Source organism: Lagopus leucura, unplaced genomic scaffold (genome assembly GCF_019238085.1).
Source record: "Lagopus leucura isolate 7727_CA_CO unplaced genomic scaffold, USGS_WTPT01 Super-Scaffold_100002, whole genome shotgun sequence".
NCBI classification, from domain to species: Eukaryota; Metazoa; Chordata; class Aves; order Galliformes; family Phasianidae; genus Lagopus; species Lagopus leucura.
This window is the reverse complement of record NW_024962263.1, coordinates 59,873,826-59,945,914: the sequence shown is the minus strand read 5'-3', so window position 1 is coordinate 59,945,914 and position 72,089 is coordinate 59,873,826. Positions and strand designations below refer to the sequence as shown.

General features: G+C 37.0%; 1 protein-coding gene across 1 annotated transcript; it reads left to right on the top strand.

Annotated features, from left to right (window-relative positions):
- Positions 1-16,684: 16,684 nt before the first annotated feature.
- TRPA1 (transient receptor potential cation channel subfamily A member 1) lies at positions 16,685-49,197 on the top strand. Its single transcript, XM_042869573.1, has 27 exons — positions 16,685-16,811; positions 19,090-19,252; positions 20,816-20,991; positions 21,700-21,807; positions 22,682-22,790; positions 23,145-23,290; positions 24,704-24,840; positions 26,524-26,572; positions 30,762-30,861; positions 32,010-32,110; positions 33,356-33,525; positions 33,605-33,769; positions 35,758-35,872; positions 36,612-36,778; positions 37,867-37,960; positions 38,643-38,702; positions 40,044-40,142; positions 41,017-41,087; positions 41,534-41,681; positions 43,092-43,181; positions 43,403-43,572; positions 44,807-44,936; positions 45,066-45,248; positions 45,908-45,976; positions 47,081-47,191; positions 47,706-47,803; positions 48,259-49,197. The coding sequence occupies exons 1-27, from the start codon at positions 16,692-16,694 to the stop codon at positions 48,488-48,490; spliced, it is 3,381 nt and encodes a 1,126-aa protein (XP_042725507.1). The 5' UTR covers positions 16,685-16,691; the 3' UTR covers positions 48,491-49,197.
- Positions 49,198-72,089: the final 22,892 nt, after the last annotated feature.

Sequence of the window (72,089 nt, the reverse complement as noted above, 5' to 3'; positions counted from 1 at the left end):
TAAGTTGCATCTAAAACTTGCAAATAATAATATATTTTAAATTGGTATGGAAGTTCCATGTTAACAAAAGCTTTCTACACTTGCACTTCTGTGAACTTAACATAGATACGAATTTTTCTGTGCTAGAATGAATATGTAGATTAGCAAAAAAGGCAAAGAGATCCTTATGCATATATTTAGTTGTACTTTGTATAATACATCTGATCTCGTCTTCCTACAAGGGCAAGTAAACACAAGGCTTTTCATATCATGAAGTTCTTTGGCCTTCATGATCTTTACAATTCACTGCCCTGTCCCCAGGTCTTTTCTGAATTTCATTCCCATTTTACTTCTTTTTTATTCTCTGCTTCTTTCTGAAATAACTGCTGAAGATGATGTCATGTGTTCATCACTAAGTGGACTGAAGTGTTGCTCTGGAAAGTCTATAAATTTCAGCTGGAATGTGTCCATTACATTTACAGTAGTGAAGGAAAGCCTACAGAAATGAAAACAAGGAAAGAGATTTAATAACTAAATAGAAAGACAGACTAAAGTGTGGTATCTTTTCACTATGTTACTACTGCTACTCACGTATTCTCTGCCTCTGTTTCACTGAAATGTGTATGAAATGGTTGGTCTCCTGCAGATGTACTGCGTCAAAACAACTTACAGTAAAAGGAGCACAGGAACATTTAGTGCCTTTCTCCATAACCTATCAGTACATAGCCTTAATCACTAACATGAATATTAGTATTTTGCTGTAAATGAATCAGAATTTTAAAAGTACAAAAAAGGGAAAGAAAATTGGCAAACAAATGTATAGAACAGTGATGCATTTTTCTCTCTTTGAAAGGTGAACTCTCAAACAACAGACGTTTTCTCTTGTTTGTTTTTCACAGTTACGTTAAAGAAAAAGTAAATGAAATCAATAAAAAATAGCTTGGTTGTCTGAGCACTGCACTGAGAGCTGATACTGATGTGAAACAGTTTTCTTCCTTCCATGGCATCATGGAAGTTTCACCTCTGATAAGCAATTTGTAAAGCCTAAAGGTAGAAAAAATAGCACTTTCTACTTCAATACAGTATTACTCCATGTGTGCAGATCACTTTGAATTAGAAATCAGTCAATCGTTAACACAATTTCCCATCAAAACAAGAGATAGCCAACTTCCACTGCCATAATTTCTGAGTTGAGTCTTTGTCCTGCTTTCACTCATGTTTATAATAGAGTAATCATTAACTCTTTTCATCTAGGTGCTCCAAGTCTCTTTGGTTTGGCAACAGAGATTTTTGCCAAATTCTACAACATAAGGATGATTTTAGTCATGTGAGACATGATTGTCCTGTTCAGTAATAAGTATTTAAGTAGGGGGTTTCTTTTTCCAATTTCAGATTGAGAGAAGTGGTAACAACTATTTTTGTGAATAGGTAATTAAAACCCAGTTTTAATTTTATGACAGTTGTTTTGCAAGTTTTTTTTTCAGTTTTTCCCCCTACATTAGTTTTTTTTAATCTCTTTTTTTTTTTTTTTTTTTTTTTTTTAAGAAATTCAGAGAATAGATCTTTTAAGTACAAAATTTCATTTTCTGGAAGATTTTTGAATACACAAATAATTATGACCACAGAAGAAGCATTTGTGCCAGACTGGATCTTATCTTTGGCAGGAAGTTGTTAGAAAGCCAGTAACCGTAAGTTGTATGCAGGTTGCATAAGTACCTGTAACTCCAATAACATAATGCCTCTCCCACTGGAGAGATGTAGGTTGGGGTACAATGGTTTAGAGTTTGTCACACGGAAGTCGCAACGTGTTTGGTTGTCTCCTTGACAAGATTTCTGTGCTACTAATAGTGTTGCAGAGAGCAAATTATAGGGAACTATCTGGCCAGTAGACACAGTAATGAGTATCAAAACCAGGAATCTCATCTGTTAGCCAGGTACATCGTATCTTGAAATGCAAAGGATGGCATGTCAGCATCTCCAGAGGTTCTGGCTAAAGGAATGAACCATACGTACCATAACCAGACCAACTCTCCAAGAAATTCTAAAAGAACTGGCAAGAGCTTGTACCAGTGGCATGCTATTTCATATTCACTGCATTATAAATTTATTTTTATATTGCTGGTACCATACATTGAGCACTGACATATTTTTAGCCCAAGACATATATTTTTTCACTATTTTAGCTCTGTGTTTAGTTTTGTACTTCCTTGGAATTGAGTCTTAATTTTCAACATCAAAGGATTCTTTAATAGATTTATTATTTTTTTGTTTGTTTGTTTGTTTCACATTAGAAAGCCAAAATGAGGGAAGAAGAATGTTTTCAGAACATGAGAGAATATGGAGGAAAAAAGCAGCCCATACAGAATGTATATGATATTTTTCATATGATACTGTGATAAATGCATGCATTTTGTATTCAAATCACAAGACGTTATAGTTGTGTGATGGTGGATGAGTGAATCATTGGAGATAGTGGGGAGTTTCGTGATTTCAAAGTGACTTCAGCTGAACAATATTCAGTAGCGTTAATAGTCAGTTTTTCATGACCATTAACCAAATATTTCAGCAGCGTGTACAAATACATGTTCATCATAATTACAAACAATGCATAGTATTTTTCCTTTCAAAGTCTGCATGAGCTCTGTCTCAATAATGCCAGTATTGATGGTGTTGGAGCAGGACATTTTCTTCTAAATGACAGTGCTTGTATAAATGACGACAATCCATGGTGTCCTATGTTGTAGTCAAATGTTCAATTAAACAGGATTTAATGGACAGAGCTACTTTCAAGTTACTGCAGAAAGTAAAATGTCCAAATACCTCAGAATCAGCATTTTAAATGCTAAAATTGCTCGGAATAACTAGTGGGAAAACATTTTAAAAGAAAACAAAATTATCAGCTACTTGGAAATGTAGAATGGAAAACCTGGAAGCAAAGGCTGTAGGAATATATTTTGAACATACTAATGCTGAATGCTCAAAGACTGGTGTTATTTTTCTTTTTTCCAAAAAATACATTTTTAATGACATAAAAGTCATTAAAAAGTTAATAGCTCAATTTCTGTGGTTTATTCTTTATTATGCTGACTGAATAATATATGAGACAAAAACCCAGCTCTACCATGTATTATGAATTTAAGTCCATTCCTAACTCCAGATAAATCACTATGAAGACAGTGCAGAACTACATGCTAGGTGTCTTCATAGATTTGGGCTTCAGTGATGAAGAAATTTTTGTCCTTTTTGAGTCAGGAGATTGAAACCCTCTGTGCGGGCAAGAAACAAACTATCTGCCACAAACCTGGATGAGGAAAAATCTAGATGTGTAACAGTGAGAGTGCCCTTTAGTTCTTATCTACATCCCTTAACACAGGATAAACTTCATTTACCTATACTGTGAAGGAAACTTTAAGAGGAAATTACTGATTACATTCATTTTGAGTATCGAGTTATAACACCTAAGTAGGAAAAATCGGTCCATTCAGAAAAAGTGTATACATCAAATGAAGGAAAACTTGCATATAGGCTCTACATGGAAGAAAAGAAGAAAACATGTGGAGGAGTATCTGCTGTTCAGAACATCCAAGGCCTTGAGATGCTCAAGCAGCATGCTCATATGTGTAGAGAAGTACAAGGTTTTTTTTCCTTGGTATATCCTTCACATCAGCCACTTAGTCCAGTCTGGCCAAGCACTGCTTATCATGCAATCAGAGAATCAAGGAATGATAGAATCAGTCATAGAATCATAGAATGGTTTGGCTTACAAAGGATCTTAAAGGTCAGCTATTTCCAACTGCCTGCCACAGGCAGGGTTGCCACCCACTAGACCAGGGCCCCATCCAACCTGGTCTTAATGCCTGCAGGGATGAGGCATCCACAACTTCTCTGGGCAGTCTGTGCCAGTGCCTCACCACACCTCTCAGTGAAAAAATTCCATCTAGTATCTAATATAAATCTCAACTCTTTTAGTTAAAAATAATTACCCCCATCACTATCAGATTTCATAAAAAGTCAGTCTCCTTCCTGTTTAGAAGTCTCTTTAAGTACTGGAAGGCTGTAATGATGTCTCCCTGGAGCCTTCTCCAGGCTGAGCAAGCCCAATGCCCTCAGCCTCATTTCATAGGAAAGGTGCTCCAGCCCTCTGATTCATCTTCCTGGCCCTCCTGTGGACCCACTCCAACAGTTTCACATCTTGTGATGTGGGCCCCAGGCCTGGATGCCTTAGGGGGCTCACAAGAGCAGAGTAGAGGTGGACAATCCCCTTCCTCTCCCTACTGGCCCTCCCTCTTTTGATGCAGCCCAGGTTAAAGAATAACAGACAAAAAATTAATTACTTTTGGAAATTTCTTATTTGATCACTTCCTTTCTGTGTATACTCAGAATACATAGTACATCTGTGAAGAAATTGAAGCATGCTGTGTTATTTCTAGAGTTCACCACAAACCCAAACTGTTTATGCTGTTTATATCAGTGCCGGGTGAGATGCTATTACATACTAAGAGAAGAAAGGAAAAGGCTGGAGTTGAAAAATGGACTTGATCTCATGCTTCATCATTTGGTGCATTTAAATCTGTTACAATCTCAATAACGTGACAACTTGGGCAATATTTGAACTGAAGGACAGTGATCTGTGTGTAATTTAAGTATATTGTTATCTTCTCTGTTCCTCCTCTTCTGAGGACTTTCATTTCCACAATTCCAGCCATATGGATGCCACAAGTAGTTCTATTTAGTCCAAATTGCATTTAGATCTGAAACTTTGAAGAAATCCATGAGAAGCAAAATGGCAAAGGGGGATGGGACAGGAGCTCAGTAATGATTCAAGTGGTTCATTGCTTTGTGGCTAAGTATTTCTGGGCCTATCTGGAACAGGGAAGGAACTAACTTCCACTTGAAAGCAGGAAAGAGATAGTGAAAGAAAAATTGATGAGAAGGGACTTCAACAGGGCAAAAAAAAAAAAAAAAAAAAGTCATGCAAAGATGGAGATCCTCTCCACAGTGGTTTCTAAAAAGCTACATTTGCCTTAGAAGTCATTGTGAGAAGTGTGCCTTAACTTTCTGCTTGTTCACTCCCTCCTCAGTTAATATACAGTTACCTGGAAGCAAAACGTTTAATTGTTTTTGTAAAGAATCAATAGGCTTTTTTTTTTTTTTTTTTTTTTTTTTTTGCTGTTCCCATAAGGCCAACTGCTTGTCTCCAGAAATTTTTGGGATCTTTCATTACCAATTCATTTGAATGACTTTAAAGTACCAACATCAAGACAAAAACAACTTTCAATTGTCAGGCAAAACCATTTTCCTGTGCAATTTTTAACACGAACACCCTGATTTTCATTATTATCTTTCTATCTATCTAGTTTAAGCATCTTTCATATTTTGGGTAGGAATCATTTTATTCCTTTGTTAAGGAAAGACTAAGAATATATTTATGTTACGTTTCAACCTGTCATGACTAAATTATTCTTTACATTTGTGATAGAAAAAAATAATTCATATGTAAAAAGGCACAAGGGGTCTCTGGAGAAGGATTAAAAGAGGTAGGTACTTATGACAATACCATATGTAAGCACTATGATACTATTTCAGATAATTGATTCCATCACCTGATTTGCACCTTATCGTATCTGTACTGTACCTTGCTCCTGGGTTTCTGGTAATTCTGTTCTCCACTCTCAAGGGCAGAATGACATTAATGCAGAATGTTACCAGATGGTAACATTCTATTCTTCATGCAGACAAACATGTAATGCCCACAAGTGTCCTTTCTGCCCTCAGACTCAGTTACACCAAGGTTTCCTTACCATTTTGCTGGGCATCACTGCCTGCAGTGGTAGAAGCAGGCATCAGCAATGATGTCAGCAGCCTCAGCAATGGAGTCCATGACAAAGTGTGTGTCGTTTTGGAGTGGCTGAAGTGATGCTACTTCTACACTTAACTATGATTTGTATTGCATTAACTGACAAAAACACAGCTCTGAGGTTATGACCAGCACAGACTGCTATGTTCTTGAGGTGGAAAATGAGAACATTCAGCAACTGAGCAAGTCTCTCAGGAGATGCCACGGATTTTAATGGATCTCAAACAGTTTCTCATGTAGGCAAGAGTAGTTGGGTTTCAGGCTAACATAGCATAGTTAAAAGAGTGGGAAAGGAAGTATTTACAGAACCTTCTGGAAAGAAGAAAGAAACCAAAAAAGAACTTTTTCTAGCAAAACCAGATCTCCATCTATTTGATGGACTTATGTAGATAAGGGAGACAATAGTGCTGATCTTAAGAGCTGCCTACCAAAATCACTGTGGAACTAAGTGTCAACACGTGCACGCCAAAGGCCTACATAGAAATATTAGCATGCTGGGCTTATCATCATGGGTATGGGATGCTTAAAACTCCTGTGGGGTTAAATATTTGTGGTCCAGAATTCTTGGAGATTTTGTGTTATGTCATTGCAATGTCGCTGTCATATTAGCAAGTGAAAACTGACAATTTTAAAAGCCTCTAGAGTCTGGAGGCTCTGAAAGGCTGGTGTTCATGGCCTAGACTATTAAACTCCAATCCCATCAAAAACAGGCATGTGTTCAAACTAGATCAGCTTTGCTCTGCTTAGTCCCTTGCTTAAATCTCTGATATTTAGAAGAGATCAAGTTTTAATGTCATGTGCAGGACAGGCTAGCATTGTGAGCCCATGGAAAAACTGTAAACTTGCACAGGACTTTCAGTTTCATTGATATCATTGTATGAAACTAAGAAAGCCATGGAAATGTAATACACCGTAGAAAAACGTATTACGGTTTCTAGTTTGAAAATAAAAATTGTTGATTAGCTGTTGAGCTCTGAAATCATAGCATGTTTAAGCTACAGTTTTCTGCTTCTTCCCTCTTACAAAACTAAAAATTATTCCATCTGGATTGTACATTTTTTTGTATTGTAACACTTCTCTTTTTGCGATTTTCTTATGTTTTTCCAGAGAAGTTTAAGAATAGCTTTTTCTATTTTATTATCACAGTCACAGAATTGTAGGGACTGACCTCTAGAGATCATGGAGTCTAATACCCCTATCATGATGATGATTATGTGATCATTCTGTTTGTGTCTGAGCTCTGTCTTATATATGCAGTTGTATAAGACACTATACATATTAAGTCCATCTTTTTATAAGCAACAGCATGTACCAATTGCAATTTGCAAATGTTTTAATATAACAACCTTGGTTGAGATGTTAAATCTTAAGCCATTTTAATCTCTGATAAGCACACATTTGCTTTTTTAATTCTGCATTTTGCATTTATTGTTAACTATAGTGAATATAATTCTCAGCATTCTGGAAGAATTCCAGTCACTGATTCTATGAGATCTGTCTTTGTTCTCTTTTGATCAAGTAAAAACCATAAAATACATATATTGTAAAAACTTGTGGGATTTAAACAGATGAAAAGTGGAAAGGCTGAGCTCATTTGATAAAGAGTACTCAGAGTTTAATAAATTCATCTGGAATCCTACAAGGAGACCTTCATGCTCTATTGTGTTTTCAAAGTGATTATTTTACAGCAACCAAGGTTTTACTCTTGAAATTAGGCTGCATTTATTGTTGTTACTTTCTTGTATACTCCTCCTGCTTCTTTCTATTTACCTGTTCTATTTGTTTTTTTCTTCTCAGTTTGTCAAACCCAGAAGCACCATCTACAGCAACTGTGCTGCTTTCACTATTAAAGCATTCCACTGAACTCAGGTTCACCAGCTTTATTACTTCAAAGTTGATAATTGGTTTAGATCAGTTCAGTATAAGTGGCATAAGCAGCCAGACTGATGACTGTGTAGCTGAACAGGATTAAAGAAGTGCAGGAACAAACCGTATCTACGGAATGCTTCATTGGCTGTGTTCTGCTTATTGTGTTGTTTCCAACAATTTATATATATTTTTTAATTTAGACAGATATGGGGAGTAAATAAAAACACTATTTACTATGTTTGCAGGAACGCTATTAATATCCAAGCTAGTATTTACAGTTCTAACTAAATCCACATTATAAAGTTTCTACTACTGTTATAAACACAAAAAAGGGACCCAGTGTAAATATTTAAAATACAGATTTAAATAGGTTATGGCTAGGGTATATGCAGATGGCAGAGGAAGACAGTCTTTTTAGCTGTGTTATGATGAAAGCAAGGCATAGAACATAGCTCTGATTCATAAGTCTTATACCCCATTTTTCTGTGACCTTATGCCTCAGTTTCTATGAGACAATCCTAAGGCCTGCAACATTTTTAGACTTCTAGCTTGTGCATTCAGGACTTTCTTAGACACAAACATCTTACAAATCTTTCTAATGTATTCCTATTTTACAGCAGCTCTGAGTTTTATTTTCATATTTCATGGAAATACAGTTACATTTTTCAAATACACCTAGTGAGTACCTTTGTGTAATTTAACAATGCTTTTAGAAAAAAAATATATTTTTTTAATGGTTTATGACTCTCAATAAACAGAATGAGTCATATTAACAGATGTGGTCTTGGTCACCACCGTAAGTAAGCATGCTGCTATCTTGTGACTTCCTATGCAATGTGATTGATTGGTATATGAGTGTCCATTGTATGCGCTGCTCTACTTAAGCACTGAATCACTATGGCCATTGCAAAATCTAACACAGTGTGTAAACACTTGAACTCAATAGCAGTTGAATCCTTAGAATATATTCTACATGATTTGAGCAATACTATTCTTGCCTTTTTCTTTAAAATATACTGCAGTTACTTCTGTTGCAGAGAACAGAAATTGAGTCATTAGGCACAGAAAACGTTGAAGAACATTGGGTAACTTCAAGTTAATATATTTGGACTTTGTTTTCTTTTTTTTTTTTTTTTTTTTTTTTTTTTTTTTCCCCAATTATTTTCTAATTGTGGACCTGTCAAAATTTTTCACGTTTTACAGCACTGAATACCAGATTTTAACATTTTAACATTACGCATAACTTGTGAGTGCGTTTTATCAAATTCATTTTATAAAGATTTTCATTAAAGTACAACACACTGTCAGGAAAGAAAACACTTTAATAGTATTTTACTTTACTAGCTTCTCAGCTCATGTTCAGCTTTTTGTCCACCAGAATCCCAATTCCTTTTCCTGCTGAGCTGCTTTCAAGTTCTCCCAGTCTGATAGTTGGTTTGTCCACCAATTCCATCACTTCATCACAGAAGGCCCCAGACTGGTCAGGCATGATCGGCCCTTGATGATGCCATACTGGCTGTCCCAGATGACCTCTTTGTTTAGCATGTGCCTCTACATAGCTTCCAGAATGATCTGCTTTTTGATCTTCCCAGGCACATAGGTGAAGCTTGACATCCTATAGTTCACTGGATTTTCCTTTCTACCATTGTTAAAAATGGGAGTGATGTTTACCTTTTTTCAGTTGCTGAGTTCAACAGACATGCATGACTTTATGACGGACAGTGGCTTGGTGACTACATCAGATGGTTCCTTCGGACCCTGGGACAACTCTGGCTAGCACTGTTGCATCCTGGAGATTTTCCTTCATCATATAACAAAGTGTCTGGCTTTTTTTTTTTTTTTTTTTTTTTTTTTTAACAGTGGCTATTTAGGAGATAGAAACTTAAATATCCCTAAACATACAATAGAATTATGTAATGATGACAGGCAGGTCTTTAAAGAGAGATTCTGAGGTTGCTTGGTTGTTGGTATGTTAGAACGTTGTTTTTCATCTGTCTTCTTGAGTCACTAAGCTCTCCTGGGCATGAACAAGGAGTTGGCATGCTGAGTTGCAAGGCTTGGTACATTTCGGCAGGCTGAGGAAGAACGAGATGCTGAATTAGTGGTTCTATCCTTGCCAAGGGGCAATTTAAGAGAATCAATTAAATATAAAATCCTCATTCTAAATATTTTGGTGTTGTCAAGATTCAGGGTGATCAAAATTTTGATGTGATAGAAAAGTTTGAAACTGTGCCTCTCTGAACCACAAATCAAATCCCTTGTTTGAAAATCGGTAAGATTCATAGATTCTGAAGCACAAATAAGAAATTGCACAGGCCTTAAATCTGCTCACCATATATAAACTACTTTTCCAAGAAAGCTAGCACAAATAAACATTGTTCTAAATCAAAACTCTGGCCACAGTGGCATTCAGTGCTCTGTTCTAGCATCAGAGAACTGTATAGCTCTACTTTCAATACGATGTAGATGGGGCCAAGGAGTCACTTGAAAATCAGTACAAACAAATAAAGAAATTTTGGTACTTTCAAAATAAAAGTGCAGGAAGGAAAGCATTACGTATATTTCAAAAATAAAGCACATGTAACTCTTATGTTGCTCCATATTGCATTAGGCATTGATCACAGTCTGCTACTTTTTATGCGACAACTCTGATTTTTGAAACATTTATTAGTAAAGTGAATCTTCATAAGTAGACAGTATTCCTCTTCAGTGATATTTAGATTTTCCATTATAAGCAATTAGTACACTGCAAATAGGTAAACAAGTACCCTCCAGTGACTACCTAACAAAACTGAAACTACTCAAAGATACTGCATTAGAAAAAACTTCTGGTACAGAAGGTACATTTGCAGCCAGGAACAAAAATGGTTGGGCTTTGATCAGAATATTAAAAAAAGAATGCTTCAAGTATCACTTGATGAATACCGATGCTCCTCCCATGCTGAGCAATGCATTCCACATCTTTTAAATAACAGTCTGTCTGCACTGAACAAACCACTGGATGACATACCTGGTGGCTTCACACATCACAAGAATTTACTGATATAAGCATCAGATAAGGAATCAAACAGTCATATCTTTTTTTTCTTTATATATGTGTTGCTTCTGAGAGAAATCACCTGCAAACTTCTTGAATGGTAAGCAGATTATAGTTTTCCTGTAGCTCAAATTCTGTCATTCAGAATTTTGTTGGGCTTATTCTTATTTTGATTAGGGAGATGTGTTAGAAATACAGGATGGAATATTTGGAATTCATATTTAAATGTAAATTTGGCATAAATTCATATAATTGAAGGACTGCATGGTACAAATCTTAGTGAATTTTAATAAAAACTATTTTTTCTCGGCAGGAAAATAATATGCCATCCTTTAATGATCAGGATGACATTTCCTGTTACTGGCATATCTTTTTCACAACCTAGGTGTTCTTTTGGCCACCAAATATGATTTATTTCAATAGATACATTAAAAAAAAAATCTAAATATTGCACATATCTTACTGGTAAATATTTACCATTTGTCAGTAAATGAATTATGTTTTTGGAGAGGCTATTATCACTGAAGGTCTGATCGTCATTTCATGTCTACTAAATATGACTTATTACTACCACCCTATGAAGTCAAGATTTCAGCAAATCGTGAGACTATCTAATGTGTTAAATACTGAATGTAAAGACATTTCATAAGAATCTTCGATCTTTCTCTTCTTTCCTGAGTTCTATTTATTTGAACTAATTTAAAATGAAACTTTATTTTTCTTTATTTTACTAATTCAGATGTGTATCATTTTCGCTTAATTGAACACAGAGCCCCATTTGCAAGAGTTTTATCAATATTTAAAATAATGTAAGTATAGTCATTTTGCATCATATGACATAAAAATTTCAGAATTCTAGTTTTTATCAATTTTTTTTTCTCCTTATTCTGACAAAACCATAGTTTAGTACACCAAAAGATCTCCTTCAGAATTCCAGTGTAATTGCATGGGCATTTCAGCATTTCTTTGAGAAGAAACAAAATTCATGTAGACATTTTGGAAAATAATTTACTCATATTTGAAAGAAGTGAAATCAAAATGTAATCTAACACAGATAATCAGACCTGCATGCTACTTGAAAAAACTGGTCTTATACCAGTCTGTGATATCCATAAAGAGCATATATTGAAAACCTTCAGTGTTGGCCTCTTTGTCAATATAGATTCTATTTTTTATTCATGAATGCTTACACAGAATGTTCAGGTTAACCACTGAAAAGGTAGGAACTATTTCTTTTTGAGCTTAGAAATGCTGGTACAGTAAGGCACAAGCTTTGTTCAGAACCTCTGTACATAAGGAGGTTAGAGAAGTGAATCCTCTTAGTATGAAAAACAAAATATAGTTAGCAGAAACTAGGGGGAAGATAATCTTTAACTACAGAACATACATACAGAAAGAAAATAATGTCAGGTAAAGAAAAGAAGGAAGATTAAGCAAAATATAAATGTATGAAATAAATATAAACAAGAATTTGCAAGAGACATGGGAGTAAGGCTAGAAATACAGTCAAAACAATAACTTTGGAATGTCAACATTCAAGACTGCTGGAAACAACATGTACTGTTATTATACATTCGACACAACAATAAATACAGCATTTAATACAGTTGTAATATGGAATTATTCCTATTTATTTTGCTTTTCTGATACTGAATATGGTAAATTCAACTATTTAATTCCTAAAGCATGTTATGAATTCCTGGGACACATTCTGACAGGTTTTCCTTGAGACAGTCATCTTAGATATATATATATATATATATATATATATATATATATATATATATATATATATAATATATATATATTTATCAATAACATCCCTCCTGCCAATGAGAAAAGGCTATATCTCTGGGATAACTACTCTTATATGAATGTGCTGATCTTTTACAGCCCAGCAACATATAAGCTGTGTAAGACAAATCTTCAGTTAGGATGAGGAACTACTAGGACCGCAATGGCAATGTAAAATACACAGCTGATAAGGAAAGACCAAATAGCACTAACAAATAATTCTTTCTGAATGTACCAACTATCAGAAAGAAAGCTCGTAAGTTAGACTGCAGGTAGAATTTAGGCTTTTTAAATCTAAGTGTGTCTTGCCTGAGACAAATCCTTGCCTAAGCATTTCATGTATGAATATCTTGAGGAACCTGTATTTCATGACTGATTTTATCCCATTATTTAGAGCTCGTACAACTAGAGGCATACCTTTGCAATGTCCAGAATGGGAATCAATTAGTCCAAAAAACCGCACTTCAATCTGACTGGACATTATGGACCAGAAAGTTTCTGAAGGCTGATAGTTTGTCTTTTCCTAAATTTGACTGGTATGGGATGACCAAGATTGAGGTTTCTGCTTCAAAGATGATTGCTGGGTTTAGCCATAGGCAGGTAAATAAGGCAGGTAAGATTGCAAAAACTCCTGGAGGCAGAAAAAGAAGGTAAGTTATCCAGTGGGCTTGGGAGCCAGACATCAGCAGTCTGACAGTCAAAAGCCATCTGGGTCTTTAAGGTTGTTTCCAACCTTGTGGTTCTGTGATAATTTGGATAACACTGTTACCAAATAAAGCACTTCCAAAGTAAAAAGCGAACAGTACATCCTTTTCATTACTGTTATTTGCTTAAATTTGCAGCTCCTATGCCTACAGATTTAACAAAATTGCAGTGCACTATTACTAAAGCTACCGAACTGGAATGGCGGATATTTCCTGTATATACGATTTAATTATCAAACAATCATATTTTTAATGAAATGTTATTCTGTAGTCACCTTCAGTGAATTTTGCAAATGCTAATGGATCTGCTATTCAGCCATTAGCAAGATCATGTTTGAAATAAAATGGTATAAATGCATTTTAATCTACTCTTGGGAAAAAAACAGACTTAAGAAAGGTTACTCTCTGACTACTTAGGTGAATTAGTTCCTTATGTCAAATCATTACGTAGAAATAAAAGCTGTGGTCAGCCTACTTACAATTCCATTTGACTCCTCCTGGGAAAAGTGTTTCTATTAGTTTTCACAGTCTGAATGATCTTCTGAGCATTTACTAGAAGACTGAAAGCTAACAATAATTCTTGAAGAAGAGGACAGCATTCTCAGAAAATAAGTAAAAGATTGGTTGTTTGAGGATCATGACCTCTGTTTTTTCACAGTGTTATTCTGACTGCAGTATAGGAGTTCATTAAGAAAAAATTGATGATAGATAAGAACTTAACAATGCTTACCATATTTTCAGTGATCTCTCCTTTTATTTCCAATGATTCTTGCAGAAAATAGAATTTGTTTTCTTTATATAGTGTTTAGAATCTTACTTGTTGAGTTGAATTTTTCAAGACTTCAAGACGTCTGTGGGCAAGAGAAAACTCAGGTCTAGACAGGGAATTAAAGGGAGCTTCACCATGAAAAGGTGAGCAATCTCTCCAACTGAAGCTGCTGTTAATGGAAGTATCAGGAAAGGGGATAGATGTACAAAGGGCTTCTCTATTGACTTAGTTCCAAGACATATGAAGGCAACAATGGACAGCTTTCTTGAGTTTTGCCTGCTTACTATAGCACACATTATCCTATTTTGATCAGAGTTAATGGTGACAGAAAAATGAAGATGTACGTTAAACATGCTAGTGTTGAATGCATGCAGTACAAAAATGTGGGGTGAATAAATCTTTTTTTTTTTTTTTTTCATTTTTAATGTTGCCTGTTGCCTGAAAATTAATATGATTAAGGCTCTACACCACAAGCTTTTAGAACAGCTGAGTTAGTTTTCGTACTGTATAACCTTATGATCCTAAGGCTATTTAGTTAATGCTGTGTGATTCAAAGCAACTTGCTGCACATTACTCTGGAGTTAGAGGCTGTAGGATCAAAGCAGTGAACTCAGCATTCATAGAGAGAAGCCTGGCATTAAATGCAGCTTTGGAATTATTTGAAGGCACTAGCAAGTGTAAAGGTACATATGACATCAATGGTAGGTGCATTTGAGAAAATTCTTCAGGACACCCCCTTATAATCTCTTAGCAAAGTCAAATTGTCACAGGACAAGTAAGAAGGATCTCCTGAATCCTATTATAAAACATGGAATAGCAATACATGGACAGTGTTTACTAAGTAGCAAGGTTCCTTAGGACCCTATAAAGAGTGTAAAGACACTCTGGTGATCTGGAAGGTATTGTAGAATTTTTCAGAATGACCAAAAGATGAAGATAATTGTTGGGATTCCCACAAGATTTGGTGACACAGTAATGCAATAGCAGATAAAATTTAACACTGATAAATGCTAAGTGGGCACACAGGGGAAACATAACACTAAGTGCCCTTACACTACAATTAATGTTGTTTATACTACCATCACTCAGAAAAGGGTTTGTGGTGGAGTGGCAAAAATTCCCTGGAGACTTAGCTCAGCGGCATTCCAAAAACCAAATATCATTGTGAACATTCAGAAGAATGAAGAAAAAAAAAATGAACAACTAACAAAAAGTATTGTGTGAACCTACTGTGACTTCTGTACCTAGGTCTTGTCATCCTGTTTCAAAAGGAAGTTAGGAATGATGCAGAGCAGCAGAATGAGGGTGTTAGTGATACAAAAAGGAAGGCTTCCCATAGGAATGAGCTGCTCAGGGAGATGGTGGAGTCACTGTCCCTGGAAGTGTTTAAGAAAAGAACAGATGTGGCATGGAGTGACAAGAGTTAGCAGGCATGGTATGGTGGTGATGGGTTGAGTGTTGGTCTTCATGATCTCAGTGTTTTTTTCCAATGTTAATGATTCTCTGATTCCCTAAGATGCCTCATCAGCAAGTAGAGATGGAAAAAAGTTTTGAAATTATGAACACTATCAGGGCTAAAAATGGCAAACAATTCTATTTCTCAAAAAAAGAATGTGAAGAAATACTCAGTGAAATTAGTGATAAAACAAAGCTTCTTTTTTTCACAAATACATAGTGAAATTGTGGCACTTAGTGCCACAGGACATTGTGGAGCAAACAAAATAAAAAGGGCTGCCAAAAGGATTGAGTGAAGTAATGGAGAACTGCAAAGTGACGGCTGAGCTGGATACAACACCTGGTTCAGGAAGCTTGTAAGCTGCTGTATTCTGTAAACACAGAACATTGCCAAAAAGCAATCCCACATGCTTCCTATTGTTTTCCAAGCATCTGCCCAGCCACTGCCTTGAGCTGGGACTGCAGGGCTGACCTTTGGCTTAGCTGTCCTTATCACAGTGAGTAAACCATCAGTTCCTCTGAGCTACAGTGATTCCATTAAATGCTCAGGATGACTCCGTTAACGTTTCTTTAGTAATTAACCCTTTGAAATACTTTGCAATGCTTCTCTTTACTCTTTTCACAAGCTGGCCTAGATTTACTGGTAAAAACAAACGCCTCTCAGGAGGACCAAGCAGAGGTTGAGACGTCAAGGCAGAAAGATGCGGCAGCTCGGGACAGCTCAGCCTGGTGGGACCGAGGGCTGCTGACCGACGGCCACGGCCCTCCTTACCCGGCCCACGGTGAGGAGATTTTCTCCTCGTAAGATCGCACCATGTGCCCAGGAAGGCTCCCACTCGGCTGCTGAACTTTCTGGCGCCCCTTCTTTCTGCACATCGCCGCAGGTTTTGCATCGACAGCCACGCTGACACCCCAAGGCAGATCCCTAGGGCTGCCTCGCCGGCAGAAGTTGAGGCAGATGAAACAAAAAGCCGCGACCCCTCGGCACCATCCCGCACCAGCCCTAGCGGAGGCAGCACCTCCTCGCACAAGTGCCCGCAGCCGCCTTCTCCTCCGCCCCGCCGGCAGCTGCCCGCCCCGCTGTGGGAGCGGCACTCCTCCCGGGGCAGCGGCCGGAGCTCCCGCCTGCTTTCCCCGCCTCCTCTACCGCTGCCTCCGAGCCGTCCCTCAGTCTGTCTCTCGCCTCGCAGGTATCCGGAGCGGGCGGGGCTGGCGCTGCTCGGAGCCATGAAGCGCTCTCTGTGGCGGCTGTGCCAGTCGCGGGAGAAGGCGGCCGCGTCCAGCGCCTACCAGGGCGTCGTCTGCGAGGCCGATGCCGCTTCCGTCGCCTCGCAGGATGTCTTCAAGGTGCGTGGGGACGGCGGTCCCTTGGGGAGGTGTGGAGACCGAGGGAGAAAAGCTGGCACCCAGGGCTGGGCTGTGTGTGCGGGACTCGGGCGAGATGGGCTGGCGGTGCTGGAGGGCTGTGAGGTGGTCAGGTGGGGCTCTGGGGCAGTTGTAGGGGGCTGCTGATGGTTACGTTCCTAACAAACATTCCTCCAAGCGATCCTTTTCGTGGGATCCTGTTGAGGGCTGCGCTCTCCCCTTGCTCATCTGAAGAGCTGTGCTGTGTTGACTGGAGGTTGATGTGGCAATAAGTACACTGTCTGTCTTGTAAAAGTGTCCCAAAAAGAAAGTTGAGATGAACTCGTATAAAGGGAAAGGGAAACATCACAGCCTTCAAGCATGAAATTGCTTCTGGGCAGGATGCAGTCAGTGCCCTCTTCCATAGAGAACAGAACCAGAAGTGATGTACTCCTGTGCTGTGATGGAGAGCTAGGCTGAGCATCTTTTAATAGTAGGAATAATTAAGTCAGTGAAGAGGTTGGTTATGATACAAATGATAACCCATTCATAAAAATCTCCAAAGTTCCCTAAACATGTATGCCAAAGAGCATAGAAGGGTTTCGTGACCTCAAGAGATCGTTTCCAACTGTATTTTGTGTGCTGGCTGTTGTCTGGGGCAGTTGGACCACTGCATGAGGTGGGATGGTGCTGCTCTGAGGGTCGTCTGTCCCTCTGGAACTGGTCACAAGGAGCAGAAAGAGCTGCTGCTGGGTAAAAGCCTCGCTCTGCTTTTTTGTTTGGTTGTTTTTTTTTAACTACATGGCAAATCTAACTTTCTTCTTCCTTTCTTATTTTGTTCACGAAGCTCTGCAGTCTTATTTTTGGTATTAGAAATTCTTGATGTGCAGTATTTCAGCCCTATTTTGTCCTACATGCATAAGAAGTCCCAACTTAAAAAGCCATGAAATGTGATCTAAATTAGGGGAAAGATTTAAAATTCATTACAACTAAAATTGCATTATAAAGGAAGGAGGATTACAAGATTGTTTCCTGGTTGCCTGTATATAAGACTCTATAAAAAAGTTTTCTTAAATAGATTTTTAGAGTGTATAATGTGTAGATATTTGTGTATGCAATTGATCTCTGATTTTTATGGCTGTTGAGTCATTCTAAACAATTCTTTCGTATTGGTATCACCTGCTTTCTATTAGCTTTTTCTAATTGCACTTTTGAAGCAAACGCTACCCCTGCATTTGGCCCCAATCTCCTATATCTTTAAATTAATTTGTAGCATCATTTGCATGACTAACTTTAATGAGGTCAATGCGACTATTAAGTTGAAGGAAGTTAAACATGCGCTAAAGTGTTTGAATGAGCAGTCCTATAAGGTATATTCAATCAAAGGCAGCAAAAAATTATTCAGTTGTTGTGGCTTGAGGGATCCTGTAGAAAAAGTTTTACTTTGTTTCTGTGTTTTTTTGTTTTGTTTTGTTTTGTTTTTTCAGTTCAGGAGGCAACAGTCATTCTTTATTTTCCTGGTTTGCTTGCTCACTCTTTTTGAGGAAGGTTACATTATTTTGGTATACATTTTTTTCTTTATTCTCCCATTTCTTAGAATTCCTTTTTGGTCTTTTTAATATCTTGTAATATTTTACTATCACTTTTCCTTATATACAAGTATAGTTTTTGAAACAATCTTAACTTTCTTGAGTGAGAATCAGTACGTTTTGCATAGCGGGCTTTGGGTGCAAAGTGTAGCACAAGTGTTGGGTAATGCTGCTAGACAGCTGATCTGTCAGAGGGTTTTTGTTGTAATCCAGTGTGAAGACACTGGATTGTTTCAGTCTGAAGAGCATCCCAATGGATGCTTTTAGGGTCGTGCTGTAAACTGAAGATTTTGTTGATTGCTCTGACATACAAAAAAGCATAGAAACCCAAGGGCTAAGCTTGAAAGCCCAGCACATAAAGTCAGTCTTTGCAGAAACGTCCTGAAAAGAAGATTATTATTTTTAACCCTCTCTTAAATTCACTTATTTGGCCACAGCTGCAGAGAGGTGTAGGAGAAAGTGATGACTTTTTTTTTTTGTTGTTAGTTTTCCTGTGGTAAAAGGATCATTTTCACTGCAGAAGATGAAATAAGGTATTCTAAATTACTTACATTTTCGTTTTTTGTTCTGTTTCTCATCTGGGTGTGATTTGCCATCAGTTAAGTCAATCTGAATTTTTCAGATTACTTGATCTAATCAGGATTTGTGTATTTCTTTATGAAAATAACAGAGAAAATTTGTGTCCAAAATAGGTGATTTCAGATGGAAGTGCCTGTAGGCTGCGAAGCTTCATTAAGAAGAACCGTTCCGGACTCACCAAAGTGGATGAATTAAATGCAACCCCACTGCATCATGCTGCTGAAGGAGGCCAAATAGAATTAATGCAGTTGATTATAGAAGATTCTTCCTCTGAAGGTAATGCACATCTTACAAACTATTTTATTCAGCACAATTTAAAAATTCAAAGTGTTTGCTATCCAGCTAAAGCTGACTTGGTATGTGTTATGTTTCTACATTCAGAAAGAGTTCAAGCTATCATATTTCACGGTATATTGGGTATGATTTGGGTCACCCTTATTGTCTTGTTAGTATTTGATCTCTGTTGCGGTGATTTGATGCATCTTACTTTGTTTGGGACTCAGATTTACAGTCTTCAGATATGGAAAAACTGTAATGCACCTACAGTAAGCCTGAGTATCTTCTTTATATGAATTATTTGTCTTTCTTTTTTTATCTAAAACACTGGAAACTTCAAAGTAATTTTGTTTCTCATTCTTGTTGTTGAAGTTGTTAATACTTCCAAGTCAATTTAACACATAGTTGAATATTTTCTGATTGAATGGAAGTCATTTAGACCTGTTTTAGTGGAATTCTTATATCTTTTAATAAAACAGTCATCTTAGATTGCAGTTACATTGGTTAAACTGCAGACACATGGATGTTACTAGCCCTGAGGAAGCGCAGATGCAGAAGTAAGGCTAAGTGCAGAGGTACCCTGAAGGAGGTGCTAGTTTGTTTCGTTGTTATAATTTCATTCTTGTTTACTTAACAGTAGGGAAAGAAAACCATTTAATGAGCTAGGTCATCTGAAGAAATGTGGGGAAGAAGTGAGAAGTGGAAGATCACAGGGCCTTCAACAGTGGAAAAAAACCACTTTCTGTGAAATGAAGTTGTTCAACAGTCATTAGTCAGCATTATGAAACTGCCTAGAACTTCCAGTGCTAGGCTGAGGGCTACTGAGCAAACCAAATGGTACAGAAAAGTTTTTTATTTTTCTCTAAATGATGACCAATATAATTTTAGATTATTTGGTCTGAAAAAATGTTCTTCTTTTCAGTATATAATTTTTTGCCATGGAGTATTTTTTTGTAGTTTGTTTCCAAATGAAATCTATCTGTATATAAAGACCAGTTTTGTAATTGACATGAACTGTTTTACATCTCAGTAGATACTTGAATCATCTCCTAAATTTGCAGGCAGTTTTTTATTATCTCATATTTTAATTATTTGTACTCACTTGTTCTGTGCAGCCTCTGAAGCAGTGGCTGCAACATCAAAGAAAATAGGAAAGAGGCAAGGAAAGAAGTAAACCAAGAACTCTGGGTGTAAAAAAGATGGCATGTAATACTGGGCAAGAAATAGATAGGTGTTTCCTTCTTCCCATCCTTCAGCTATTATGATTACAGAAGGTCTAATAAAAAAAATGCATTGCTGTTTCCTAATGTTATTAAGCTTTCTCTGTGCTATTGGAGTACACTAATATTTTTAATAGACCATTTTCTCTCACCGATACACTATTTTCAGCACAGTGTTTAATTTAACCTATCACAGTATGTGAAATGTTATATTTCTCTTTTCTTTAAAGAAGTCTGCTAGCACTGATCTAAACCTTTGCTGAAAACGCTTTATTTCCACAGCATGATTGTAGCATTTGGTGATTTTGCTATCTTTTGTTTTGTTTGCTCTCCTTTGTTCTAGTATTAAATGTGATGGATGCTTCTGGAAATACCCCACTGCACTGGGCTACAAGGAAAAACCAGGTTGAAAGTGTTAGTTTACTTCTCAGTAGAGGAGCCAACCCAAACATTCTCAACTCCAATATGATGGCACCTTTGCATATGGCTATACAGTCCCTGCATAATGAAATTGTCAAGGTAAGTTTAAAGTCCACATAAATATGCAGACTTGATAAGCAGCTCAGCAGCACCTGTGTGTAGAACACTAAGACCTTGTTTATATATGCTGTATCCTGGACGTAACTCCTCATATGCTTTGTTAGGCAAACATATGTAACATACAGTGCTTGTAAAAAGGTTTGGGTGTTCTCAGGACAGTGAATAAAAAAAAAATTACAGTGAATTAAAAAAAATTAAAAAAAAAATCATAATACTGATATTTGTGTCACTGTAGTAGTTTCACAGAGAAGTCTTAAACTTTTCTGAACACAAGAACTTTTTCGAAAAAGGTTCTTTCAAACTTTTTTTGGTCATTTTACTATCTATAGTGAGAATGGTTTCATTCCATATGTGGTATTTGGATAAGAGCTTAGAATTTGTAAAGTTACTGAATTTACTAGATGAATACAGCTGTAAAACACACATAAAACTTTTAAGGCACTCTGGAGTTATTTGCAACATTTATCTTGGCTAGTCAGCTGTCTACCATAAACAATTTTGTTTTCAACAGCATTTTTCACCTGCATATTTTCACATCCATTCTCACTTTTGATTTCCTCTGCTTTTGCATTTTTAGCTGTTTCCATGCAAAAAGAACAAGTCACAAGTAAACAACTCAAGTAATGGAATAGGCCTTTGTTGTTGGGTTTTGCTAATAGTTGATTTCATGTTTTCTTAAATGTCTAGATTTTGGTCCAGCATAGCAGTACAGATGTTAATTTGGAAGGTGAAGCAGGAAACACACCTATAATGGTAGCATGTCATAAGGATAATCCTGAAGCACTAATACTCCTGGTACGTATAATTATCACAGCTTTAGATGTGATTCAGTTTGTCTTGATACAGCGTCACTCTAATCTGTTGTTCTTTGTATGATGGAGGGAAGGGTGATCATGGACTCAACACTCAGGTTATTTTGCATGCATATGTGTGCTTCTTTAATGGGATAGCCTCATGTCATTCTTATCCATTCAGTAAAGGCACTATCAGCTGGTAAAAAATTGGAATTCAGAATTTAAAAAGAACATTTTTTTCTGAGATGCCAAGTGTTTTATCTATCCCCGTGTCATTATTTTTTACAGTTTTCACTTATGTGCTTTTGGAGCATGAATAAAACTGTTCATGAAATACTTGAGAGCTCTTTGAAAGACGATGGGAGTAATTCCTAAGTATGTTCTGCAATCCCTGAGCTGTATATGCTTTGGAAAATATGAGATGTCATATTTTGCAGTTTAGAAAACTAGAAAAAATGTTAGGCCTGCTTAACTTCCTTTACTTGTTTATATGTGAAACGTATAAACGTGTGGGACATATGTGGAAAAAGTATTACCTGTTTTGTGGCGGGGGAAAAAAAAAAGATGTTTATGATTCAAGTCGTTATTGATAAGGCTACAAATGAACTTTAGTCTTTTTAGTCCATACATAAGCGTATCTGAGTGTAAAACAGGAAAAAGATATCTCAAACATAATAAAAAACTAAACAAAAAGAAGCACATCCGTGCATACATGCATGGAGGTAAGATATAACATATGCCTATATATTAACTTCATAATGTGAATGCGGTGCAAAAAAGGAGACAGCTACTGCAAATGCTGCATCTGCAGCAATGTGTTCGTTATTGAGAATTTTCTTTATGTCATTAAACTGTATGTAGGTATTAATTTTCAGATTGAAAATGGAGGAAAAATATGTAAACCAAACAAAACGGGGTGCATGCCTATCCATGCTGCTGCATTTTCAGGAGCAAAAACATGTATGGAAATCCTTTTAAAAAAAGGTAAATGCTTTTGTTCAAAAGTGGCCAGTATGATTCATTATTTTGACTAATTTTCTGCTTTACATTTCAAAGAACTGTGAACAAGAACTGAAAATGTGATTGAACTTAAAGCAACTTAATGCTGTTATTCCCATGGGCAGTACATGCTAGTAACTTTTGTAGAACTGTGGCTGTGTTCCTAAACGTGTGACCATCTGTTGTTTAATGAAAGGTTTGAAGGGGTACGTGTTCTCAGTGGGAGAATGTCTCACACTTAATTGTTAAGTTGCTTGTCATTAAAAAAAAAAAAAAAAAATCTTTGCTTCTGTTATTCCATCCTTGCTGTGAAAATTGAAATTTATTTTCATCTCTCAGGTGAAGAATTGGGTCACTCTGCTAAAACTCACATTAATTTTACCAATAATGGGAAGTGCAGTCCACTTCATTTGGCAGTTCAAAGTGGAGACTTGGAAATGATAAAAATGTGCATTGAATTTGGAGCCCAAATTGATCTTAAACAGGTAAACTTTGCAATAGAGTGGGATATACTTTTGATAGAAGTTAGATGTCTCTGAAACTCAGAATAGTATGATTTAAAGAATAACATAATCGTAGCCTGTTGTATTTTCCAATATAATGCCTAGGGAGCAGCGAATGAGAAAAGGTCTCTAGTTCAAGGCAGATAAAATGGCTAGTTTCTTTACATAAGTTACATAGGATAATGGGAAAACTTTACGTGAATTCAAAATGCACTTGAACAAGTCTGCAGAAGAAAAGATCTGCTCGTAACTACTGAATGCATTCTCTCATCCTACATTCTGTCTGACTCAGGAAGTCCTTGAGTCATAAATAGATGGAATCTGGGAGAGCACTCTTGAGAACTGTCACAGTGGTACAGCCGTCTTCACAAATTCTGTACCTTCTGTCATCCCTTGCCAGATACTGAGTCTCTGATTTGACCCATTCTCATCATTTTTTGTTTATTCTCTATAGAGGCCCTGGCCTCTATAGTTTTGTACTTGCATACTTAGACAAATCTGTAGTACTGCTGTTGTACTGTGATGCTGTTGGTGTAAAGACCTGCTCCAAGCTTCATGAGAGCAGAGGTACCACAGTATAACCTTTATGTATTTGTTTCTTTGAACACGCAACTTTTGAGTGTTACGGTTCATGCTGACCATTTTGCAATAGGTGAGAACCATTTTAAGAATGTTTATGGAGTTGTGAAAAAGCCCATTCCAATGTAGTGGCTGAAATTTCCAGTTCTCAAAAGAACAAAGACAGGATCTTCAAGCATGTATCAAAGCTAGTTTGTTCTATTTAACTAAAAGAAATCATGTTTTGGCAAATCTCGTTCCAACCATTTACTTAACGTTTAATAATTTTTATGGCTGTTCAGATTATAATAGTTTAATAGCTTACTAGCCCCAGTCATTTTTAATGAACCCTGCAGAAAATTGCATTTATGAAACTCTTCCAAAGAAGATAAGGAAGTCAAGACCATAAAGAACAATGCATTTTCTTTATTACACATTACAGAGTCGGTTTTGTTTGCTTATTCATTTGTACTGGTCTGCCTATTGTTTTTCTGTGGTTTTCCTTTGCTTCATCTCTTCCATTTAAGGATGCTGTGCTTGTTTCTTGATTAATCAGGTACAAAACATTGTTGAGGTTCAGGATCACGTATCCCAGAAGATTGGTGTAGGATAGTAACAAGCTTTGTAGTAATCCTTTAAACAATCTCTTTACTTTTTTTTTTTTTTTTTTCTTTTGGTCTTAAGTATCTTTAGAGTTTTGCTATTTTAGTTAAAGACTGAAGTTTTGTCATGTATCTCCTAAATTCCTATGCATGAATCCTGGGCTAGATTGCTAGCATATTTAGTTGGTTGTAGACTAAGCTGACTTGGGTTGTTGCTTTGTTTTCCTATTTACAGAATGAAAAATGCACTGCACTTCATTTTGCTGCCACTCAAGGAGCAACTGAAATTGTAAAGTTAATGATGTCATCCTATGCTGGTGATGAATCCATTATTGATGCTGTAGATGGGAATAAGGAAACATTGCTTCACAGGTAGGAGGCTGCTCTACTAGACTTCAGAGGCACAGTATTTTTGGTTAGTCTTCTACAGCATCCAATGACAATTTATAAAGTATACTTGGATACACCCTTCCACATGTATTGGAACTTCTCCATGGGATGGGAGATGATTATTGTACACTATGAAACTGTCTGCAATTTGATCAGAATGTTGAAGATTCTGGTTCTGATAGCAAAATTAAAACAAAAAGTCTGGTTACCGTGGAATCATGCCCAAGAATGGCCACTAACAGTTTGTACTGAAAATTAATTCCAGTAAAGAATAAGAAAGTGATAAATATGTGGATTTGTTAACTGCTTCCAAAGTTGTGTAACAAATGTCCTCATTTAGTGAGGCTTGTGTTCTCCAGGAAGTAAGAGAAAAAGAACATAAACTGTTTAAAAAGAAAAAAACAAAAACAAAAACTAAACTTACATTTTTTGGGAGAAAGAAAAAAATATTTTATACCTGTTCAGGTACAAGTAGATAAACTTCTCTATGACTGCAAAGTTGGAGGTGGTGTTCCTGTATAGAATAACCCTCTAGACATCTAGTCTTGCTCAGTTCATTTGAAGTCAGAGCGTGAAATCATGGAGAAATATCCTCAGTTGCCTTCAGCAAGAAACTTCTTTAGATGTGCTGGCTACCAGCTGTATGGAAGATACTATTTTTCTCCATTTACAAATTGATGTAGTTGCACTCTGTTTAAGTAAATCATCATAACTTTACAGTGTTTTTCTACAAGGAGTTTATTGACATTAAGGACGAGACATTTGGAAGCAGTAGAATCATAGAATTACAAAATAGATAATGGAAGCATATCTACTTATTTGGAATATTGAAAAAGCTTTTCAAATATGTCTTTTAATAATCAATTGTAACTGTAGTATGTTCTGTGTTACTACTTCCCTTAATACTAAAGGAACTGTTATCCTTGAGTTATACTACAGCATTGGAACTATCCTCTCTTACTCATTAAGTAGAAATACTTAATAGAGATCTGACTTTAGAATGTGTGAATGAACTGTGCTGCATTTCCTCCTTTAATCTTTCTTTAAAAAAAACGACAACACATAATTCAGTATCTTGTTGAAGACTAAAGCCTGAGATTTTTTTCATGCATACAATTAGCTTGAACTTTTTTTTTTTTTGGTAAATTAATAAATGACACCACCATTTATGTCAGGTGGTATATTACAATTTTTCTTAATTCTCAAGTAGGCTTGTCTGCTACAATCAGAATGGAGTTTTAGCTGAGTCTTTACTACTTTAACTCTTGTTCTCATATTCTTAAACTATCAATGAAATGGATACAATGCTCAAGTTCTGAATGAAATGATTCAAGTCTGAAGTTTATGGAATTCTTTAGTGAATGTGTGTGGTACAGACAAAAATCTGACATACAAAATGTCTGGTTGGATTAAAAATCAGTGTATTGATTGAACTGAACTTAGTTTAAAAATGAAACTGATAAAAATAGAGATAACTTATTAAAATGAATTGTGCAGCACAGGTATTTCTCTGTCTCTTTAATATATATATATATATATATATATATATATATATATATTTATATTTATATATATAAAATGCTACCAAATAGAGAAAAATTCTACCCTTTGGTTTGAAAATTTGTTGTCTAATATTACTGTAACTTTGCATTTTTTTCTTCACAGGACGGCCTTGTTTGATCATTATGAACTGGCAGACTACTTGATTTCAATGGTAAATATTTAATTAAGTGATATGTTTATACGGATTATTGGAATGTATTACTATAGGTCTGCATAGAGAAATTCATAAAGGAGAATGTTTTCTCAGGCATACATTATTTATTTGTATATATATTTCATAATACGTAAGTGACAGCTACAGTACAGCAATGTTAAGGCTCCATAATAGCATCTGAAAGTTACAGAGGATGAAAGGTTGCATTTTTATTTCCATTTTACTCACTCAGAAAATTTTTGTAAACATTTTTTAGCAGATATGACAGACTGGTTCAGGCACCCTCACTTTCATGGTTTTAAATATGAAATAAATCTGAATTTGTAGTGAACTTAATCTGCTTTCTCAAGAAACCCTTTGTCTAATGTACATACATAATTGTTCTGGGATCACAAAAGCATATAATGAAGTTTATGGATGATTCAGAAATATATCTTACTCTGTGTGGTGTGGTTATATTTCTGCACTCAGTAACTATGGGGGAGAAAAAGAAAAGAATTGGGATGCTTCTGGCCATGTTCCAAGTGTCCATTAACACCAATTAAACTAAGGCTCATGTAACCACTATAGGCATTGCTGTGTTTGTTGAGGAAACTTTCAGAAGTCAGCAGACTTTTCCATTTTAAGTCAGCTAATACTTTTTTTTTTTTCTTAATTTCTTGAGAATTGCATTAAAAACAATTCTATGCAGAGTTTTGCACTTTCCAGGATTCTCTTGCAGGGATTTGGCTTAGTCAAAAATAGATGTGGTGCTTATTTTTATTCCAGATGTGAAATGGTGAGATTTGACTGCTTAAGCTTGGCTGACAAAACAACCTGTCTACAGAAGTTATTACTTGACAGCTTGTGCCTGTGTTTCTTGTGTGTGTTGGTTTGTGTGACTAAGTATAAAAAGGGAATGTCTTTCCCATATAAGAACACATATTTTTTTCTTGAGAACAAAGTTAAATGCTTTGAGTGTCACTTTGACTATTTTGGCCTCTTTTCTTATAGTCCGTGATGAGGGCTTTGAGGCTTTAAGGCTCTTTTCATTTGCCCTGTATGGGAATGGATCAAAATATGTCAGTCAGTGTTAATGTGGTGCAGGACATGCAACTTGTGCTTCCTGGGCTCCTGGCAAGATAACTAGGTACCTCTTATGCTGTATATGTATGAGGGGAAAAAATGAAAAGATAGTGATTTTTACTGCTCGGAAGGGATAGCAAAATGCAGTTCAGAATGGCTTTTGGCTTTGGCACAGAACACAGTGTATTGATTGACTTCATGTTATTTCTGGTACTTTTTATATTTTAAAATAAAAATCATTGTAAACATATACAGTGTTACGTGTAGCTCCTCTGGATAAAAAACCTAAGAAGAAGAAAATTGTCCAGGCATGCATTGTATGCTCTTTTCATACATCTTTTCTTTTAAATTACACCAATTCTATTTTGTAAGTTGTAGGTCAGTGTGCTGTACAAAAATCAGAGAATCCAACTGTATTTCTTGTGCAGACTTTCACTATTTTGCATTGGGCTTCAGCAAAGCATGGCAATAAGTGAATAGCTTTGTTTCACTGAGGTAGTTTGAGATAACTGAAGGCTAACTGAAGCCTTAAAGAAAGGAAAAGGCAGAAGCCTATGTTAGTATTCCTAACAGCTGAATATTACAAAACTTTATGGCTTTCAGAAAAAAAAAAAAGTGTATAGATTGATTTGCAGTGTAAGCATTTTAATCATGGTGGCTTCATTAGTACCGTCAAAATGGTCATTTTCACACTTAACAACTAGTGTCTGGTTTGTGCATGCATATGCCATGGTTATAGTAGGAAGCTATTTACACAATTAAAAAAAAAGAACCAAAACATGACAATTGGAAAGTTCTCATCATTTATATCATTGAATGTTTTGCCTGCATCTGGGCTGCTGGGTGCTGGACGACTGAGTGCTGAGGTGCTTCCTGAGATTACTTCCTTTAAGGGGTTTTTCTTTGTAAACTACTGAAAACACCCTTAGTCAAAGTAATTAAGCAAAATAAGCAGTACTGTTAAAAATGTTGTACTTTAAGTTCTTCCTTTTCTTTTGTCTTACTTTACTCCAATAAAACCCCTAAATACTAAATTGATAATAAATGCTGATACTTAGAATTCTTTTGTAATACTTATATGTGCTTTCATTTATGTTTAACTAGTAAGTGTTAATTTATACATGCAAAATTAAAAGGAATTCAGAAACTAAATTTACAAATTGTTGATTCAGCTGTATTGTAAACATTGTAAACGTATGTGTCAACATGGGAGTTACTCCCTACTGTGTTACATAGTATGAATTCTGCTGAGGGAAGGTGTTAGGTGCAGGGACTGTGATAATAAGGTTATGTTATTAGCTGGAATTTGGTGCCACTGTATTCACTGAAATCAATGAGTCACTTGCATAAACAGATCTCTGTTTGTTCCTTTGATAAATAAGAATGTTTTTCAGTTTGTCTGACCTTGTAGTAAGGTGACTTGCAAAAAGGGTTTGAGGGTAACCGTGTGTTACCCTCAAACATTTCATCAGCATACATTGAAAGCTTCCTGTTCACTGTTGGTTGGTTAAGCATTGTGCATTTATTACATGCTTCTTACTACTATATTACAGGTTTTATTATCCTAGAAAGTAAATATTGATCGTGATTATTATTAATTCCCTTTCAAATTAGGAATGGACCCAAAGATTATTTCAGTTAATATTAAAACTCCAATTGATTTTTTCAATGGGTAGCATCTGAAATAGAAATTTTTTTTTGGTGTACTCAGTTCACCTCATTCAATTTGACTTGCAACTCAATATCTAGTATCTACCACATCATAAAATATATATCTCATTATTTCATTTACTTGCATCATCACGCTCCCTTGTTGACAGGATTTTTAAGATAGATTCTTTTATGCTCATAATATTTTATTGATGTGACCATAGTGATACTGTGACCATAGTGACCGCAATTTCCTGCCATTATGAGCTTCATGTAACAGTAGAAGAAAACCACAAAAACTGGGCTTTACTGCATTATCTCATTCCAGTCTTTCCATAGGAAAAAGATCAGATTTTACTGTGTCCAGTTCTGGGCTCCCCAGTTCAAGAAAAACAGGGATCTGCTAGAAGGAGTGCAGCAGAGAGCCACAAAGATGATGAAAGGTCTGAAGCATCTCCCTTATGAGGAAAGGCTGAGTAACTTGGATCTGTTCAGTCTGCGTAAAAGAAGACTGAGAGCAAATCTGATAAATGTTTATAAATATCTGAAGGGAGGTGGAAAGCAAATGGATGAGTCCAGGCTCTTCTCAGTGGTACATAGCAGTAGGACAAGGAGTAATGGCCTAAAAGTTGAACACAGGAAGTTCCACATTAGCGTGCAGAACTTCTTCACAGTAAGGTTGACAGAGCACTGGAACAAATTGTGAGGTTGTGAGAGGTTGTGGAGTCTCATTCTGTGGAAATATTCAAGACTCAGCTGTACACCTATCTGTGAGACCTATTGTAGGGTACCTGCTTTAGCAGGGGGTTGAACTCAAGGATCTCTTGAGATCCTTTCCAACCCCTGCAATTCCGTCTTTCTGTGAAATCAAAAATCTTAATTTCAGGGAACAGAAATGTGTCTGCTGGTGATACAGATGGTTAGAGTTCAAAATTAACTGGGTTTATATAATTTATGGCAAATAATAAAAAAATGAAGATATACCAAGCTATACGGATCAAAGTCTACGTGTCAAGATGCATTGTTTCTTGAAGAGAATTCATGTACAGTGGTTCAGAAGGGTTGTGTTCTGGTAATTGCTCAATACATAGGAATTGTCATTCCAAAAGGCTGTAATTTTTGTATTTTCCCAGAGCTTTAACCCCAGTGTTTTTAAGTTCAAGTCATATGTTTTTGAGTATTCAAGTGCATGAACAAATATTCTTATAAAAGATCATGAGTTGTTAAGTGCAGTATACCTAGAAGCAGGCTGCTCTTATTTTGGCATCTAAATATATATAGGCAGACAGAGTACTAGGCTGTGGCTGTTACTTTGAAAACACTGTTTTCATATAAAGATATAACATGTTTTTTGAATTTACTAATCTGGAGTTACTGGGAATGACTAATACTGTGATGATGTACAGGGCTGCACCATTTTTTAATTGTATTTATTCAATATTCACGATAATCTTGAAATTCTTTATTACAGGGAGCAAATATTGATAGTGTTGACACAGAAGGTCGATCTCCACTTCTGTTGGCCACTTCGTGTGCATCATGGAAAATTGTGAATTTACTGCTCTCAAAAGGTACAAGAGAATGCGCGCTTCTGATACACATCTTTTGAACAGGGTTTGTATGTGTCAAAAATCTACATCCAGAGTTTCTCTCAATTTTAATTCAGTACTTCAGCATACAGTCCAGGAGTAACTGCATTTAACAACTGGCTGGAGATAAAGGAGGAATTAGGGAAGTGATTTCACCCTTTTTCATATAGAGCAAGCAGGTTGTAGAAAAGCATTCAGGCTATTTTTCATGTCTCTCAAGGTAAAAGTAGCACTGGCAGTCCATCATAGAATCATAGAATTGCTCAGGTTGGAAAAGACCTTCAAGATCATGAAGTCCAACCTCAACCTAACCGTATCTTTTCATTACTTAGCAGTTCACAAAGCAGAACTGTGGAACAAGTGCATGACTTACATGGGATCACGTTTCATACCAGAAATCAGTCTTTAAGTGTTAAAGCCCATATTTCAATTATTACTGTAATTTTAAATAATCACAATCAGATTTAAATTTTATCAGTTGCTATGCCTTTTGTGCAGGCTATTTACTGTTAGTGTATTTCCTCTTGTAAACAGTAACATAATTGATTTTGTTAATAAATCTTGTAATAAAGGTTTTAAAGTTATAACAAGGTTAAAGTCTTTAATAAGGTTTTTTTTTTTTGTTTTGTTTTTTTGTTTTCAAAATTGGCAAAAAATCCCTTTTCCTGACACTTGCTTTATATAATGTTTTTGTGGCTTACTCAAATAGTTTTGCCAGATGAAGTTATTGTGACTTTGGAAATAGTAAATCATTGTTGAGACTGTTTAATTACAGTGGGAGTTGACTGTAAGCTGAACGCTAGAAGTAATCATCATTAAAATGCCTCTTGATCTGCAGATTCTCAGTGTATCTGAATTTAAGTGCCCCACATAAATCTTACTGCTGCAATGAAATACAACATGCTTATGTACAATGGCATGTAAACATGAGTAGTTGGGTTGTGCTGAGATTTTTTTTTTATTTTTTTTTTTTTGCAAGTGAAGTGATATTTTAAGATGTTAACTTGAAATAATGTTCGTTATTTTATAGATTTATTTTCAACATTTGTTCCTTTGTCTTAAGCATCATCAGTTAGTGCCAGGAGCCAGCAGTTTTGAAGTTGCTGGTATTTATTTCCATATTTATCTAGGAGCAAATGTATCGTTAAAAGATCATCTTGGTCGGAATTTCTTGCACTTGACGGTATTACAGCCTGGAGGATTACAACATCTGAATGAGAAATTTCTGCAGGTACAGTAAGCATTGATTTATGTCTTTCAGTAACTTCACTAAGAAATGTAAAGAAGCAAATAGCTGCTTTTTTGTTTTCAAATGTTAGCTTCTGGTGTTTGTTAAGTTGCCAAGTGTCACAGAAAATAGTATGAGCAGGTACGTATCTCTCATGGAAAATATTTCAAAGCCAATAATACAGTTTTCTTATTGCCAGGCAGAGGAATAACATAATCCCATAAATTATTTTGCTGTTGGGGGATTGAATAGCTCAAGAGGTAGGCAATGAAATACAGAACTTTTCATTTCTGCTTTCCCAGTTTGCATGCAGTGAAACTAGGGGGCATACTCATATTCAGTCAAGTTCTAGGACTTAAACTGCTTACAGAACATTCTTCAGGAGTTTTCTGTGGACCGCTGGACTGTAGTGAAGTCTTGGATTTAATTCTGAAGAGAATTTCAATTATAAATTTGGCTATGTTGAAGCGAACTTGTATTGCTAGAACCCAAGCTTGCTTGAAAGAGTTACATTTGTTAACCTTCAGAGCTACAATCTTTAGTATGTGAATCATGACCAGCAGATCTTATGACTTCTGCGGGACTTTGTAAACAACTCTGGTAGTGGAAGTAAATACAACTTCCCTTTCCAGCAGATGTAGAGAATCAGCCTTAAAATAGTGATAACTCTGGTTTGTCTACATTGAATTATTGAATTGAATTTTGGATCATAATAATAAATCAAAGAGCGGAGCAGACTGAGAGGAGATTCTTAGTTGCATTAAGAGAGAATATGTACAGGATAGTGTTAGGGTATGGAATAAAACAGGGAGATAAGAGAGAAATCGGAATGAAAAATTATATTGTGGAACAGTGAACTGATGATTCCAGACAGCCAGAAGTTTTGCTGCTGAATACAGACTGTATATAGACTACCTTTGCTTCGGTACAAGCTGCCTGCTGACAGCAATGAGTATTCTGGTCGAATGGCAGCAAATAAAAATCTCCTGTATGATGTTTGTTCTGGGCCCAGTAAGGCACAGGTTGATAAGTTGCTGTGTTCTCTGAAGACTGATTCTGCTTAAAGATGATCGCCCACTAATCAACAGATATTAAATGTTAATTGTTACTACATTTATCTTTTCTGTATTTGTTTTTTGATTTTAGATACTGCTTTAAAAAAATGCTATTGTTAGAAACTGTTAGAAGCTGTGGAACATCAGTGATATGAGTCTGTGCTTTTGTGTTTTTTTTTTCTGGGGGTGACAGATGGAGCATATTAAAAATCTCGTGGTGGATGAAGATAACGAAGGATGCACTCCACTGCATTATGCATGCAGACAAGGTGTGGCCCTCTCTGTAAATAACTTACTCAGCCTCAATGTTTCCATTTATTCGAAGAGCAGAGACAAGAAGTCACCATTACACTTTGCTGCCAGGTTAGTATTAGGCAATGGAATCAGCGCCATTTACCATCAGTATTTCTGTGGCATTAACTTCTATGTTTGTCTTTCAAAGCTATGGCCGCATCAATACATGCCAACGACTTATAAGGGATATGAAAGACACAAGGCTTTTAAATGAAGGTGATAAGAAGGGAATGACTCCCCTTCATTTGGCAGCCCAGAATGGTCATGAGAAGGTCGTTCAGTTTCTTCTAAAAAGAGGGGCCCTTTTTCTCTGGTATGTGTTCAGGCTTCCATTCGTTAAGGTAAAAAAGAACTATTACCTTATATTTTTTTGTCCATTGGCTAGGAAACTAATACAATACAAATGAAAATACATATATAGAAATAAATACTTTATGCATATGATAAATAATATTTACAGATATAAATACGCATATGTAAAAATACACTTAAATACAATAGTTGTAAAACTAAGGTGCTTGTACCTCCCCCTGTCTTACACTTAGAATCACAGCCAGCTGTTAGCCAGAGGTTTGAGTGCTGACAAAACAGGTTTCTCTAAATCCAGCTGAGGGGAGAATGTTGGAATTTTTAATGGAAAAAAAATTGTTTTGGAAATAATTGTGTCAGCTTCACTGCTGTTTCCTTCACGTTCGCTTAAGGGTTTGTGTAAGAATTTTCAGAACTGGTGGTTCACAGGCAATTTACCTTGCACTCGAGGTACTGATTTCAGGTCAGAGATCCTCAGGTCATTGGCAGCTCTCCATCCTGATAGGATTTCCAGTTTCCATGCCCAAATCTGTAAAGCCAGGATCAAAAGATACCAGAAGTTTGAAGTCCTGTTACCAGGATACATTCTAGAGTTGTAACTGTCATGTCCTCTTCTTCCAAATCCATGATAATTTGCACTGCAGCTGCACCTTGAAACTAGGGCTGTATATGTTCTGAAAAGATCCTATGGCAAGCAGGCCTGTCATGCTGTCAGTATTTATGACTGTGGAGATTCCACTAACTGAACTGCTGCATACCTGGAGGCATTCAAGGCCAGGCTGGATGTGGCTCTGGGCAGCCTGTTCCAGTGCTTATTGACCCTGCACATAGCAGGGGGGATTGAAACTAGATGATCATTATGGTCCTTTTCAACCCAAGCCATTCTATGATTATATGACTTTATGATTTCCAGTGTCCTTAGCTGAACTAGTCCACCTAGCTAGAATAGAAAAGCTAGAATAGAGATGATGATTGTGCCTCCAGTACAAGAAAGAGGTGGAGCTGTTGGAGAAGGTCCAGAGGAGAGCCACGAAGATGATCAGGGGACTGGAGCACCTCCCCTATGAAGACAGGCTGAGGGTGCTGGGCTTGTTCAGCCTGGAAAAAAGAAGGCTGCTGGTTGACCTCAGGCAGTCTTCCAGTACATAAAGGGAGCCTACAAACAGGAGGGGAATCAACTCTTTGAAAGGGTTGATAACTGCAGGACAAGGGGAAATGGTTTTAAGTTGAGGGAGGGAAGATTTAGGTTGAATGTCAGGGGGAAGTTCTTTACAGAGAGAAGAGTGGTGTGAGGTGCTGGAACAGGCTGCCCAGAGAGGTTGTGGATGCCCCGTCCCTGTACGTGTGCAAGGCCAGGTTGGATGGGGCCTTGAGCAGCCTGGTCCGGTATTAAATGCGGAGGTTGGTGGCTCTGCCTGTGGCAGGGAGGTTGGAGCTTCATGATCCTTGAGGTCCCTTCCAACCCTGGCCATTCTCTGATTCTGTGATTGCAAGTGTTTGTGTATACAACTTTGTATGTATATATATATATATGCTTAATTTAGAATTAAAACTGACATATTTTGTTGAGATGGGCTGGTAAGTTCTGAGTGGTAAAAGGCTAAATGTATTATTTTATACTAAGCTGAGTTAATACTAATTGGAATAGATTTGTGTGCTTGCAATGTTTTGTATATTCACTGTCTTTAAAAGCAAGGTTGCATAGTATGGCCATGATATATGTCATGTCTGTTGGCTGTGGTTGAATCATTTTCTAAGAAAAATAAAAAATAAAAAAAAGGGCACAATGCATGCATGTATATAAAAAGAGTCAGACCTGCATACTTTTATTGACTTGAACATTTTACAGCATGTTGATGCATTCATAGTCACAGAAGACAGGCAAAAATGAACAGTTGCTGTGAGTCAAAAGACAAGGCAATTAAATTTATTTGAAAAGAATGAAGGACTTTTGCATTTATTATGACTATTTTTATATCTTCTATATGTAAGTGACTATAAAGGCTGGACAGCCCTGCATCATGCTGCCTTTGGAGGATACACTCGCACAATGCAGATAATATTGGATACTAATGTGAAGTGTACTGACAGAGTGGATGAGGAAGGGGTATGTGTTCACATAATTTAATTTGTTTGTCATTTCCTGTTACTTCTCAAGCATGTGTTGGAGGTATACAATTGGTAGATTTTATTACATACACTATTACACATATTCTATTTAAAGTCCGTATATATTTCATCACTGTTTATCATTTAGAGTAGCTTATTATTAATGAAGCTATTATCTAGTTCTTATTTGTGAGAAACAATGAAAAGAAAGGTATAAATAGACTAACAGAATAGATAAAATACCAAATACGTTGGACTTGTCCCTCTTGCTCCCTTTACAGTGCAGCAGTATTTTCATTATATAGTAAAAGCATTGGTAATTCAATTTAAAGAACTTATACAGATTAAAAGAAATCAAACATCAAATCAAACTCATTAACATACTGCTTGAAATTTACCTATACTGCACACTAATACTGAATAGATGCCATCATGTTTATCTGTTCCTCAGTTTGTTAGCTGCAAAAATTAAAGGTATCACTGTATTGGCCTTTCCTACATGCAGCTAGGTTTCCTTTTTTAGTGTACTGCTGTTGTGACTGTAAACCTAGAATAAAGAACTTGTCTGTGTCAGAATCTCTATGACTATGTTCTGTTGTTTAGTTTTGTCATTAAAGGTATTCAGGACTTGTAACAGAGAATATTATGTGGCTTTTCAGCATGGGAAAGGACAGAAATATGTACATTTTTTAAAAATGTGCCTTCCTGTTGCATTGCTGTCCCACTTTTCTTCACAGAACACAGCTTTGCACCTAGCTGCAAAAGAAGGGCATGCAAAAGCAGTAAGGTTACTTCTTGACTATGGTGCAAAAATTCTGTTGAACAAAGCAGTAGCTTCTTTTTTCCACGAAGCAATACACAACAGAAGGAAAGATGTAGTGTCAGCTGTCATTTTGCATAAAAGGTAAGACACAGAGAAAATGCTTTTTGAATTTATTTTTCTTTTTTTATTGTTTTTTGATTTTGTCTTAAGTGAGATTAAGTATTGAAGACCTGCTGTTTAATGAGTTCCTATTTTGAAATTTCAGGTATTGCCTTATACTCTAGTGAGAGTCACAAAATCTTGTTATATTAAGTTACTTGGGGTGTTCTTTACATATTAGATTGAGTATTCAGATTCTGGGGAAGGAAAACAACCAAATAAAAAAGCATACGTAGGCCCCATATGAATTAAGTAATCCTTCCCTTGTTTTCCCTCTTCATACGTGTATAATTTAGCCCTTTCATGTAATGTTCTATACCTGCAGACTTTTTAATCAAAAGCTTAATAAGCTTAATACCATTCAAGAGAATTAGTTCAAAGTTGTTGCTTCAAATGTGTTACAAATATTTAAAAATGTGACAGTTCAACTACAGTTTAGAATATTTTATATTACAATATAATCAAGCTCTATTTCAAGACCAAAACATTTCACTGTTGACTGATGAGGACATCTTTTGGTAAGTGCTGAGGGAACACTGCCAGTATTTTGTAGTACTTACTAGTATTCATCTCATCTTGCAATCCAAGATTCCAGCTTTATTTTGAAGTTCCCTATGGAGTGCAAAGAAGGACACCTATTCTTGAGAAGTTCTTAGCATAGTTGACACATTTGTTTAATTGATAACAGAATTAAATATGAATCATTCTGACACTAGACACTGAAGTATCTATAGTGTTACTCAGTTATAGCTGATTTTCTACTTGGTGGCGTGTAAACTTATTACGTATTGTGATTTGCAAGATAATATCTAAACTTATTTGGGATTATTTGAGTTTTATTTTACTGTTACCCAAGGAGGCTGTGGATGCCCCATCCCTGGAGGCATTCAAGGCCAGGCTGGATGTGGCTCTGGGCAGCCTGGTCTGGTGGTTGGCGGCCCTGCACATAGCAGGGGGGTTGAAACTCGATGATCATTGTGGTCCTTTTCAACCCAGGCCATTCTATGATGATTCTAATTTTAAAAAGAAGCGACTAATCCCTCTTCAAAAATTTCAACTTATTTTTGCAGATGGGAAGAAGCTGTTCTGACATTCTCTCACTATTCTAGTGCCAATAAATGTCCTTTGCTGGAAATGATTGAGTATCTTCCTGATTCATTTAAAGTAAGTTTACTGCTCACTTAAAAGACAGAGCTGCACGAAAAAACTCAAATTTAGTTACATTGTATCAATCATCAATCTAATGCTCTCCTAAACAACATGGATTATTATAACAATTAAAAAAAAATCGTAAGTTAATTTAGCTGTGCTGTAGTGATAGTTTCAGGCCTTTCTGCTCTCTTGAATTTCTTTAGAAATAGATAAAGATCTTGGCTTCCTGAGCAAAATGAAGTGATGAAAGTAGCCTAGCTGTGTATTATGTATAGCATATATATTTAAAAGGATTATAAAAATGATGGAAGTTAGAGGAGAATTGGTTTCAAGGGTATTTGAGGTCATTTCACCTACTGAGTTAATTCTTAAATCAAGCTAGAGAAAAGTTTTGATATATTTTTTTTTTTTAATTAAAATTGCTTGTTATGTATATATTCAAGAATGTTTTTCATTTCATACCTTTAAACTAACATACAGCCTTGTGAACTGAATAATTTCGTTATTTAACTCCTACATGTAAATTCTGGAATTTTTTGTATATGTAATATAAACCATAAAACCTGTCTGAATCATCTCTTCTGTTAAAGTACTGCTGTGTTTGAATGCCTTTTTCTTCATGCACAAACTTTGTGTTCTTATTGATGAATGTTATCTGTATCACTTTTGTTCACATTTCTGTTCATCTTCAAAGCTTGTTTTGGACAACTGCATAATTGAGTCTTCAGAGGAAAAGACAAGTCGAGATTTCTATGTAAGTAGATGAAGAAATGTATAAAGTCAGTAGATTTTATGATCTTGAAGTCAAATATGTCACAATGTCCCTGGCAATGTATTAGCAACAGAACGTTATCTGGATAAGCATTAAGTTAGAGAACCATCAACCTGACTTCTAACTACTAGTACTAGATTTAAATTTAATACCTGTTCAGTATTTTCTGTAGCTGCACAAGCATCCTGGTATAAATTGAAATTGCTTTAACTTAAGTCATGAGGAATTCAATAGTTACTCTCCAGTAACTGAGCATTTAAAATATATTCACAAAAAAAAAAAAAAAAAAAAAAAAAAAAACAACACAACACCAAACATCTCAGTTCTTGGAAGACCTTAAAGTCACTTCATCAGCTTCTAGCAGTCTTCAAACATTTGTCTGTGTTATTCTCTGCGAAGCCAGTAATTTAATTCTCTTTACTATTTGACACTGAAAGAAATACTTGAAAGTGTATACACTTGAAAGCTTGGGAAGAAAGCAGTACGTATATTTTAATGTTTGTAAACATGGTGTGACACGTTACTGACGTGGCATGTCTGTAGATAAATATCAAATGTTACCAGAAAAGACAAGTGACTGATCTTTGGGCTGCAAATGGCTTTGAAGTCTAGTTTCTGTAATCTTCATGCTTACACATTTTAGCAAGTATAACAACAAACCTGAGTAATCTGTCAACTTTAATCTTGTTGTGCTGTTTGTTGCAATCAAACAGAGTGTCGCAGGTGGGCTGTGGTTATGCCAAAGTAACAGTGATAGATAATAGTGCATATAAAATACATGCTTGTCCTAAGAAGTACAATTGTTATAAATAATTCAGAGTTCAGTGTGGGTTTTTTTTGTAAATTCTTCTCCAAAATCATAAATAGAAGATTCTGAGGAAGCATGAATGTGTTACAGTTGCATTATCTTTAAAGCCGTAATGGAAATCACCTAATAAATTCCTACATTGGATTGTGTGTACACCATTAGCAGATAACTTGCAAATTTTCTGTTAGTACACGTTTTATTTATATTGTATTATCAATGCCATATAACTTCTGAGTACAAGCTTTTCTTTGAAGTCAACATTAAAGCAAATTCTAGTTACATTAATGATATTTTTAGTATTTTAAGAAGATAGGTGTATTTTTTTTTATTGCAATATAACATATTTAAACAATTATGTTACAACCACATTCTGTTTCAATGTCATGTTCACAGGCAGACTGACCAACAATTAGTAAACATCAGTTTTACAAACACTATGATATGATACACTGCTTTTTTTTCTCTCGGGATAAGCTTTTTAAAATTCAGCATATTATCTAATCTTTATTGTTCAGATTGAATACAACTTCAGATATCTTCAGTGTCCCCTGACACTTAACAAGAAATTAAAGGAAAGTGAAGACATTTTCTATGAACCGCTTGCCATTTTAAATGTAAGTATTTTATTTTACTCTGATGTAATTCCATGCTGCCTTGTTTGTGATAAAATCAAGGGTTTGTTACATTTTATCATAACATCTCTTCTCCAAAGACTCTAACTCTGTGTGTTTATGAAGCATGGGTTAAAGTTCCTATGGTCCTATGTAATGCATAGCAATTCTTTCAGGACTACTTTATTTCAGTAACTATGAATGTTTCAAGACAACGTGTTGAAGCAGGCAGGTAGTATGTCAAAGAAAACCATGTTCCGGTCCTTGTAATGACCATGAGCTGGAAGAAAAGGCATTGGAAAAGCTGACAGAGTTGACTATTTCCACATGTAGATTGTGAAAATTTTCTGTTCCTAAAACAAACTTTGCTGTTCTAAAACATTGCCAGTTTATTTTCACTTCTTTTTTTTTTCTTTTTTTCTTTCTTTTTTTTTTTTTTTTTCCTTCCCAGCATCAGTACAGAGAGATCTTGCTGATTTGTTTGGTTTTTTGGGCTTACTGTTGGCAATTAGATTTGGTGTACTTTTTAATAGTAAAGAAATTACTTTCTAGTTAAATGTAGCTAGAAAATCATGGTCATTTCACATCTGTAGCTAGCAAAATGTTTACTCCTAAAAACTTAGATAATTAATCAGTCTTCCAGATTTGTCTGCCTCTCTAGCATGAGAGCTGCAGAAGAGAAAGTGGAGGACTCAGTAGGCGGAGAAGACAGAATTATAGCTTTGAATGTACAAAAGACCTTTGCAGTATCTTACACAGACACTGTAGTTTCCATTACACTAGTCACCGAGTTAAGAAGGTTGGCTAGCTTGTTTAGTAAGCATGTTACTCAGCTAGAAGAGACAGATTTGATCCTTGGTACTTTTTTGTTTTGTAGGCCATGGTACGGCACAATCGCATGGAGCTACTTAGTCATCCCGTGTGCAAAGAATATTTGCTAATGAAGTGGTACGTGTATTTTAATGTATACAAAAAGCAATATTACACATCAGGATGAAGATTATTGTATCTTAGAGTTGTTTAGAACATGCATATTACTGTGGCATTAATGACACCAATGTCTTTTGTATACAACACTCATAAATGTACACAGAATATGCTAATGTTTATATAAAATGTAACTTAGAATTTAGTAATGATTCTTTGGTATGTATGGAAGAAGCAGCCACTGTCTTTCCTTCCACATATTTTCTAAAAAAATATTTAATAGTATAAAGCTAAAAAAAAGATGCTTTAGAATGTCTGCTACAGTTCACACAAAGCTTAGTGAACACTGGTCACAAAAAAATGTTTGGAATAATACTTACCATGAAAACATTTTGCCTATTAAATTTAAATGCATGCTCTTCTAAATTTATCAAATGTTGTAACATGGAGTATTTTTTACTTTCAAGGATGGCTTATGGTTTTCGAGCGCATCTAATGAATTTAGGCATTTATTCTCTTGGTTTGATACCATTGACTCTTCTGGTCACCCACATACAGCCAGGAAGATCTTTGAATGGGACAGAAATCTATGAAGCTAGACCATTAGAATATGAGGTACTGAGTTTTCTTATTCTTCACAATACATTTAGAATGGTTGTGGAAGGAAGTTACGATTATTTTGAACTGTTAATTATTTATCAACTCTACATAGAATTGAAGTGTTTATTTTTATCTATTCAGCAGTGACGTCTGATGATAAATTTTAATTATGATTTCTTGTTTTCAGTGTATTTTCTAAAAACTTAGCTGGTAAAAGACTATTTCAGTTTCTTCCATGAATTGAGTGTTCCTTTAACACTGAAGAAAAAGGAATAACATATGTCTAACAATAAAGAGAGAGCTAACAGTGAATTTTTCAACTTTTCATATATTTTTATTTTTCGGACAGAATAAACTGATGTTGCTTTTTTAAAATTTTGGCATAGAAATAGTTGTCAACTGTTAAGTCTTTTTGCCTATTCAAATACAGCTTTATTTGCCTGTATTTTGTATTACACTGGGGGAGGCCTCCTTATGTCCTTCTAGTACTAAAAGGGAGCTTATAAACAGGAGGGAAACTACTTTTTACAAGACAATAATAACAATAGGACAAGGGGAAATTGTTTTAAATGTTAAAAGGGGAGATTTAGATTAGGAATTAGGAGGAAATCTTTACTCAGAGGATGATGAGGCACTGAAACAGTCTGCCCAGAGAAGCTGTGGAAGCCCCATCCTTGGAGGTGTTTAAGGCAAGGTTGGATAGGGCTCTGGACAGCCTGGTCTAGTTTGTGGCAGCTCTGCCTACAGCAAGTCGGGGAAGGTTGGAACTAGATGATCTTTAAGGTGCCTTTCAACCTAGGCCATTCTATGGCTCTTAATTCAGGTTAAAGATAAACGCTGTAATGTGCCAGGTATATATTGCAGAAAACTCGCATGAGGGAGTTGGCTTTACAATTTATTTATTAAAGTCAAAATTCACTGTTGTTTTCTGTGCCAATATAAAGCATCTCGCTATGAAGTTCTTTGCCTATACTGATTGTAAATAAAGGCATCAAAGGGAACAGCCACGTAAGGGTGTCAGGACTCCAATTTGTGCACATTCTAAAGACTTCAGTTGTCATTCCTTATGCTGCAGTGTGATAGTTAAGTTATGGACTGCAGAATTTATGTTCATGTAGAGGCAAAACATACTGAAAATGTTGCCTGCATACGGCAATTCCATTCACAACTGTTTAACTGGTTAACAGCAACTGTTTAGCATGGGAATACTCAAACTTTCATATTTGGTTTGAATTACTTAAGCACAATGTAATTGACGTGAATTTAACAAAAGCATTAGTAAGACAGAATTTTAGTCTGTTAGCTTGCTTCAAATAAACTTAGTGCTATCTTAGCATAATGTGTAATATAAGGTAGGCAGAGCTAAAATAAACATTGTTCATTTAATAGTTTCTGATTTTCCTTGTGCTCTGTTTTACATTTCAGGACTCATACTTCACAAGAGTGTGTATGTGTTTAGTTTTAATTATGAGTTTACTGGGAATTTGCAAAGAAATATTTCAGCTCATTCAGCAGGTAAATATATACAGAAATAAATTCATAAAATTAATTACAGTGTGCATGGCACTTTATATGATATTAAAATACATCTGACTTTTTTCTAATTACAAGGGAAATATGATTTATTCCTGCAAATAAGATTAAAAATGAGAAGAATACTTAAATAGATGTTATTTAATTCAGTCCCTTAATGATGAATGACTTGTAAATATGTGTCTGTCTCTCTTAAATCCTAGAAATTGAAATATTTGTTGGATTACTCCAATCTATTGGACTGGACAATTTATAGTACAAGCATAATTTTCGTGTCTTCTTTATTTATTAACACACCAGCTCATTTGCAGTGGGAATGTGGAGCAATTGCTGTATACTTGTCTTGGATGAACTTCTTGCTTTATCTTCAGCGGTAACAATTATTTAATTGCTTTGTGATAAATAATTTCAATATTTCCAGATAGTTTACATACCCGAGAACATAGTTGATTGTGTTAGTCCTATTATATATTTATTTAAGCTATGCAAGTGTCTAGATTAGGATCTAATGAGGAGTATTTCTTTTTACCTGATAAACTGTAATTTTTGGTGTTTTTTATGTAAAGAATCACAGTGTGTTACGATGAATAGAAAAGAAATAACAAGAAGTATTTTGATGTTAATTAATTGTGTATTTCTTTTAAAGAATGTTTAGAATTTCACTTAAGAAAAAAAAAATCAAACAAAAGGTAATTGACTTCCCCTTCCCCAAATAAATACTGCTAAAAAGAAGGATGTAAATCACAGGTGGCAGAAGGAGAACAGACTATAGTTACATAACTTAAGTGAAGATAATTTCTCTTAGCAGTTGTCTATATCATAATGCTCTATAAAAGTATCACAACAGATGAAATCGTGTTGTAAGTTGACATTGACTCTATTTGTTGATTAATTTCTATAGCATTTCACTGTAGTTGAAACATTTTAAGGATAAGGTTTGTCAGTAAAAGCAGTGTCAAAGATATTACCTCCCTATGACATTGCATTTGTTGACAAACGTTGTACACGTGTCTGAGCTTAGATAACTAATGAATGGGCTTGTCCTCTGTCCTTCGCTGTGTTCTATGCACAAAATGGTATTGAACATAAGCAGTAAAAATCAAATTCCTTGAGTGTTCAGCCTTTTTTCTTATGGTAGATTAAATGTTATCCTTCCCTGTGTATTATTCGTTTGTTTGTAGGCTGTGCAGTTACTGTATGCTTAATTTTTCTGAGTCAGGCCATCTGTTCTCAAAGCACCGTTGGCTATTGATTATTGATTTCAGTAGAACTGTAGCAAATAAAAACAAATTTATTTATATTAAGATTAGGTTTGCTTTACTTTCAGCTTATATTTCAGGGGGGGAAACCTTGTGCTACTGTTTTAGCGTAACACAGTCATCTGGTCCCCGAGTCTGGCACAAAACATAAATTCCTGAGTTCAGGTTTGGGGGAAAAACTAGATTAGTCTGCTTCATGACAACGTGTGTTCTGAGATTTGGATGCTGTTAGGCCTGGAATGGGGTGAGCTTGTCAGAGGACAGGCTGTTGAAAACACAATGACTTTTAATAGTGCTCTAACTTCAGTATTTATTTTTTCTTATATTTTTGGTTCACTTATTGCCTAGATTTGAAAATTATGGCATTTACGTTGTGATGTTCTGGGAAATTCTGAGGACTTTGATTCGGATCGCGGTCGTTTTCTTTTTCCTGATATTGGCCTTTGGACTGAGTTTCTTTGTCCTTTTGGGTTCTCAGGTTAGTTGAGTACCATTGTGATTTCTTTATCATTTTGGATGTTGCCTTTGAATAAAGAATTTCCAAAATTACTTACAAATTTCATAGTTTTGTGGGTTTTTATTAATTTCTCTATTTCTTCTTTTTCAGCAAACATACAGCACGCCACTGCTTTCTGTAATGAAAACATTTGCAATGATGCTGGGAGACATAAATTATCACGATGCATTCCTTGATCCATTACTGAGCAATGAATTGCCATATCCGTTCCTGAGTTACACAGTTTTGATTATATTTACTTTGCTTATTCCAATCCTTCTTATGAACTTGCTAGTAAGTAAACTGCCTCTTGATATACAGAAGTGGTTAAGTGTGTGTGTGTGTGTGTGTGTGTGTGTATACACACTTGTACACAGTTTTGACATATAGAATTACTTTAGTAATCATGTGTAACATGGTGTAACAAATAAATATTTTTAGTGACATCAAGTTGCCTTTCACTTAATTGTTGCAGGGTTATCCTGTATATTTTCAGATATGTACAACTAAGTAACTGATGAAATTTGCTGAGCTGCAAGAAGGTCTTCTCTATTTCTTGTGTTTGGCTCTAGAATAGGCAGGAGCATGGCCTTCTCTCTTTGTAAGGAGTAAAAAAAAAAAAAAAAAAAAAAAAAGCTTCTGCGTATATGAAGAGTGCATAAATATCAGAAGAAACTGTTTTTCTTCTTTGCTGAGGCATAGTCCCTCTGGTCTCTGCTACACTCTGACTTTACACTGACGTTGGAAGAAATGTAAGAGCTAGCGATTAGGGATATAGTATGCACAAAGGAGTTATGTTTCCAGATTCAAGTGCAACAAGTTGAACTTTAAATTGTGTTTAAATGTAACAATTACAATTGAAAGCACAGATCAGATTATTAAAAAAAAAACAAAAAAAAACCACCCACAATAAAAATGTTTCTTGTATCTTTGATCCTGTGCTGTATTTTTAGATTGGTTTGGCTGTTGGGGACATAGCTGAAGTGCAAAAATATGCTGCCCTCAAAAGGATTGCAATGCAGGTAAGTAGAAACACATGGAAACACAACTGTAGGAATTATCACTGCTAGAAAACCATCCAAATAATTAGCTAATTTATCACCCTCATCATTAACTAACAACTTAGCATCTCTGTAAAGCAAAGTTGAATATGGGCGTTCTATCCTAAGCCTTATTTTCAGTTGTCTGCATTTGTGCACTAAGAAGATGCTTTGCAATGCCAGGTATAACTAAGGAACTTAGTAATATTTATAAACGTATTTAGAGACCTTAATATATATAAAGACTTCGCAGAAGTGAAGTATAAGTGCAGTTCTTATGACAATTAATGCTTTCCACTTGTTGAGGTATTTTGTTGCCAAGAGGGAAGAAGAGGGAAAAGTGGTATCTTGCAACTTCAGATCTTTGTTGAGCGTGTAACCTTTTGTGTGTTTTTTTCTGTAACAGTCTGCAGTAGGCTTATACTGGATATCCTTTTTTTTTTTTTTTTTTAATAGATGTCTATGTTCAGTATTTCTGTAGCTTTTTTAATAGACATACATGCTTAGTATTTCTGTAGCAATGTGAGAATAAATGGAAAGTTAGCATCTCCTGAGAAGACACTCATATAACGCACTTGCACTGCTCGCAGGAGTATTTTCCTTACAGTGATTCCTCTGGCTTCTTAATCTGTACTTGCTCTGTCATAACCTAGGAAAAGGGTATAGGACAGTTAAAGGGAAAGATCACCCTCATTATTGTTTAGTCTCAAAATCTTTGGCTATGAAGTATTCAGGCTTTGAACCTTTCTGTAATCTATACTTCAACCCACAGAGTAATGAAATGTTCCAGTCACAGTAAACTCAGTTACACAAGAGTTTACTCAGATCTAAAACTATTTCAGTTTTAAGAGTGCATAGCTGTGTGGAATAATCAACTCTACGAAAAACTATGTACTGCTCTGACTACATGGTATCTAGTGTCTGGACTACGTGGATCAAATATTATACCATAGAGTGCTGTGTACATATCCTCTGAGACGTGATGCTTGGTGATTCGAATATACTAACATAATGGTTATTTTCATGATATAATGTGTCCCTATCTTAAGAGAATATATCTTATTCTAAATGCAAAATAATGTTTAGGTTAATCTTCACACAAACTTAGAGAAGAAGCTGCCATTTTGGTTCCTAAGTCGAGTGGACCAGGAATCAATCACAGTCTATCCTAACAGACCACGATACTGTGGATTTATGGTAAGGTTGTGAATAGTTGACTCTAGATTTTGTGCTAAAATGTGGTATGATTAACTTAGATCATTAATTGGATCGTTAATTGATATCAATGATAGCATGACTATCTTATGTTATCTTATGTTAAAGTGGCAGATCAGTTTGAGTGCAGCCTAATTTATTCAGCTATAATTAGTGCTTTGAATTCTCAGTGATAGGTGATGTTATTGGTCAAGAGAAGTTACAGAAGTTATTCAGACTGAAAATGTAAGTACTCACTTCTGTTTTCTTTATATCTATTTGTCTACTTTTAATTCCATCTGCTGTTGGTAGACTGAATTTTCTGATTAAGCATATTTGGCAATGGGAATGTTTAGTATTCTAAAACTAACTTTATACCTGAAACTACTTTTAGCATTAAGAACGTATTGGGGCTGGTACTGTTTACCCATTTAGGGTTATTTATCTGTTTTCAGATTACAGTACTTTATTTCATTTTGATACCATGTTTTTCATTTTGATACCATGTTTTATTTAGAGTGTATTCCAGTATTGCTTTGGGTGTGAGGACTCTACCACAGATGCACAGAGCACTGATACAACATTAGAATTGGAAGTTCTGAAGCAGAAATACAGGTATACGTTGTCTTATTACTGTAGCAGTCAGTAGAGCCCTGTATCACAAAGGTATTGCCGTTTTAAAATAGCATTCTAAAACTCAGTGCTTAATCCGCAAAGTAAAATTTAATGTATCAGTTGTCCTTAAATAAAGTTCACCGGTATGGTAACTTAATTTGTATTCTGTAATGTATTTAATTTAGTAAATACTTTAGAAAGTGCTGAAGAAATATTCTTCTCCTATGGCAGAAAGAGGATGGGCTTGTTTTCCCGTTGGAGTGAACTATATTAATAAGGAAAAGGCACACTCATTTCCAAATTAGAGGTTTGTGTATGGAAGTTTTCCAGAGTTATTCTAAACTCACAATTACTGTAATTCCAATTGGTTTGCAGATACACACAATCCTTTGAAACCAAATGACGAAGCTTATTCTATTTTCAAATTGTTTCTTTTTCTTTTTTCTTCCTCTTAGGCTCAAAGATATATCGACGCTGTTGGAAAAGCAACACGACCTCATTAAACTGATTATACAAAAAATGGAGATAGTGTCAGAGGCTGAGGATGAAGACAGCAATGATTTATTTCAGCACAAGTTTAGGAAAAGGCAGTTAGAACATAGGAATAGTAAATGGGATACAGTGTTAAAAGCTGTTAAATCAAATGTGCCTAACCCAAGCGCAGAAAAGAACAGCACCTTCTTGTAGACTTCTTGTGATACCGTGTTATATTAACGTTTTGTTTTTCTTTAGGGTCAATTCTCTATGCCTGTGCATAATATCAGTGTGATACAGTATTTATTCAAGTAAGAAAACAAGGCCAGATCCAAAAAAGAATGTAGGTGCTCAAAGCAGTATTTAAGGAGATTTAAGATGCCTACATCTAAAACTGTGATCCTAAAAGAGGCTGACCAATCAGGAAAGTGCCTAACTCACCAGATGCCAACCTTGCTGTCCTTACAGTTCTTGAGGCTTCTATCTAGGTCAGTTCCTGCATTTGGCCCTGATGCTCTTAGTCAATTGTTACAATTATTTTTTAGAACTTTCACAAGTTCAAACTGCAATTCATCAGATGTTTTGAGAGATCCAATGGGCTTTACGTAGGCTACAGCAGGGGTAAAAGACTAACTTGACTGATCCTTCGGAAACTTTGCTGAGTAAGAACTGCAGGATCAGACCTGAAAGATTAAAAAAAAAAATAAGATTACGAAGATGCAGCGTAGGATAAGAATAATTTCCTTTTCTGGATACCTACATGCAATTCTCAGAGGGATCATTTGAACTTGTATGCATATCGCAGTGGTAGAATGACATGCTGTATACTAGTAATTTGCCACTTACTGTCCTTACATCATAAGAACTGACTTTGTTTCTTTAATCTGCACTCTGGTTTTGTTGTTTGTTTGCTGGATGTTCAGTGCATTATGTAATATACAGTAACAGACCAAATGTGGAAATAAACATGAATTAAACTCTGTTCAAGTATCTGAATATATTTGTTTCAAAAACAGTGGTAATAAACTAGTTATGTCTGTATATGGTAACACTGTTCTGTGATTTGCTTTTGAATTCAGACAACTTCTTTAACAGTTTTAATATATATTCTCCATTTAAGGAACAGTTATGATTTTAGTTTATTTTAAAGCAAGGCAGCTACCAGAAATTGGTTCACAGCGTACAAAAGTTCCTTAAGAACGACAGGAAGACGTGCTGCTGATTAGTAAAACTTGAACCTTAAAATTTCTATGGATGATATTCTTTTCAGTACGAAAAATTATTTCTCATCCAACTGCCTTATGCCATCTTTAAGACTTTGTATTCTTACATGGTAAAACATTGATAGAGAGAGATTATGACTGTTTTTGCCTGTTATTCTGCTGTTACTAAGGTGAGCTATAGCGCATCTGCAGCTTCTTCTGACAGTTGCAGAGCTGCTGGAACAAGTCCAGAGGAGGGCCACGAAGATAACTGGAGAGCTGGAGAGCACCTCTCCAATGAAGAAAGGTTGAGGGAACTGGGCTTGTTTAGCTTGGAGAAAAGAAGGCTCCGGGGAGACCTCACTGTGACCTTCCAATACTTGAAGGGAGCATGGAAACAGGAGGGGGAATGGCTGTTTACAAGGGTGGATAGTGATAGGTGAAGGGGGAATGGCTTTAAACTGAAACAGGGGAGGTTTAGATATTAGGATGAAGTTTTTCACACAGGGTGGTGACGCACTGGAACAGGTTGCCCAAGGAGGTTGTGATGCCCCATCCCTGGAGGCATTCAAGGCCAGGCTGGATGTGGCTCTGGGCAGCCTGGTCTGGTGGTTGGCGACCCTGCACATAGCAGGGGGTTGAAACTCAATGATCATTGTGGTCCTCTTCAATCCAGGCCGTTCTAAGATTGTATGAAATGTCCAGGTCCTCAGGATAAAGCTCAACTAGGAAAATATTAAGCTAACACTAGATGGCAGTGAGTGATAAGATTTTTGAATAAGTAAATTGAGCCTAAGTACTTAGTTTTAAGTTAAAAGAGTCAACAGTGTGGTTACAAAAGAAGCAAAATAGTCATCATTCATAGTTTTGAGGTTTGAGCCTTTCAAGCCTCTAAGCAGAACTCTGGTGTGTTTATACACAGCAGACTCTCAGGGCAGGGTTTTAATCTGTTCTATCTTTCAGCTTACAATTTGAGAAATGGTTTTGTTTTTAATTTAACAGGCTTTGCTACTTTCATTCATTTAGCAGCTCTTACAGTGGAAAATATGGATAACCGTATCCATCTTTCCCATGTGCATGTCCAAAGCTGACCCTGAAAATACTGCATAGTTTGTCTGCATAGAGGACAATTTGATGTTGGAAGTTAAGGTTCTGTATCTCTGAGTGATTTTAGTTCATTTACTGTGACTTAGCCATAGCAGGCTTGCCTCCTTTTGAATAGGTATTGGGATCTATTGATGTATTATTTTAGGTGTTTCTCTTGGCTTTAGTATGCACTCTCAGACTGACATGGCCATCAGAATAGTGTGGCAGAGGAATAATCTTTTCCATTGTGGTGATAGAGGACTAAGCAAACCCAGGGCGGTACAAAATCTCACAGTGGTTGGGATCCATACAGCACCTGTTAATTCAGCCATCCTTGGGTTCCTGGAGAGCAGGGCTCTCTTTGTCCTGCAGAGAAACAAAATTAGCTCAAAATTAGCATCAGAATTTAAAAAAGGTATTTGCTAGAGATGCAGATTTATGGCCTGGCTTCATGTTTCATGAAGGAGCAGTTCACAGCAGATACAACAGAGGATAGAAAACAGTTTAATCACCAGTATGTTAACAAATGTGTAAACAATTTTTTTTTTATAAAAAAAAAATAATAAAACAAATACAACAATTTTGGCCAGTAGATTTTGTATGCAGAAGTGAATGTGTCTGAAGACTGTGACTGGTGTTGATGTGTCTCTGATCTTTATCACCCGCTTCCATTTAACGAATATGAATAATGCTTGATGCTAACAGATCTGTGGCATGTACTTGAACGTATGTAACTCATCTTTTACTTCACTGATTTCTTTCAAATTATTTTTCATTTTCACCACTTCAGAATCCTAGCAGTCTTTCTTAAAATATCCAAACACCAGAAGGGTTTCCATGATTGCACTGTGGCTAATTGAAGAGGATGTTAAACCAGGCAATGTGCAATCAGTGTTGGAATTGTTAATCCACACAGAAAAGCTGCCTGCTGTTCATGCCCATTACAGAGAGCTCTGGAGGCATACGTAGGTACCATTTCTCTCTCTCATGGCTGTATATCAAGTGTTTCTGATAGTGAGGGTAAATAGTGCAGTTCATTTCCCACTGCTCAGCAGCACTGGCAGTGTATTCTCCTCAAAGAGAATGACAACACGGGTCAGACAATGGCACCATCTGCTTCCACCAAAACCAGTCTGGGGCATATTTTAAGGAGTTCTTCCTGGGAGGATAGGTTTGTGCCAAAGGTCACCAACTGGGACAAGAAATCCTTGCCATTAATGTATGATTTTGCAGTCTGAAACAAATTGGCAGTCCCATGCAATATCAGTGGCAGAAACCAAAGTCCAGGGCCCTGGTTTTATAATGAAAGCATCAGGCCCACCCGACACCATATGTGAATAAAATCTGTTGGAGCAATGAAATCCCTCCTTACAAGGGAACCTGAGAATTCTCTGACAAGAGGATTTAAAATGGATTAGAGAGAGACTGTTTTAGGACAGGAAAACCCAGTAGGTAGGAAACAACCTCCTTCAAACTGTTCAGAGAGCATACTCATGGCCTTTGTGTGATCTACTGCTACTGGGACAAAGACAGACCACCATCATTTGGGGTTAGTCTGTGCAGGGCCATAAAGATGCTGACATCTTTCTGGTTTAGAAAGGAAAGAGCTTGGAAATGCAGCCAAGGCAAAGCCACGATAATCAAGAGAGAAAATGCTGTGGACACTTAAACAAGTAGCTCAGAAGGGGAGTTATATTGTGATGGTAATGCTTGGTTTAATAATCAAGATGAAAGAGGGAAACAATAGAAGTGAATGAGAAGTAATGCATTTTGTATGAAAACTGAATTCTGCTTTAGAAAGCAGAACAAAACTTAAAGCCATTCATTTCAGAAATTAATAATAATATTGTTAGTATTTATTTACCCGTAAAGGTGACTGCAGTATGAAAAGAAAACTGGGGAACTGACAAGAGGGCCAGAAATAAAGGAGAGAAAGTGGGAGCAGCATGGACCTTGGTAATCTAAGAACTGAGTGCTCCAAGAGGCTGCGTGCCCAGACTGAGCACAATAGCAGTGCTCAAGGAACATCAAAATCAGCTTCACTCCACCGTGTGAGATTGAGGACAGGTAGAGTTAAGATCACTTAAAGTTTTAAACCATGAAGCACGCTTCTCAGTTCAGCCCTAATGACAATGCCAAGAGCTGGCACTGCCTGCTGGTGTGATATAGAAAGGAAGCAAGGAAGCAATGCTGTGATAAATGGGCATCATGGACTGTGGGGTGATTTCTTCTTGCTTGAGCCAACTTACTTCCTGCCAATTCAGATTTTAATGTTTCTTGGCATGTTATCCCCATACCCATGATAGTTACAGTTGTATTAAATGGCTGTAAGTAATCATGGTAAAAATTACCACTGTAGCTGTTGCTGTGTCATGGAGAAAAGAGCCTGTATTATGAAGTGTTTGATCCAGCTCTTTTCAGACAGAAGGCAGCATCCATGCATGTGCATGAAGAACTGGTGGATTCGCCTCAGTGAAGTGAAGGGATTCTCAGTGCGAAGGATAGCTGCTCTCTCCTAGACTGAAACAGTTTGTGAAAAAAAGGTATTGGGCATTTAAGAATGCAAAGAAATTAATTTCCATTAGCACTGATCAGCCTAGTTTTTGACACTAGGGCAGTGCTCCTTCAGAAACATTCCTTGCTCTGACCCCAGTGCCATATATTGAGCCTCTTTCCCCACTGCACTCATGGCTGGAATGCTGCCTCCAACCATCCTCAGTGCCCATCTCAGTGCTAAGCTGTGAGAGCAAAGGTGGTAAACAAGATTGGGTAGGGCTTTTAAGCATCCCCAAGATTCCAAGAAGTCATCAAAACAATCAAATTCCAAAATCAGAAAAAATAGGCAGAGCTAGATTAATGTTTCCATGTTGGATAGAGTTCTCAGTGAAGGCACTGCTAGCCTTACCCTGAAAGCAAGGTATCTGCAGGCAACAGTTTAATATGTATTATATTTTGGGTAAAAGCTGGGAAGCCGAGAGATCTTACCATCCAGAACCTCAGTTTACTCCAATAGGATCTTGCTCTCATGTGCCTGTGGTGATGACAGAAACAGTATTTCAGCTCTTTAGTATGATGACTCCACTGCAGTAACAGGAATGGATGAGAAGCAGCTTTGGTTCTGCAGAATGTCTGAGTTCCCTCTGGTCTATTCCACTACAGAATCACTTCACCAGTGTGTTACACATAGAATCTAAATAGAAGATTCCCTCTGCAAAACAAACAAATAAAAGATAAATTAAGAGTTTGCAGGCTTAAGACAGGTATTGCTGGGAGCATTATGAAGAGGAACAAAGAAGAAATATTTGTTCTAGTCGAACGCATTATTGTTATCCATCAGCACAAGCTCATTTCTCACATTTATTATGACACATATGGGATGGAAACTACTTAGAGAAGAAGATAGATATGTAGATACTGTTCCTTCATCCTAAAAGATAAGAATAAAATCATTGCCTTCTAAATGTTCAATCAGCTCAGAGATGTTTGGTTACCATCGTGATCAGCCTCTACCAAAAGGCAAGTACTAACAAACTGCAGCCATTACTCTCTAGTACATGAACTTGTAAATATCGTTACTAATTGTTGATAGGGAATGTAACTTTTAGTGAGAAATGTACCATGGTTTGAGTGCTCTGACCAGTCTTCAAGGGCTCATTAGGCTCTTTTTTTACAGGTTGGCCTCACTTCACTTTATTTACAGTCAAGTTAAGGACTGGTCTAGTAGTTCTGCCTGTTGTCTGTTCAGAAGTAGTTTTGTCTGTCTTTCAGCACAAGACCTTGGTTTTTCCAAAGCAAGGAAAGGCTAATTACTGACAATCAGACAAAAGTTAAAACAGACAATTGGAGTAAGTATGGAATATGTGAAGTAAGCCCATGACCAACAGTCCATGTCAAATGAAATGCTCTTTAACAAAATGTGTACCTGGAAGAAGATATGTCCTCAGGACAATACTGTTATATTCAGCAGAAGAGACATCTTGGCCTGATAGAGTTGCCTAAGGGTTGGATCCTTGCTCTGGCACTGTGCAAGAATCAAGCTCTCTATGAGATGCCTCTGTTTCATTCAGTCAAAAAGCAAACTAGCTCACTGCTGGAGGAAACAGAGGAGACTTCTTCAAGCTAAGCAAAAGGATTTGTTACTGTAAGCATATCTGAACTTCTGATGGTAGTAACACCTTGCACATATAATAAAATAATGTCAATTTTTTAATTACATGCATTACATATAATATATCCTTAATTTATCTATCATATATGGGTGAGAGTGTGAATGTCAGCCCTTTCCATCAAATGTTCATAGGAAATGCTCTGGGCAGGTGTACCTTGTTTGGTTTTGAGAGGAGTCTGACATTTCAAATCCATATTTCTTGGAAATCTGATCTAAGTTAGGGCATTGACTTTCTCTTCCTTGAGAAAGCCTGTTGATATTCCTGTAAAACATGCACTACTTTGTGAAGAATTTTCACAAAGGAAAAAATAGGGAGTTGTGCATTACCTCAGCCTTTAGCTTCAACCCAAGAAGCTCTGCTAATTAATAGAGATGGGCTGATTTCATTTCATGGCAGACTGTTCCCTAGCTAGATATTGTAAATCCACCTAAAAAAATCTCCATTATTTCATGTTTCTTAATTAATATATTAAACTAGCCAAAGGATTTCAGCCACTTTTTATTCCTTCTTATGAAAGAAATAAATGATATTTTGTTTTGAAATATTCTCTGTTATTCTTTAAACTAGAAATACTTTCCTATTTTCTTTTAAAATAAAAAGGAAAGAAATATTGGGGGTGTAAAAATACATGCTACATTTGTGACAGATGAAAAAGAAAGAAATGACCACAATCAGAGAGAGGCTGCAACCCAACCTCCTGCCCTCCAGGTAGGATAGGTCTTGGGGTGGGAGGGCTGAAGGCATTTTGAAGGCTGGGCTGTGATAAGTGGTTGGAGAATGGAAGAAAGTGTTTCCCACAGAGAGCAGTTACAGGAAGGTGAAGAGGGAATTTGTGTTTCTAAATGCTGTAAGAGGATCTCAGAAAGTGAAGGTGACTGATAGCTGTGGCCTGAAGTTGGGAAGTATCTCCTAAGCTCCTGGTGTTCATTTGTACCTTATTCCAAACCCAAATGTTTCCTTCCTACAGATCTTATCTGCCTTCACAGCAGCTGTGAGGTGGATTTGGGATGTCTTCTTCACCTGAGAGCAGTCATGGTACCAACACCACCACAGGGAACAGTAAGGCATAGGCTGGCACAGGGGCTTCCTTGTGGGTATGTAAAATGGGTTTCTACAGATAGCATAGGCGAGTGAACACGCACTGTTAAATTTACTATTTTCTCAACTGTGTAGCCTACAGATGCATCAAGATCAACATGGTGTTAGTGAACATTAAATCAAGGAAAAGGAGGTGCTGAATAGCAAAGGGTCCAGTGCAAACATAAAGGTTAATTGACCTACCCTAGCACTGTGGCAGCTAGCTTAGAGGGCACTCATCACATCTGGGCTTGGGCAGCAAAGTTTTCAGTGCCACAAAACTCCTTCGGTTTGGCTGGTGAAAGTGAAGGCAAGGGGTACTAGAGAATTTAGGATGGAGCACAGCAGTCCAAAAGCAAGAACTGTGAGTCACCAAGGAGCTTTGTTTGTTTTGCAGCAGAGCCATAAAAGCATCGTCCACTTATCTTGAATAAACACAACAATGCACAATTTTTTCCCGAGGAACTCATAAAACATGCATTAATGATTCCAGAGATAAACAATTGAATTCTATCTCCAGCATGCATGTTTTTTGATTTAAGAGCCTGCTTTTTAATTTTCTGCCTATGATCCTACTTCACAATATAGCCTTAAAATAAAGACCAAATGATTGGCAAAGGGCTTGCTCTTGAGTTAGGAAGTCAAGTAATAATGCATTCCTGGGCTTGAGGATTTCTTTCCTCTTCGGCTTTAGAAAGTTAAAGTGTCCAGCTAGGGAGGAATAAGAGGTTGAAAGAAAAATAAAAATAAACATCACTTGAACTTAGATATTTGGTTTATTTTATGATGTATCTAAATAGCTAGGGTCATAAAAGGCAAAATTCTTCAGTGAGAAAATATAAAGAAAATGTAAAGTGTGGTTGGTCACTTTTAGATTCAGAAACCTTGATAATTTTGTGCCATCACAGCTCCTGGTCTGTCCTAGTGTACGTATTTGAATTGTACTGCATTGGACAACAGCCATTTCAAAATGGGGAATGAATGTTCCTTGTTATTCTGGCCCCTATGGTAATCCACTATTGATTTTCATAATTCAGGTGATTGTTCCTTTGAGAATCTTGCCTGCAGATGGTAGTTCTTGTACAGCTGCACGTTATGTCCCTGTGATGGGTTTCCTGTGCCCTGAACCAGACCAGGTAACCTACTCTGAGTCCTCTCCCCTGTCCTTGCGCAGAGGTTCAACTGTATCTCCACCAAGGGGCACATATTGCTGTTCTGATGTTTTATTTGAATGGAATGAGATAGCCTTGGGAAAATTTATTTCAAATAGTTCACTTCTGGGTTATTAGGGCTGTTTTTACAGTTAATCTTCTGTAATTGTCTGTTACATTCACCCTTCACGTTGTCTATGAGTTTAGAAAATGCCTGTAGTGCCTACGGACTGCAGGTGGCAATCCTAGTCCCTGGCTGCTGACATGCACGTTCCTAGCCTGAAAAAATTTTGGGAATAGCTGAAAAATTCACACAATCCAAAGTTATGCCACTTTTTAGAACATGTGGGGTGTTTGAGAATATCCATTGGAGAATCACCAGCAACATTTTGCTCCATTTGACAGAGCTCAACACCGTGTTAGATGAAGGAGGAGTGAACTGTCATACCTGACTGTGCATGAACAGAAAGAGGGATCTCTTCACTATTCAAGATACAATTTGGGTTGTTTTCTTTTTATGGAGAAGTTGTTTGGGTTTTTTGTTTGTTTGTTTTGTTGGTTGTTTTTTTTTTGTTTTTGTTTTTTGCTACATTGGCCATTGCCAGAACCTCTGCTCCTCTAGAGATGGCCCCGGGACTTCACTGACCCTGCTGGAGGGGTGCAGCAGCCAGGAGCACAAAGCAGAAGGTGCTGCAACAGGGGGCTCTTATTCCAGGATAAAAACAACCTCCCAGAACAGTGTTTGTCCATGTGCTTGCACCAGTCTGCTGGGAAACTTCCAGCTTGTTGCACAAACTGGGCTTCTGTCAACACTGACATTTGCTGGTTGAGTGGCATGTGTTCTTCCAGCAACACAACCTCAGTATGCTTATAAGGAGAAGCATATGTGTTACTGTGTTGGTGTTACCAAAATAGGAGGGTTTTCAAGATCACCTTCTACACTACAACCAGCAGTGCAGTGACTGGCAAGAAATGTGTAACAGGTGGCACAGCACTAGAGTGTGTGTGGTCTTTCACAAATTGAAGCCAGATGAGGTTTCCTGACAGGCTGGAGTTGCAGAGCCCCACAGATGCCCTGTCTGTAAGGTCTCCTGCTAGCACTTTGCAACATTAGCAGCACAGCTCACAGTCCTGGGATGGAAGGGTGGTGTGACTGCCCTCAGAGCCACTGGTGTTCATCCCCACCTCATATTTTGCTGTTAGTCTGATTAATGACTGCATAGAAACCACAGCAACATAGCCACCATGGGTGCAAGGCTCACAGCTTGTTAAGAGCAAAGATTCATTTTACTTCAGAGAGCTTGAGCTTAGCTTCCAAGCATGCCTTGACAGATGCAACACCTTGAAGATGATTCAGGCATAGTCAACATGATGTATAGACTAAAGGAAAGTCACTCCTGATCAAGAAGAAAGGATGGAAAACAGTAGCTGCTCTTCACAACTCGTAAATTAATTCAGATGTTAGTACTGACAGCTTTGATTTCTTCCTCTACTATTCTGACCCTTTTAATTGGCCTCCTCTGTGCTGGCTGCTGCTCCTCTCCTCTCCTCTCCTCTCCTCTCCTCTCCTCTCCCTTTTCTCTTCCTCTTCTTTCCTTTTCCTTTCTTTTCTCCCTTTTTCTTTTCTCCTCTCCTTCTCCTCTCTCCTTCTCCTTTGTTTTTTTTCCCACCCAGGAAACTAAGGGACTAAGGGGCTTCCTGAACACTTTATGGCATCTTCATGTGGTGACTGCTTTTAAAAACTTGACACAAGCAAGAAAAGATTAGCACATACTTGTTGTATTGTTTAAAAATGTTTTCTACAAAACGTTTTTTCACCTGAAAACACTGCCTCATAAAAATATTGAGCACACACAAGAAAATAAACGTTTCAAAAAAAGATAAATTTTGAAAGCATCTTATTTTTGATATTTTTTCAGTCAGAAGGTGTTGCTAATTTTACTGATCTTACTTTTGACAATTGAGTTTACCATATACATAAAAAGAAAAATATTGAAAATATACCACAATGACTGGAAGTAGGGATCAGACTTCATTACAGCATTGTTTTATTTTCTTTAAAATTAGCCATCAGATTTCTGGATTTTTTTTTTGTTTGTTTGTTTGAGATTTTTAATTTGCTGTCTTTATTTGGCCTGAGAAATCTTGTTTTTAAACCTGCAGAGTGTCATAATGAGTAAATCAGCTTTAACTGGAGAACTTTTCTGGGTGCTGCCCATCAGGTTGATGGCCTCATCTAGGACACAAATATTTGAAAACCCTGATATTACTGCCCATCACTAGCAGCCTCTCTGGGCAGCCTGGGGAAGGTGGAGAAACACAGTTTGTAGTCTCCTGTTCAAACAAATGCAAGAAGATCTGAAGACAGGGCACAAGCCCAACTTTCTGGAGATCTGTCTCAAGCCTTTTTGCCTCCAGCAAATGTTTTAGCATAATGGTATCAGGGAAATTAGAGAGTAAACTTTTTATTCCTCCTGCCAGCTCTCAGTTAACTTCCAAGCCCTCTGGATTAGGAATACAGTGGATATGTATGTTTTGTACGTTGTTTGCTGACTTGTAAGATGCTCTATAATGCAGCTTTCTGGGAAAGTGAGGACTGACTTTCGGGGAATTGTAATTTAAGGGATGTGGGAGATTTTCATGTTTGGAAAAAAAAATGTTCCAATTTTCTTGTGATTGCTTTTTTGTACACTTGCCCAGAGATGTGGCTATGGGCCCACTTGTAGCTGATTAGTAAATACATTTAAGGCTTTGGGTGTTTTTAAGACAAATTTAACCTATCATTCACTACATAGATAGTGGTGATGGTCACACAATGGATCAGTGGTCACACACATTTATAGCAATGGCAATATACAAGAGATGCACCGTTACTTACTCTTCACCTTGTCCAAGCTCTGCTCTGCCACTGATTTTTGACATAGAGGCAAAAGCTGGTGTTAGCAAAAATCAGGCAAAAATAAAAATAAAAAACAAAACAAAAAACAAACAAACAAAGCTGCCCAGAGAAGCTCTGGATGTGCCGTCCCTGGAGGCATTCAAGGCCAGTTTGGATGGTGCTCTGGGCAACCTGGTCTGGTGGGCAGCAACCTTGCCTGAAGCAGGGAGCTGAAATAAGATTATATTTAAGGTCACTTCCAACCCAGGCCATACTGCAATTCTGTGATTCAAACCCATCATTAGGAGCTCATTGGTTGTTCTGCTTTTCATATGTTCCTCTCTTTCCTTTGGATGCCCTCCTTCCCACTTCACTTGATGCTTTCTCACATCTGCACAACAACGGGCACCACATCTCTGATTGGAGCAAGGTTACTCTTTCCCCTTCCTCCCACTCTGGAGGCAGCCACCCCGAAGTGTGACACCCTATCCTTAGAGAGCCCAGGGAGCTATTAAAACACAGCTATAAATCATGGTTATTAGCCAGCTGACTCATCTTACAGCACCAAGAAGGAATCTCAGATCTCCTGAGTGCGCCATGTCTCACACAGAGAGTGCTGGGGTGTTGATGAATCGTTGTGGAGTCCTTATCTTGCATTTCTAACAGCAAAACTCAACCCGTGTTTCACTCGTGCTGTTTATATATCTAATCAAAGTGGGCCAGGAAATGCAGAAGACAGCACCAGGGCTGCCTGAGAAACATAATATTTGTCAGAGACCGTTAACTCAGCCGCTCTCTTTCAAGAAGTGATAGATGAAGTGTGCCTGAAACTCTGTTTAGATTATGTGAAGTAATGCACTGGTGGTTACATTCATCCTAAGCAAATCATTTTCACTCACATGAGCTGCCTTACAGAATTTTCCAATAACACTCTAGGCAGCCTAAAACAAAATGAAGTCTTCACAGGTCCTTCACGTGGGAGTTCCCTTCGGAGCTCGCTTCTACAAAGACAAACAGATTAAGGAGGCTCTGCACATAAAATAGAGGTGGGCGCTAGGCCAAAGTTTAGATCAGCATTGGGATCAAGGTTTGGGAGGTGCCAGGGTGAAAGTCCATGTCCTTTGCACAGTATTCATGCTGCTTCAGCTTGAATAGACACAAAAAGAACCCAAGTAAACCTTTGTGAAATGGTAGGTTGACCTCTGACAGAGGAGTCCAGAATCATCTGTGCTCTGCAGCCACCTTCTCTGTGCTGGGGACTTTTCCTCACCCTACAGGAGTCACCTCCATGAAATTGTCAGTATGGATACATCCCTTGGGTCCCTCACCTTGAGGGATAGAGTTCATGTGTAGATGAGAGGCCAGCTCCTCGAGGCCTTGAGAAAGAAACAAGCTTTTAAGCTGAGTCTTTTCTTTCCCAGATGAATGCAGCACACAAGCAGTACAGTGAGCCTGTGTCAGGCCACACACCAACAAAATGGGCTCTGGGCTGACCCAAGCCAGAGCCTTGTTTCTTCCCAAGCTGTAAATGAGTTACTCTGACAGAGAAGATTTTAACTTAACTACATCTCTATTGAAGTCCAGAGAATCAACTAGGCACAACTATGTGTTGCTCAATTTCATAATTAGGTAGGGATATGTTTCGTCTACATGAAGTGCCAGTTCTAAGCTTAATATCTTACAGGAAAGAGTGCTAAAATTTTCAGAGAGGGAATGCGATTAGATGAAGCCCAACAATGTTTTTGCTAGCCAGTATATTTTTACAGAGCTTTGTCTTTATTTTTTTCAAAGAAGAACTTCTGTTGACATCAGATCCTGATTCCATATGTAGTGTGTCTGTAGCAATTAGGAATTCTGGGGATTAAGTAATAAGTCCCATTTTAAGCTTTTCATAAAATACTTTGAACAAGAGGGGAAAACTCTTAAGTCAGCTGCTTCTGTGCATGTCTTTTTGTGCTATGAAATATGACTTCAAAGAAAACCCTTCTGTTTCCATTTCAAGGTCTTTTTGTAAGGAAAGAAAGATAGGCAACCGGCACAGGAATGCTGCCTTCAAGAGATTTATTGGAAGTCTTGAAGGGCTCAGTAAGCTGGGAAGGTAATTTTTGTATCCTACTGCACTCAAGACTGATTTAATTTTGTGTCAGTTCTGGAACTGCAACCAGAATATGAGCTGTGAGTTTATAAATTGCTCCTCCGAGTGCCTGACCTTGCAGGGTAGGGGAAACTAGAAGGACTTAGAAGATAAAGAGATCTTGCACAGCCGATCAGATACACTGCAGTGTGGTGAGGGCCTCTCACTCATTACTCATTTCACCCTGAATTGATCCGGCTTTGACAGGATGCTAACCTTCTTGTCAGTGGTCATACCACACAGGTGCCATTGTCCACCAGGATGTGATTGAAATTTGGATCAGATTCTTCTGAATGGAGGACACAGCTACTGCAATGATACCTGCATCACCAACAAAGGGACTAGAATGTAAATTGGATTGGATGATCTTGTAGATCTTCTCCAACCTTGGTGATTCTATGAAATTAAGAAAAGTCAAATGGCTTTTTAAAACGCTATGTGTATACCAATACATCATATTTATTAATAGTAATATTTTTCATTTCTATACGATATTACATATAAATGTTGAAATGAAAGTTAAGAGAAAATATTTATTGGAAGCAAATGCAATTCAAATAGAAGAGAAAATATATTAATCAGTTGATTAGATTTGGGAATATTCACCAAAGGGGCATGCCAGAAGTTGTATCATATGAGTCACTTAAAAATACATTAGACGAAGCTCTTGGGAAAGCATTTCAAAAAGTAGTTTGATTTTGGCAAAAAATAGAGAAATTGAGCTAATAATACTGTAGGATTTGTCATTGCTCAGTTCCAACTTAAAAAAATCCATGATTCAAGTTCTGAAATGTGTGTAATCTATGAAGTCCCATTAGAACCTAAGTTTCATTTCTAAAGAAAATTTGATTAGAATAAATTGCACTTTTTTGACATTAAATCATTCCAGTACGTAAGATATGAAGTATAAGGTGACTGCCTTTAAAAAACATTTCAATTACCTGAGATTAATATAAACATTATACTGTTGTTGCAATTTTTTTTTTTTCCAGTAGATTTCAGTAACAAACACAGAGTAATTTAAATAACACCACACATATCAAAATGACTGGCAAATTATCTGACTGTGGACATAGCTATGCAGCAGATTCTCCACGTAGCGGATAGTACAGAGTAGGAACTGTCAAATGGCAGCCCTGACCTGCAGTGGGCTTGCTGGCCACACACTGCTGAATCCTATCCTTTTTTCCATCTGATATTTCTGCTAAAAGAAAGCTGTATTATTCCACAAATGTTGCCCCAATATCAGCTTACCCTGTAAGCACTCATTGCTGCACCAGGAATGCTGTGCAATCAGTAGTGGAAAGGGAAGTGATCCATGAAATATGCTGGTAAGACAGAAAACCTGAAATCCCCTGGTTACATATCAAGCCAAAAGAGTTTTACTATATTATATACAGTTCATTAATAAATGTCATGCATGATTAGCACTGGTAGAGCTGTTAGGGGAAATGCAGTTTCCACTTTCATGCATGCTGTATCATCCATTTTGGTGATTGCTTTGTAGCTTTATCTTTGAAGGAGATATCTCAAGACCAAATGGGAGAGATACCAGTGTTACCTTCTGGTTCACCTATTTCTTGTTCGTCTGCACTGTGTGCCAGAGCCATGGAAGCACCATGACAGAGTACGTGACAGAAATGTCTCTAACATTGGGATATTTCATTGAAAGGGGATTTATCTTAGAGAATCAACAGAAAATACAATATTCCACATCTTTTGGAGATCATAAAGTACTATACATCTTTAGCTACAGAAATAGCTAGTGTTGTCTTTTCCAATCTCCCTTTTGTATGATTTTCACTGTGCCTTATTTTTTCCTCACCTTTAGTGTGAGCACTCTGAAATGCACTCAGTGTGAAAATCCCATGTGAGATAGTCTACCAGATACCACTTTTTATATTTATTCCCAGCAGCACTGGGGAATCCACTTTTCAGTGTGTATCTTGACATGTCCTGTAAAAAAAATTCTCAGAAATAGTGCTAGGCTAATTCAGCTGTCACTAGCAGTGGAAATCTCCAAAGGAAATTCCACATTATTAAACCTTAGATTAGGTTGGTTGCTTTGTCTTTGCTCATGTTACTTCTGTGATTGTACTCAGCACCTGATATGGTGACTTTGTCTTTCTTATACTCAGTAATCTACAGAAAACAGTAGAAATAAGCAGATTGACAGTTGATCCAGTGAAAATTAAGACTTTAAGTGGGAAACTGATCATTCAAATGCTCAATAAGACTAATCAGTACCCTGAGTGAAAATAGCAAATATTCCTAGCCAGAAGACAGAAGAAAAGTTTTCATTTTCATTGAATCTTAGAATCATTAAGGTTGGAAAAGATCACAAAGGCCATCTAGTCCAACCATCAAACCATCACTGCAGTGCCCACTAAACCATGCTGTTTTGTACATGTCTCTGTGTTTGCTGTGCTATCCTGTTGGGGAATTGCACAGATAGAGGCTACTGCGAACTCTGAAAGAATCACTCTGAAGAAGATGACACAGAAACTAAAGCTGTATCATTACTATTGAATTACTAAACTTAGCTCAGCTAGCTTTCTTCATGATACACAAACTAAAGAGAGCTGGTCATGCATCCATGGAGAACTGGTCCCACCTAGGATACAGGTCTGTTTTCGTGACAAATACTTAATTCCAGGTGAGGACCTCCTTGAGTGTCTTTTCATTTGAGAAGATTGAGATACAAAGCTATAAACTGAGAAATAAAATGCCAGAGGAAATATCAGAAAAATACACAAGCCATCACTGAGCACAGATTCAACATTTCACCTCCTTTTCCAACCCATTTCATAACACCCAAAAGGGATTAAGAGATGGAAGCAGCTCTGAAAGTCCATATCTGTCCAGGCAAAGGGAATACCTCCATTTATGCACTTCAGAAAAAAGTCACCTTCAGAGGACATCATGGGATCATACCTGGAGCAAATTCGAGGGCAGGGGGCGACATCTCCAGTCTTCAGCTGCTGATAGTATCTTTTACGATATATCCCAAACTCAAAGCACTTTTTCTCCTTTGCAAGAAAACTGAGGGGTGGAGAGGGAAGAGAAATACTGCCAAGTTCACACTCCCCCACAAAGGTTTTATCAAGACATGAGAAAATTGCCAACTGGACTTTGAAGTCATTGCATTGCAGCAGCTGCTTTAAGAACCTTTCTGTTGACTCTGTGTGTTGGGATATTTCCTCTTGGCCCAATTATTAATGACATGACCTAAATGAATGTGTCAGGCATAACTTTAGCTTAAAAAAATGTTGTCTTTTCTAGATACCTGAAATATTGCAGAAAAGTCTCTCCATACATCAGCCAAATAGGTTGTCTCTGTGATGGCAGCCAGTACATTACACTAACTACTCCCCTGCTCCCCTCTGTTGCCCATACAACTGATTTATTCCACAATTCATTTCCACTGTCCGCCCACAGTGTCAGCAACTGCTGCTATTGTGGCTGCCTCATAGTCAGCTCTGAAAATACTTGTCGCTAGTGAAATGGCTATTGCATCTACATTAGTGGGGCTAACCATATTAAAGCTAAAAATAAAGGAGCTTCAGATATGTTCACTGAAACTATCATTGTGTCACTGCATTCTTGTTGCTAATATGGAATAACTTTTGTGTTTGAAAAGGTGACTCGAAGACAAAACAGATCAGGTGTTAGTTTTAACAAATATAGTTTGAGTCTCAACATCTTATTTAATGCATCCATTAATATTTAGACCAGTTATGCTCCAGAGAACACGCTGAGCTGGCACATTTTTTATATATTAAGATTGAAAGTGATGGTGCTTTAACAGAGATATAGCTTGATACTAAGTAGCCATCTCTTATCTCACTTCTCTGTTTGAATAGAAATTCAGTAGACCTTTACCACCAGTAGCTCTGATGGTTATCGTTAGGCACTGGCTAACACAGTTTTACTCACCTTGCATATGTGCTTTTTAATTTCTGATAGATTTGCAGATGTGTGTATCTTAGAGGATGGCAAATCCTCTGCACTGAAGAATGAGTTATGTGCTGAAAGGTCTTTGAGGCTTATGCAGAGATAAATAGATTTAAAAAGAAAAAAGAAAAAAAACACATTGGGGGCATAGACTGGAAGATATTTTTCATTTTTAATCTTTACTTTTCTCAGTGTGATTCATGCATTGTTTTGACTGCATGAGTAGCTTGCAGCGTGTAGTTCTGCACACAAAGCAAGAGACCTGTCTCACTGCTTTTTATGAAAGAACTATGCGTTGTTACCAGTTCTCCCAATTCATCAGGTACTCAGACAGCATTTCCCTTTTTCCCTTCTGCCTCTCGGTGTAGTTTCTCAGGTGTAACCTGGCATGTCCTACAGTAAAAGTTTGGTCTGACAAAAAAAGTACACTCTGTGAGCTCCTCAAAAAATCTTTCATTGGGCTCTGAGGCAGTAATGTTTCTGTATTAACATATACATTCTTCATCCCCAAATGAGCAAAAGTATTAAGTGACATTCTGGTTGTTTTTCCTTCCTTGGCAACTCTGTTCATTATAAAGAACTTTCCCAAGTGGTTTTGATCAGTAGTAAGTATTTTTGTTAAAATGAATCATGTCAGCTACCTAAAGCACAAAAATCAAACCTAAATAAACATTTGGGTGAAGGAAAAAAAAAACCTTTGAAGATTCTCTGTATATTTTCTTGAGACTTTATCTTTTATGACTTGTCTGCTAAGAAGCTGAAAGAACTATCAGCTTTCCTGACTGGATCCTGGGTTTTTTTTAGCACTCTTCTCTGCTGTTTGTTCAAAAATATAGGGGATCCTTGGATGATTTGCTATGTATTTTTCAGTCAGAGGATGAAAAGTCCAAGAATCCCACGGGATTATTGTAACAGTATAATTAGCTTGCAGACAGCTCTGTTCTCAACAGCTTTCAAAGCTCTTCTATCCATCTCAGTTCCCCAAGTAATTAATTAAACACAGCTGCAGACTAGAACAACTGCTGCAAAAAAAAAAAAAAAAAAAAAAAAAAAAGTGTCGCCGTTTGCTTTTCCTGTTTGCTTCTAGCCAGTAGGAGAAGATGAAGTCATGTAGAAGCTGTTATGATGGCTAAGGACTGCCTGCTTCCCCCAGTGTCCTGTTGAGTAGGAGAGGGGCCCAAAGGATCTGTGCAGCACGGTGCTTATTGAAGCCTATTCATGCCTGCAGGATGAGTGAATCTTTTAAAGTCATTGCTGGTCTCACGTGACTATGTCCTGGAAATGACCTAAGGAGGAAAAGCCCCAAGGATCCTTGCCAAAAGGCCTGTGTCATGTCTTTTTTACACGGTGTTAGAAATAAAGTACATAAGTGGGAAAAATGGAACAACTGAAGCAGTCTGAGTTTGGAAGGGAACTGGCAGAGAACTGGAGCAGGTGACTTGAACACTTTCAAATGTTCCTGGAAGCAAATAGTGCTGAAAAAAACTACTGGAAATGGTGCCATCCTCTCAACTGCTAGATGTGGCAGGCTCAAAGGTGCTGAGGACTTGCAGTAAGTTCCTTTGGGAAAATTAGAAGGAAAGCAAACTGCTAGGTGAAAACACTCAAAACATTCATGGATATCATGATATATGGAAGAAAACGGTTTTGGAAATACGTTTTCTTTCCAAGAAGCCAACTATCAGGCCAGAAAATCCAGAATTGTGTGGCAGTTATATAACGAAGGTACCATTACATGAACAGTTAAGGCACGGACAAGCTGAGCAATGCTGGGCAGCCATGTTATTCTTTCCTTTTAATGGCCTGTGCCAGCCAAGCATAGCAAAGACTGCAGAAAGAAAGTAACCACACCACTCACCATAGCCAGTGCTGCTCTGGGCCTTAGAAGCGTGAAGTAGCTACAAAGGTAGAAAGCTGAAGAGTGAATCTTTAGTGTCTTTCCACATATCAACCAATTTCCCAGCAGGAAATGCAGAGAATCACAAGAAGCAATGTTTAGTCTTTTCCGAGAGTGCCTGGAGATACACGTGTGCTGCCACGGTCTTCCCTGCTTCACAGTTACAAATGGCCTGCTACAGCACAGCGTATTTTATGACCTGTGTGATTACTTTTCCACTGAATGCCAACACTGCCAAGGAATAAGGAGGGCCTCTACCCATGGTTTAGGTGTTCTTTTGCGTTACGTTCAGTGGCAGGGATTCTGGTTTGAAAAGTGTGGATTTTGATCTTGAAGGGGAAACCATTTTTCCTCACCAGGCACAGGTTGTGCAGTGAATGAAATGTTATTGCCCATGTCCCACGCAGCTCTCTTCACGTTCTACGTGATCATGGTCTTGCCTGCTGTCTCACATGAGTCAAGGACCATAATGAGGTTTCCAGAGCTAGCTTGAGCCTACAGCTCTTTCCAGACACTTCCAAAGATATTTTAAGTGCAACCTGGACATACACACTTGCAAACCTGAAGCTAAAAGATACCACTATAGATTTTAGTATATGAAAGCAGATATATAGAGCGTAAATCAGTACTTGAAAGCTGTTAGCACTTTCTTGTGTATGTGAGGTGATGTAGGCTGAAGATTCACATCTTGCCTCCTGACTGGCAAACGGGAGTATGAGAAAGCATGGCCATATCCCCTGGTAAACAAAGAAGATACTGTAAATACTGTAAATGAGATGTTTGGGATGTAGTGCTTGAAACAAGTTGCTCCACTGTAACAACTACTCTAACTGCCAGTAGATTGCATACATTGTCTGTTACTAATGATATTGAGATATTGAGATGTTTTGTCTTAAGGGGAACACCAACAGAAAACAGAATTAGCCAATAACGAGAAGCATGAAATGTAAAAGAGGCCAAAAAATAAGTGATAGGCCCTAGCATGAATCTTCAGGAAAGAAGGCACCCTTTCAGAAATCTGAATATCAGTAGGTAGCTAGTATTCAAATTATCACCTCATATTTCTTTTGAGATTCTGTAGTAGTATAGCTAGCGAGAGCACAGTGTTTTTCTCCTCCATGGGATGCTATAAGATCTGGCAAAAAACAATGGTAGAGCAGTTTCTCTGTTTTCCAGAGCATGTATCCTATTTTATTCCTTCTTGATTTAAGCTATATCTAATATTTGGTGATGTCCTCTGTTACAATGTCATTTATGAGCTTTCTGTGCATTTTAATGTGCATAGCAACTTCTATGCAGGTTATGGTAATAGAATTCCAGCTATCACATTCTCCTCTTTGTCCTACCTGGACTTTCCTACCTTTCTCTTCCTTTTTTTTTCTTCCAGGTTTCTTGCTCTGAGGATGAGAGATGGACAGTGTTAGTTTTAGTCTCACTAAGTTGCTGCTCTTGTCTGCCCCCAATTCCAATATTGTGTGACTGTGGGTGAGACGATTTGCATTTCTTTACACAGTTCCATGTTGTTCCATACTGAACAACAATATATTTAGATGTAAATGTAAGGAAATCCTTTTCAAGACTCCAAATATTTTACACAGACGTGATAGACATTTGTGTTTTAAATATTAGGTTGTGGCTATAGGAAGATCTTCTATAGCAAAAACTTGTAATTTTTTTTTCTAAAATACTTCTCTAAAACTTTCCAAAGAGAAAGGAAAAGGAAGAGAAAATAAAGATGAAAAGGAAAAGTAAAAAGTAAAAATAAAAAGATAAAAAGATAAGAAGAAAAGGGACAAAGAAAAAAGATTGCATTCACTTAAATATCCCCTTAATATATGTTTTTTGTACCAGTATACGTAGGATTTGATTTTCTTTGCAGCAGGGTTTTGAGGTTTCAGCTGGTGGCATTGAATACAAATACAAATACAAATACAGATACAATTACAAATACAAATATTTGCTGAGAGACTAACCCTGGCATTTTTGTATAACAAGGAGAAATAGAAAAGAAAAATAGAAAAGAAGGAAAAACAAGAAGCGTAATTTTCAGTAATATGAAGATGTGGAACAGAAGTCCACGGACATCAGACACCTGTCCAGCATCACCCAGGAAGTGCGACAGAGTCAGAAATTAAATCCAGATCTTCTCTATTCAGATCCTGAAGTGTGTAAGCAGGCTGACCACCATGGCATATGCCACAGAATACAAGATTTTGTTGGGATGGTCTCTGCTAACACTGAATATTGAGTACGCTTTCCAGATAACACTTTATGGAAGGTGTACTTACTTGCTTAAAGGAGAAATTTTGCATCTTTTCTCCATATATTCTGAAAGAAATCAATTAACTGGACTGTATTTCAACCACAAGCTTGCTGCTGTTCACGAAACAGCTTAGGCTGTCCTCTCGTAGTTTATGATGTCAACAGGGCCCATGATTGAAATACAGCTTCAAAATCCACCTCTTTCTTCCAGACTCCAGCAGATATTATTCTTGTAGTTTTTTAAAGACAGCTGTGTGAATTAATGAACTGATCTGAGAATCGAGGTTGGCCAAGAATGCCATTTAAAAGTCATGTAGATGACCTCATAAAAACTGCAAAGAATGCTCACAGCTTGCTTGTAAAACAAATCTATTCCTTAATAACTCAAAATGCCCACATAATTCAGTACACATTTTAACCCAAGTGATTGTTTCATAAGAGAAGATGAAAATTTCCCATGAAAAAGACATTTAACTGGTACAGGCAACTATAAACTTTAATTGATATTTCACAGTATGTACAAGTTTGCTCTCCAGGGAGTGTAGAATATCATTTTTGCACCTGCACTCTAACTGCAGTCTTATAGTATTTCAGCCATTAAACATTTTTCATTAAAGCACTTCATATAGAATTAGTATAATCTGATTTTAACAAAAGCATTCTATATATAGGTTTTTCACACCATATTAATGCAGAACTGTTAGAACTGGAGAAGCAGTATTATGCAGCCAAACCCCATATTTCGACTCACTGGCAGTAATAGGGGTGGTCTGTACTCAGAGCACCGTATTTGCAAAACATATTTATGGTAATGCACTCAACTGTATCCAAGAAGAAAGGTATTCCTAATAAATTATTTTTTTTCCACGTAAATTGCTTTTTTGCGCTAGATTTCCCCCAAGAAACTGGGGAATCTGGTGAAATAGCAGTTTATGATACAGCACAATGGTATCACATTCTTTACAACTTCCATCCTCCGCAGTCATAAAACCTAACAGTAGAAAGGGTGTTTGCATATTGAGCAGCAGAGGGAATATTGTTGGATGGCTATAACTTACCAAATCTGCAGAAATATTTGTCTTATGGTTTGTATTTTATAGCTGTTATCTAGCTGGCAATCAGAGGTGAACAGCTGTGCCGTTTAAAGATGTATGATTTTAAAACAATGAACTGCAGGCCTTGCTAAATGTTTCAAATTAGCTGTGGGTAGCAGCACACATCACAGGACTTTTCACCTTGTGTTTGGGACAGAGATTGTAGTTGAAAGTGCTCTACAAACACAGTGAAGGCCGCACCTCCTTAGTCATTTGTAAGAGACCCTCGAGAATATATGCAGTATGGAACTAAGGCTTCCTTGAAAAAGATTTTCTGAGATGTTGTAATAGTATTATATGCTTAGTATTTCCCTCGAAAAGGTCTTGCAGTCCCTCAACCTAAAAAAATCTTTCTACTTAAGAGCCGAACATCGCGGGCATTATTTTCCATATATCTGACAATGGTTTTAGTTATTGAGCAAGGTGGTGTGTAGACAGGTTAGCTGAAAAAAAAAGAAAATCGGGTATGTTGAAATGTGAAAGGATATACGGGTCTGTTTCACAAAACATTTCCAACACACGCAGTGTGTTTCTATAACCAGGGAAAGGGGAGTACTTATGATGAAAATATGAGATGCAGTTTGTGTTTATTAGAGGAACAGGAAGATAAGATTGTTTTGTATTAAAATAGCTTTTTTCATACCTCACAGACTTACAGAGGCAGTGTGTGAAGGTGTGACTGATTGACTTTGTGATAACCTACCTCAGACCACACATGGGAATGGCTTTAGGCAAGGGATTTTTGCCCATAAGACAAATAGAAAATATAGTTTAGAATTCATAACAGTCCAGCAAACAGCATGCAAGCAGTACAGCAAAAACGGAGCACCATTTCCCATCTGAACATTTCACACAATCACAGAATCACAAAATCACAGAATCACGGAATGGCCAGGGTTGGAAGGGAC

Excerpts from the sequence above, each read along its gene's own strand:
- TRPA1 (XM_042869573.1), top strand. The coding sequence starts at position 16,692 with ATGAAGCGCTCTCTGTGGCGGCTGTGCCAGTCGCGGGAGAAGGCGGCC. Across the intron at positions 22,791-23,144 it reads GGAAATCCTTTTAAAAAAAG|GTGAAGAATTGGGTCACTCT; the intron begins GTAAATGCTTTT and ends TTCATCTCTCAG. Across the intron at positions 33,526-33,604 it reads CCATTACACTTTGCTGCCAG|CTATGGCCGCATCAATACAT; the intron begins GTTAGTATTAGG and ends TGTCTTTCAAAG.